A 72,089-nucleotide genomic window follows, 5' to 3' on the forward strand; every position below is an offset into this window, starting at 1 on the left:
CAATATACTCTGGTGTGCATAAGTTGCTCTTTGGCCTCCTTATCGCCTCGAGGAAGGTGCGCCACTATTTCAGGCACATGAGATCACCGTCATCACTCGCTTCCCGTTACAATGGATCTTACACAACCCAGATGCGACTGGAAGGATTGTGGAATGGGCGTTGGAACTGTCAAGCTTTGGTCTCAGGTTTGAAAGCACTTCAACAATTCAGAGCAGAGCCTTGGCGGAGTTCATTGCTGAATGGAGCTCAACGCCTGACGAGGAGATTCAACAGACTACTCTCCACGGCAAGGAAATGAGCCGTGACTGGATTATGTACTTTGATGGGGCTTTCTCGCTGGAAGGCGCCGGTGCTGGCGTGCTACTTGTTGTGCCCACCGGAGAGCACCTCAAGTACGTAGTCCAGATGCACTTTCCTCGTGAGAGATCAACAAACAACACTGCGGAGTATGAGGGACTGCTTGCCGGTCTCAGGATCGTGGCAGACCTTGGAATTATGAAGCTCGTCGTCAAAGGTGATTCGCAGCTTGTCATCAAGCAAGTTAACAAAGATTATCAGAGCCCATTGATCGAAGCGTACGTAGATGAAGTGAGGAAATTGGAGGAGCGTTTTGATGGTCTGCAAGCAGAGCATGTTCCTGGAGCAGAGAACAACATTGTTGACGACCTATCAAAGTGTGCTGCCCTCAAGTTACCTGTGGAACCAGGGACTTTTGTGATCCAACTGACTCAGCCATCCGTTGAACCATCAGCAAGGCAAGATAAGCGAAGGAAGTTGAGCTCCGGAAGTACTTTCCCGCTGAGGTCCCAGGAGCCGCCGGCAAGGAGGTTGCCGGGGACGACGCCAAGCTTGCCGGGGGGCGACAGGCTGCGGCAGGGCATCGAGCCCTTGCTGTAGAGACAGCTGCTCCCATGGCAGAAGACAAGCCTTTAGTCCTTGCTGTCGAGCCTCAGGCTCCAGCATGGGCACAACACATAGTTCAGTTCCTCCAAACAGGGGAACTCCCCGAGGAACAGGAACAAGCAGCAAAAGTAGCCCGTCAGTCTAATATGTACCAGTTTGTGGATGATGCCCTGTACAGAAAAAGACCGAACGGCGTGAAATTAAAGTGCATTCCTCGGGAGGACTAATTGGAGTTGTTGGCAGAGAAACATGGAGGCATATGTGGCTCTCACATAGGATCAAGGGCTCTTGCCGGCAAGGCATTCCGGCAAGGTTTCTTTTGGCCCACTGCACTCTAGGATGCAATTGCACTAGCAACCAAGTGTGAAGCGTGTCAGTTCCATTCAAAGAAACTCCATCAGCCAGCTCAAGCTCTTCAGATGATCCCTCTTTCCTGGCCATTTTCGGTCTGGGGGCTCGACATATTGGGCCCTTTTCCCTGTGTTGTCGGGGGCTTTGAGTACTTGTATGTCGCAATCGACAGGTTCACGATGTGGCCGGAAGTGGAAGCAGTGAGAAAGGTGACAGCACAGTCAGCCGTCAGGTTCATCAAAGGACTAGTTTGCCATTTTGGTGTGCCAAACAGAGCCATCACCGACAACGACACGCAGTTCACGAGCCACACCTTCATGCAATATGTCCAGGACCTTCGTAGCAGAATCTGTTTTGCTTCTGTTGCTCATCCAAGAAGCAACGGCGAGGCGCAAAGGGCAAATGTTGAGGTGGTCCGGGGTCTCAAGACAAGGACTTTCGACAGGCTGCACAAGTGCGGCAGGCGCTGGATTGATGAGTTGCCGACAGTTCTTCGGTAAATTAGGACGACACCAAATTGAGCCACCGCCCAGACGCCCTTCTCCCTGGTGTTCGGGGCAGAAGAAGTTCTCCCCACAGAACTCATATACGGGTCACCTCGAGTGCTCGCTTATGATGAGCTTCAGCAAGAGTAGTCGCAACAAGATGATGCTATGCTCCTTGAGGAAGATCATCTTCAGGTTGCTGTGCGAGTTGCGCGCTACCAGCAAGCCTTGTGACGCTACCATAGCCGCAAGGTTCATGCCCGAAGCCTTGAGGAAGGCGACCTTGTTCTTCGGCGCGTTCAGTCGGCCAAGAATTCCAACAAGTTGACACCAAAGTGGGAAGGACCTTATTGAGTAATATGAGTCACCAGGCCCGGCGTGGTCCGCCTGGAGACCGAAGATGGCATTCCAGTGAGCAACTCCTGGAATATCGAACATCTTCGCAAGTTCTACTCATGAGCCGCGGTTGCCGGGTCTCCCCGACAACCCCCTTTTGTAGTAGCCTTGCCGGCAAGGCATATAACCGTATGTACAGAGCCAGGTGCAGGCCCTGTGCGTAGTTGAATAAGTTTAAGCATGTACAGTTCTTGTCGATTTCCATGTTTGTTTATATACATGCCTATCCAGGATACTATACCACGCTTGTTTCCGGCAAGCACTGATGAACCGCCAAGGTTCCATGTTCCTGTTTTCTCTTCTTTCTTTTTCTCAAAGGATAGAAGGTTCCCTCTCATACAAGTTTGCCGGGGGGATGATGTATGGAGTATGGACACCAACAGGCGATGTTTGAAGTGGCATCTTGCGGGAAAGAGTACAACAGCGAAAAGCTAAGTTGTGAAACCTTGAGTGAATTTCTTTTTATGAGGTTATTTTCCTCGAACGATTTCGGTTCTTGTATGGAAAACCTGCACGCGAAGGAACCTTGTCATGATTAGTTGCGCCCTCGCTCTGTTTTGAGTGCGCTCAGCAGTTCGAGTGGCTGCACTAAGAACAGCAAGGTATCTTGCCGGTAGCGACGCCCCCAGTAGGCTACTAAGGATCCGTTCCTCAAAGTGCTCGCGGCAAGGTTGCGCGCACCGGCGAGTTTTTTTCCAATAAAGCGTAGAGTACATGCCATACAGATAGAAATCAGATGAGAAGGATAGCATGCATTCATCGAAAACACAGCAAGCTATATTACATTAATAGTTGCTGCAATTCTAACTTAAGATAAATTTTCTTGGGCACGAGTTCGTGGCGGCTAGGAGATGCGAAGCGGCTAGTCCCTGCGCTGGCCTTCCACCGTCTTGACTTGGTCCACCATGTCGACGATAGGTGCGACGAGCTCCTCAAGTGCCTTGCGGCCGGCGTCCCTCGGCAAGCTGTCAAGCACGTTGGTGAGGTCGAGGCCAGGGTTCCTATACGCCACTTTCGTGAGCACCTTGAGAAGGACGGCCCGACAAAGTTTGCGGGATTCATTGTCCAATTGGGTTACTCGGCTCGAGTGGACCACCCCCTGGGCATCGAGGAGGGCCTCAAAGAACATGGTCAGCCTGGCGCTCGTAGTCACCCTCTCCTCGTGGGAATACCTGAAATCCGACAGGCCCATGGTGGACAGTTGTGCGGTGAGTGATGTCTACTACACAACATTCTTCTTGTAGACGTTGCTGGGCCTCCAAGTGCAGAGGTCTGTAGGACAGTAGCAAATTTCCCTCAAGTGGATGACCTAAGGTTTATCAATCCGTGGGAGGCGTAGGATGAAGATGGTCTCTCTTAAGCAACCCTGCAACCAAATAACAAAGAGTCTCTAGTGCCCCCAACACACCCAATACAATGGTAAATTGTATAGGTGCACTAGTTCGGCGAAGAGATGGTGATACAAGTGCAATATGGATGGCAATTTTTGTACTCCGAAAATATAAAAACAGCAAGGTAACTAATGATAAAAGTGAGCGTAAATGGTATTGCAATGCTAGGAAACAAGGCCTAGGGTTCATACTTTCACTAGTGCAAGTTCTCTCAACAATACTAACGTAACTGGATCATATAACTATCCCTCAACATGCAACAAAGAGTCACTCCAAAGTCACTAATAGCGGAGAACAAATGAAGAGATTATGGTAGGGTACGAAACCACCTCAAAGTTATTCTTTCCGATCGATCTATTCAAGAGTCCGTAGTAAAATAACACGAATCTATTCTTTCCGTTCGATCTATCCTAGAGTTCGTACTCGAATAACACCTTAAGACACATATCAACCAAAACCCTAATGTCACCTAGATACTCCAATGTCACCTCAAGTATCCGTGGGTATGATTATACGATATGCATCACACAATCTCAGATTCATCTATTCAAACCAACACAAAGTACTTCAAAGAGTGCCCCAAAGTTTCAACCGGAGAGTCAAGACGAAAACGTGTGCCAACCCCTATGCATAACTTCACGAGCTCACGGAACCCGCAAGTTGATCACCAAAACATACATCAAGTAGATCACGTGATATCCCATTGTCACCACAGATAAGCACATGCAAGACATACATCAAGTGTTCTCAAATCCTTAAAGACTCGATCTGATAAGATAACTTCAAAGGGAAAACTCAATCCATTACAAGAGAGTAGAGGGGGAGAAACATCATAAGATCCAACTATAATAGCAAAGCTCGCGATACATCAAGATCGTACCATCTCAAGAACACGAGAGAGAGAGAGAGATCAAACACATAGCTACTGGTACATACCCTCAGCCCCGAGGGTGAACTACTCCCTCCTTGTCATGGAGAGCGCCGGGATGATGAAGATGGCCACCGGTGAGGGTTCCCCCCTCCGGCAGGGTGCCGGAACGGGTCTAGATTGGTTTTCGTTGGCTACAGAGGCTTGCGGTGGCGGAACTCCCGATCTATTGTGTTCCCCGATGTTTTTAGGGTATATGGATATATATAGGCGAAAGAAGTCAGTCAGGGGAGCCACGAGGGGCCCACGAGGGTGGGGGCACGTCCAAGGGGGTAGGGCGCGCCTCCCTGCCTCGTGGCTTCCTCGAAGCTTCCCTGACGTCTACTCCAAGTCTCCTGGGCTGCTTTCGTTCCAAAAATAACTCTCCCGAAGGTTTCATTCCGTTTGGACTCCGTTTGATAATCCTTTTCTGCGAAACACTGAAATAGGCAAAAAAACAGCAATTTGCACTGGCCTTGGGTTAATAGGTTAGTCCCAAAAATAATATAAAAGTGTATAAATAAGCCCATGAAACATCCAAAACAGAATATATAATAGCATGGAGCAATCAAAAATTACAGATACATTGGAGACGTATCAGTGAGCCTCTCCGCACCGTCGATGAGGCGCCCAATCCAGATCTTCACGCCTTTTTCATAGTCATTGTAAGTGACGGCGGTGCTCTCAAGTAGCTCCTTCTCGTCCTGGAGGTCCTTGGTCAGGATCTTCTCACGAGCCCTGCTGATCTTAAGGGACTCCTCTAGTGTGGTCAGCTTCAGTCGCAGATCTGCGATGGATTCGTTGGAGGAGGAGAGCTGTTGGGTCTTGTCGGAGATGGTAGTTTGCATCTCCGCCAGAGTATGGAGAGTTTTCGCTCCGTCGCTTTTGAGCGTCGAGATCTCATTGTCGAGCCTCTCCATATCCGCCTCCAGCTCCTCCACCTTCCCGGCCAGCTCGTTCTTGGCGGCCTCTGCAGCTTCGGCGACATTGATGGCTTCCTTCTGCTTGCCGGCATGGTCCAACACCAGAGCGTCAAGTGTCTTCTTGTGCTCCTGTCCCAGCTCTTGGGTCTACTGCGCGACAAGTTTCTCAATTTCTTCATCCTTGCCGCGGAACTTGGCGGCAAGTGCCTCCTTGCGAGCGGCAAGGTCTTCTTCGTAAGCATCAAGCAAGACACGACGTTCCCTTAATTGAGCATCTTCCTTGGCAGCCTGTTGAGCGGCCTCCTCCTGTGCCTTCTCAACGTCAGACTACTTCAGAAGGAGCTAATCCCAGTGTTGGCTCAGTTGCTCCTGACCAGCCTCAGCTCTTGACAGGCCTCGTTGAACCAGACCTGCATTTGCTCGACGTGCTTCTGGAGGTCCGCCTCTGCTGCGTCGACGACTGATGCCATGGAGTCCACCTTCTCCTTTCGGGCGCTGTGAAGTGCCTGGAGCTTCTGGAAGTTAGCACTCATGGGCTGGAGGAGCTGGTCTTCTTTGGACCCGCTGCTGCTGGCGCACGGCTCGTCGACAACCTTGAGCCCGGTAGCGGCAACGACTTCTTCATCAAAAGCCTCCCCTTTGGTTGGCACTCTGGTGCTTGTCGTCCCTAGGATGCTGACGAACAAGTTGTCGCCAACCTTCAGGTACCTGCTTGACGGTTGGTCCTCGACCACTGTCTCCCCGGAACCTGGGGGCTCCGGGACCGACGTAGCGCCAGGCACTCCTGAGGCAGGAACGTTGTCAGTTCGGTCACCGGTCTCCTTGCCGGCTCCCCCGGCAGACCCCTTGGCGGCCTCTTCACACACGTCCTTGGCGGCCTCGTCAGCAGCAACTATGGTGGCCTCGGTGGCAGCATCCTTGGCGGTCTCCATGATGATGACATCGATGTCCATCTGCTCCGCCGAGGGGAGATCTGAAAGCCAAAGAGGAGAAACAGGATGAAACCGAGGCTGAAGTTCAAAGCAGAAAGAAAAGAGAAAACGATCGTACTGGAAAAATGACAAGTGCGAGGAAGCAGGTGGCTTACCTGTGACGGGCTGTTGGGAGGTGGCTCCCTCCCTGACAACACTTGTTGCCGGCGTAGGACTGCCAGCGCCCGTCCTTGCTGGCTCTTTCTCCCTGCAAGAAGGCGCGTTAGTGGAAGCCCTTGCCGGGGATCCCTCCCTGGGCGGTGTGGTTGACAGAGGCAACATGTCGGGGGTGGCCCTCAGCGGTTCCTCCTGTTGTTGTTCTTGTCCTGTAAACCTGGCAAGGTTAGCAGCGAATATACACACCCCGACGCCCGCCAGTGGGAAATGAGTAACGGGCTCATGCTCGGGGCTAGGTTAGGGGCTGCATCATGGGCTGGACTCCGGGCTAATTGTGATCGTCTCCGGCACACCTGAGGTGCTTGCCGGGGGCCCGCCGCCCATTGAGGTCTTGGCCTTCTTTGCCATCCTTTGCGCCAACCGTTTCCATATCTCTATGGGGACGGGCCAAAGCGAGGGTAAGATAAGATAAGCGAATCAGAGACTGAGGAGGTAAAGGAAGCGGCAAGACACTTACTCGTCGTCTTCTTCTTCTGGCCTCTTCTCCCTCCTCGGGCTAAAATAGGAGAGGTCAAAGTCGGCCTCCGCTATGGCATCCGCGCGAAGAGATGGAGAAGGGGACCGAGGCCGCTTGGCTGCGGCAAGAGCGACGGCCTGATATGAGCCTGCTCTAGTTGCCAGCGCCGTTGCGTGAGCCGCCCCTGCTGCTTTCTTTGCTGCCGCCCTCGTTTGTCGCCCGGTAAGGGAGTCCTGGACTCAGGGGTCCTCGGGCGTCCGGCCTGTTAGCCGGACTGATGGGCTGTGAAGGTACGGAGAACGAAGACTGCACCTGTGTCCGGATGGAACTCTCCTTGGCGTGGAAGGCAAGCTTGGCGACCAAATTTGTAGATTCCCTTCCTTGTAACCGACCCTGTGTAACCCTAGATCCTCCCGGTGCCTATATAAACCGGAGGACTTAGTCCGGAGGGAGAGATATTCATTACCATAGTCATACAGGCTAGACTTCTAGGGTTTAGCCATTACGATCTCGTGGTAGATCAACTCTTGTAATACTCATATTCATCAAGATCAATCAAGTAGGAAGTAGGGTATTACCTCCATAGAGAGGGCCTGAACCTGGGTAAACATTTTCTCCCCTGTCTCCTGTCACCATCGACCTTAGACGCACAGTTCGGGACCCCCTACCTGAGATCCGCCGGATTTGACACTGACATTGGTGCTTTCATTGAGAGTTCTACTGTGCCGTCCCCAAAAGGTTTGATGGCCCCTTCAATCGTCAACGACAATGCTGTCCAAGGAGAAACCTTCCTCCCTAGCCAGATCTTAATATTCGGCGGCTTCACACTGCGGGCCAACTCGCTTGGCCATCTGGAGCAGATCGATAGCTACTCCCATTGCCATCAGGTCAGATTCGGAAGCTTGAACTACGCTGCGGACGTCCGCGGAGACTTGATCTTCGCCGGATTCGAGACCGTGGCCACCACTCCTGGTCACCCCGAGGAACATGACCTAAATCTGTCATCGGATCGCATCCAGGAGATTACTCCTATAACTGCTCTGGCCTTAGATCCAGAGCATATTCCGCCATCCAAGGACGGGAGGCTCATCCCCACCATGGAGGCCACAGATTCCACGGCGTTGGAGCCGAACATAGACCTAAAGCCACACGACGCCTTTGTCACCGGAACTCCGGACTCGTCTCTGGTCATAAATTCCGAGCCACGTGCATCCGCGGACGCCGAACTTGACCGCTTATCGATCTTTGAGTTCAGCACCGCAGACATCTTCCAACATTCGCCCTTTGGCGATGTGCCAAACTCATTAAAGAATCTGTCCTTGGCGGGGGACTCACATCGATATCCGAACTATGTACGGTTCAAACTAGGGGCAGATGACGGGGAATTTTGCTTCCCACCCGCCACCCACTTCATAGCAACTGTCGAGGGCTTAACCGACATGCTTGATTACGGCTCGGAAGACATCATTAGTACGGACGACGATGCCGACGAGGAGCTGGGCCAACACCCGCCATTCACTGGACGACGGACGTCCACTTCTTCCTACGACGTATACATGGTGGATACGCCTAAAAAAGCTAACAACGATGACAAAGAGGATCCATTTGAGGACAAATTAAACCTCCTGAGACACAGCCCAGACGCCGGCATCAACGACGCCGCTCTAAGTCACATCGTACAAAAGACAACAACACTGGCACCGGAGAAAACAATACGCTGGACGATGCCGAAGACAATGAAGACCCTGTTGGGGAAATCTCCGAACAGGATGAACGGGAAGACGGGAAAGTTAGCCCTGACGAACAGGCCATACAGGTCGGAGGACAGTAATTATCTTCCGCTCTCCGAGGAAGAGGAGAGCCTCGGCAACGAGGATTTCATCGTGCCTCAGGAACCTCTCGAGCAGGAGCGCTTTAAACGCCGGCTAATAGCCATTGCAAGGAGCCTGAAAAAGAAGCAGTTGCAGCTTCAAGCGGACCAAGTCCTGGCCGCCGAAGAATACGGCCTTAGTGGCCCAGCCAAAAATTAACCGAAGTGCAGATTGCTACCTCAATTCAATGACGAGGCGCTGGAGCCCGTACCATCATCGCACAACGCGGCCGACCGACCACCACGCGGTCAGGATAAAGCGGCAACTCAAGCCGAACACCAGACTGCCCCACCTCGCCGTAAAGGCAAGGATAAAACAACTCGGGATTGTACATACGACCTTCGGCAGCACTTGGACAGTAGAGCAGGACACACAAGATTGATCTACGGATCGCGAGGACGTGCCTCGCCACGCGATGACGGCTACCTATTCGGACATGACAAACCTAGCCACGCCCTGGCCGAAAACTGCAAATGGACTCGATCGGAGGTACGTCGTAGTGTGGCCCAATATAGAGGCGCCGCACACCCTCTTTGCTTCACAGACGAAGTAATGGAGCATGAATTCCCAGACGGGTTCAAACCCATGAATATCGAGTCATACGACGAAACAACGGATCCCGCGGTATGGATCGAGGACTTCCTCCTCCATATCCACATGGCCCGCGGAGATGACCTTCATGCGATCAAATACCTACCACAAAAACTCAAAGGACCAGCTCGGTACTGGTTAAACAGTCTACCGGAAAATTCTATTGGCAGCTGGGAAGATTTGGAAGACGCCTTTCCTGACAACTTCCAAGGAACATATGTCCAGCCACCGGATGCCGATGACTTAAGTCACATTGTCCAGCAGCCCGGAGAGTCAGCCATGAAGCTCTCTACTAGGTTCTTAGTTAAAAAGAACCAAATCGTCGACTGTCCGGACGCGGAAGCCCTTGCGGCCTTCAAACACAGCGTTCGGGATGAATGGCTTGCCCGCCACCTCGGTCAAGAGAGACCTAAATCCATGACAGCCCTTACCGCTCTAATGACCAGCTTTTGCACGGGAGAAGACAGCTGGCTCGCTCGTAGAAGCAACAACGCCAGTGACCCGGGCACTTCCAAAATCCGAGACGGCAATGGCAAGCCACGACGCAGCAAACACAAAAGTCTCAATGATAATGACAGATCATACGACACAGCGGTCAATGCCGGATTCAGCAGTCCCAAACCCGGTCAACGGAAAAAGTCATTCAAGGCGAACAGAGACGGACCATCCAATCTAGGCAGGATATTGGATCAACCCTGCCAGATTCACGGCCACCCCGATAAACCAGATAATCATACCAACAGAAGCTGTTGGGTCTTCAAGCAGGCCGGCAAGCTCCACGCCTAACACAAGGGGAGGAGGCTGCCCGGCGATAGGGATGACGAAGAGATTCACCAACCAAATACCGGGGGTTAGAAGCAATTTCCCCCTGAAGCAAAAACAGTAAACATGGTATACGTGACACACACCCCTAGAGGTGAGCGCATGAAACACTCCCTCCATACAGGAGATCATACTACGACTACCTCAGCCGAACTACACAGCGGCCTTATCACGCCACATACCACGTCGGCCATCACGCCGCTGGTCTCCATTCAGCATGCGATCAATGTCCATATTGGACTAGCAATTCGGATCCCTCCGTTCGCCTAATATGCCTTCGAAGTGGGTACCGCGCATACATAATTACGCACTTGAAATACCCTGGGCATCGACGAAAGCACAATACAACTATGCTTGCAACCCCACTACTTTTCTAACTGCCTTTTTCCTTTTTATTATCCCCTCCACAGGTAGCTCAAGGGCCGGTACCCCCGAGGACTGTACCAGAGTTTGGGATCGTACAATCATCCAAGGGTTATTCCTGTCAAGGAATCCCATAACCAAGGATAGGCGGCGCAGACCTGCGATAGGAGGTCCAAAATAACTTTTTGTAGACCGCGCTCTCTATTCCGATCCTGTAAATTGCCTTTTTCCTCAGCCTTCGACCCATGGCATGTCAAATAGCCAGGGTTGCGGCTTTGTTATCTATATAATAATTGGCATATCATTCAGCTCCCAGTAAAAATAACCAGTGCCCAATATTGACTTTTTCCTAATCGATCCAAATTTTCGCTCCTGTGGTTCTTTTACACACACACCTCGGCATAACTCGCCAGGGGCTAGGTATGGGAGCAAATGAGTTGCTGGCAAGTCCGAACAGCTTTATAGTGTACTTCGGCGTTGCGAGTTTGCCCTTATATGCATTAGCTCCGAATCATGTCTTGGGTCAATAGTTGGGTTGCCCGGCTCCGGTGCTTGCTACCCTACGTTCCGCTCTATCGGCTAGGGTAGTAAAGGGAGAACTACTGCGATTGTGCTTCCGGTTCATCTGGTGAAGCACCTCAGTAGAGAAAGCCGAAAACTGACGGTCATGATGCGGCAAGAGCTGGTCAACCACTTGACGACTTATCGGAATCTTTAGCAATTCTCTCCGTGTCATATGAAGGATCTTTTTCAGATCATCTGTACAACACATCATATTAAAAATAAGCCGCGTACATACCAGGGGCTATATCGTAGACCCACCATAAAACTCCTATGGCTAAGTGAAAGTGTTAACGCCCTATAGTCTGATTGCCTGGTTTGCAGCATTGTCACCTCCTTCATGGACCAAGACATTGGGTCAAGAGTGATCAAATGCTTTTCCGAACACCCTCGTACTTCCTACGAGGGGGCTGAAGCCGACGACTGGAAAACTTTCAGATTATATGAAAACGGCCGCACAGGAGCAACAAAATCTTTCGAGAAAAACATAAGAATAGATTAAATATAATATTGTCTTTTACAATTCCCATACACCTCACTCGAATATTATGTCTTTCGAGCATTGAGCCTCTATCAAGCGGGCAGCCTCTAAGACGTCTTCAAAATAATGCTCCGATGCGTGATGGTCCTTGCCCTTGGGTGGACACTTCGCCGCAACATCGATGGCCTTCATCTTCCCCAAGTATATCTTGACACGAGCAAAGGCCATCCGTGCACCCTCAATGCACGCCGACCGCTTAACAGCGTCGATACGTGGCGCCACATCAACAAGCCGATGCACCAAGCCGAAGTAGCTATTCGGAATAGGTTCAGTCGGCCATAGCCGGATTACGACGTTCTTCATGGCAGCGCCGGATATCCTATGAAGCTCGGCCCATTGGGACATTTGTTCATTTAGCAACAGAGGGCGCTTTGATGCGCCAAATTGTGACCAGAAAAGCTTCTCCGTTGCATACCCCTCTCGCGCTTGGTAAAACTGAGCCGCATTAGAAGAACTCTTCGGCAAGTCTAAAAACTCGCCTGGAGAACTCCACACTTGGTTAAGCTGAGCATAGTTCAGATCGCCGAACTTAGTCTGTAGCAAAAAGGGCTTATCGGCCGCAATCTCCCCAGCTTGCCGGATCTCCTCACGGGCTGCTCTGGATTCAGACTGCGCTTCTCTCGCCTCTCCCAAGGCCTTGTCAAGTTCAGCCGTTTTGGCTTCATTCTCCTTCTCAAGTAATTCACAGCGGCTAGTAGCATTTTTTAGTTCGAGCGCCATCGTGGATATTTTCTCCTCGTTTTGGCGCCGAGCAGCTTGTTCGGCCTTTAACTCAGCCGATGCCTTTTTGGCAGCCGCATTACTAAACCAGTCCTGCTGAGGCTTGCGGCGATTGAAACCTGGGCGTTGGAACTCGAGGTAGTAAGGGTTGAGGAAGAAGCAAGACGAGTCTGTACCCCTTTATAAAGGCCGTGAATATCGAACGCCTCCTCCTGGGCCTTAAAACTTGCCTATTCCCAAGGAGTTGTACCCTAAAGACGGTTGGGTTACCCACATCCGTGTTGATAAAGAATCCCTTAATAAGGGGACACGATCTCTGCTTGGATAAGACGTGCCAATAACAACCGCGTCTCGGAACATGGGGCAGCAGGCAAAAAACGGTCTCAAATAATGACCGAACTGACGTGATGTCATGTTGTAAAAAGTTGCCAGAGGATTGTTATTATGCCCTCTGTGGAAGTATATGCTACTCATGTTGCAGAGCCGAACTCGATCGTCCGAAGACCATTGTGAAGTATCCGGAAAGGGGGAACACGCCTTGCAATGCCGAAGACAAATCTGCGCGCCGGACTCCTCGTCATTGAAGCCAGGTTCAGGGGCTACTCACGGAGTCATGGACTAAGGGGTCCTCGGGGGTCCGGCCTGTTAGCCATGGGCCGGACTGATGGGCTGTGAAGATACGGAGACCGAAGACTGCACCCGTGTCCGTATGGAACTCTACTTGGTGTGGGAGGCAAGCTTGGCGACCAAATTTGTAGATTCCCTTCCTTGTAACCGACCTTGTGTAACCCTAGATCCTCCTGATGCCTACATAAACCGGAGGACTTAGTCCGGAGGGAGAGATATTCATTACCATAGTCATACAGGCTAGACATCTAGGGTTCAGCCATTACGATCTCGTGGTAGATCAACTCTTGTAATACTCATATTCATCAAGATCTATCAAGCAGGAAGTAGGGTATTACCTGCATAGAGAGGGCCCGAACCTGGGTAAACATTGTGTCCCCTGTCTCCTGTTACCATCGACCTTAGACGCACAGTTCGTGACCCCCTACCCGAGATCCGCCGGTTTTGACACCGACACCCGGGTTGCTGTTGAGCCTCATGCCGCTCCACAGCCTCGCCGGCCGCCTCCTTGCCGAGGCCTCCTCGCACAAGGGAGCTTGCCGGACTGGCTCGCCGGAGATGACTCGCCAAAGGATGCACTTTTTCTTTCCTGGAGCTGGGGGCTCCTCATGCTGGTCCTCTTCAGCTGTCTCTTCGGCAGATGAGCCCTCAGCAGCTGCCCCACTATGCTCCCCGTCAGCCTCACTTGCTCTAGGAGGTTTTCTTCTTCACTTGCTTTGTCTTCCACAAAGCCAAGGCTGCCAGCCTCCGCGGCAAGAGCCGCCTCTTCCGCCCTGCTGGCAATATATGCCACCTCTTCATCGGTGTTGGGGCGGATGAAGTTCGTCTCCTCCCGGATGTCCCTCTCCGAAAAAATGTCGAGGAAGTCCTGTGCCTGCTCCGCGGATGGCTCAGCCCAGGTCAGGTCAAGGCTATGGGCATTGCACACCGGCATCATCGCGATGATCAAGTTCAGGGCCGAGTTGTTGCACAGGGTGATTATCCCTGTTGGATCTGAAAAGCCTGTGACAGAGAGCTGAGTGCTAGAAAACCGTCAGGTTGTTGTTCAGGCTGGGGTGCAACTTCATGATATCCGCTGCGTTTGGATATTCCCATGCTGGTCTCCCCTTGTTATGCAGAGGGGCGATGCGGCGGCGGAGGAAGTCAGCGGCAACCATCTCGATTGTGAGCCCGATCGCCTTAAGGTGGTGAATACTTTTGATGGTGAGTGTCAGCTTCTCGTCTTGAGGGTTGAGAGCGCTCCAAACGCTGCCGCTAGTCGGCTTTGCTTGCCGGGGCATACAGAACGACTGCGGATCTTATTCCGTAATCCAGCACCATGTGCCCCACCATTCATCCCACTTCTCGTGGTAGACCCCTACAGGATATGTCTCCTTGTTCCATGCCCATGGGATCTAGGCGACACTGTCAGAGAGGGCCTCTCCTTCCTAGATGCGGGGGATGAAGTAATGGTGGAAGAGGGATGTGTTGGGGACCACTCCGGCGAAATTCTCGCAGAGGTGGGCGAAGGTGGACATACATGTCACACCATTCGGCGTAAAATCCAAGATGCGAAAGCCAAATGTGTACATGATGTCATTGAGGAAATCGGAGAATGGAGGGCAGAGCTCGCAGTAGAAGTAATAACTGAAGAAAGGGAATCTATTCGGGGCGGCCATGGCGGAGGAACCTGGGATCACGCGGGCTGTAGGGTGCCCCTTTGTCGCTCTTCCCCACATACACAGGTACCACTCCTTCAGGGCGCGTGCGTCAAGCGTCGGGGCAAAGACGAAATGCTTCTTCCGCAACTTCAACAGCTCGCTCTCTGGCACCTCTTTGCCCTTTCTTGATTTGGGCGCCATAGGCGACTAGGGGAGCGGGAGGCCATGGATGGTGGGAGCATGGGGCTGGCGGACGGATGAGGAGACTCTGTTTCGGGCTCGAGGAAGAAGACGGTGATGGTTCCTAGATTGGGACGGGCGAGAGGTAAATGAGTGGCGCCTTTGCGGATTCCTCTTTTTATGGGGAAGGTGCGAGGCTTCTTCTTTACTATTCGATGTGAAAGCACTTGCACAGATGTGCTGCTGCTGCGGCCGTTCCGCGCACGTATCCCATGTCGCGCACTCAATGCGGATCATGGGAAAGCGCAATAGATGAGATAATTATAGCGGTTAATCCTTGCCACGCGTGCCCGTGCACTGTTTGGTCCTAGCCCAACAACACCTGGCACCCGTGTGTGGCCCAGGCCCGGGGGCTCCTGTCGGTGTACTAAAGTTTGGGCCCTTTAGTACCCCTTACTTGTGCACGGGCAGTTGTAGCCGTACTCGCGGCAAAGCCTGACAGGGACGACCGGAAACAAAGAACAGACGACAAGCTGAGCCCCCGGCAAGATCCTTGCCGGGATGCTTCGCGAAGCCCCCGCAAGACCACCACCCTTGAGGTTGAGAGATCTGACACCATCGACAATGTCAAGACCAAGGTCTAGGTGCGTCTGCGTGGTGGCATGCAGATCTTTGTGAAGACCAGGAGGCAAAGTTCCCAGCAGGATTCTTGACGGAGACGTTTGCAAGGCCCCGACAAGATTCTTGCCGGGGGCGTTCGCGAGGCTGCGTCAAGGCTCACACACGGCAAGGTTCTGCCACCCCGCCACTGCTCCAGTGCAGCGACCAGCCTACTAGCTTGGCAAACACCTGCGTGGTGGCATGCAGTTCTTCGTGAAGATCCTACCACCGCTCCAGTGGAGCGGCTAGCCAGTCAGCATGCCATTGCATGCCTCGTCATCCTGGGTGTGTGTCAAGACGGGGTGAGGCGGCGATGGATGGGACGGGCTCTGTTTCCATTCCCAATAAAATTAGGGACACGTAAATGGCGCATTAAATGCGTTTGTCCTAAGACGACAGGGATAAGTATACGCACTGTAGCAACTTTACACCTCCTGTATGTTTGTACGCCACTTTGGTAGCCCCTTTGGTATAAAAGGAGGCACAAGGCGATACAAGAGGGAACTTTTTGGACTTTCCGGCCTAGTTTGCATGCGTAGCATCTAACCGAAGCTCAAGAACACTCAATACACTAGAAGTAGGACTAGGGTTTTACGCTTCTCAGCGGCCTGAACCTGGGTAAAAATCCCTCGTGTTGATTGTTAGATCTTCTCTTTGTGCACTCCTCTTCCCCGCCAAACCGTAGAAGGGATCCACGTGATCACATAGGTGTCGTTTCCCTGACATTTGGGTACTTTAAATTGAACTGCAAAAAACGTCTTATATTAAGGAACAGGGGGTGTAGAGTTCACTCAAATTATCCTGGTAAAGCTAGTCACACCTTTGTTAAAATAATGTTCATTATGTTATCGGAGGAGGTCTGTATGTTTGTCTCTAATGCATGTCGATTACATACCTGACATCATGTTGTAATGTTTAGTCATTTCTTTTTGTACAGTGTCACTGAATTGTCAAGGCGGTTATGGCCTTTTATTTTAGTTGAACTGCACAAAATATGCTTAAAAGAAGAGGAAAGGTGAGGAGTGGTTTAGTTTTTAAGAAAATACTATGTATGCCTTCCTGACATTAGCTGTTGTTGCCTTATTTATTCCTTCAAACAGGTGGTTAGAAACAGTCTTGCTACCTTTTCCCATTAAGAAATTGGAATGCTTATATTTGTGAGTCTATGCTTCAACTAGTGCCACTTTTATAATAATCACACTTTCAATATCTATGCAAACAGGGATGCTCGATTTTAGTGGAACTACACAAAAAGTCCAAATGGTTCAACATTAGGAGCATGTTTTCTTCCAAACCGTTATATCCAATTGGTGGCACCATGAGCTGTTCATTACGAATGTACATGGTTTGCTACTATCTTGCTACTCATTTTGTACTATCATTAGATAGTAATATTAGTGGTTTGCATGTCAATTTATTGGCAGGGTGGACCTACATTGGAGGTGCGGGACATGATTCAATGATTGGATGCTCAATTTCGGTTGTATCGATTTCACCTCTTCCATCACTGCGAACATGGATATCCTTGGTCTGATGAAAATACAAGGGCAAAACATGACAGTATCAATTTCTGCTCTGTACCAGCAAATCAATTCAGTACGAAATTGTCCAGGGCAAAACATGACAGTATCTAATTGTCCAGTGCAAAACATGACAGATGCTAAGCGGAAGAGACGTGTTTAAACCGAAAATACAAGGTGGGGTATATGATTACTAGCCGCTTGATATTTGTGCAGACAGATGTCCGCCTGTTGCTATTTGGCAAACAAACAAAGTGACCGCAATTTTGGTGGAACTGCACAAGAGAATAGTGTAGTCACTGCATGCAGTGCCATTTGAAAATGGACCCAAAAAGATTGGATAGTCACTTCATGGACTACACAAAAGTAGTACTGTACTATTTATTCGCCAACACTAGGTGCTTCATTGCTTTGGTATGATTATACAATGGGCATCATTTTGCCTGAGTTAAAGTTTGTATTCCAAAAATAGTCTCGCTGTGTGATCGAGAGAAGACCAAATCATATTGCAGTGGATGTTCCTCCATCATGTGTGGTTCATTCTCATGGTTCCAGCTGTTGGTGAAACCACTTAAGTTTGCAACAGGAATTGTAGACTTCACAAACAAATTTGTTTTTCACTCTGTACTGAATGTTGGCCCGGAGAAGCATCCATGTTAGTAGGAAGAACATATGTTTTTTAGATCTTTGCTTTTGGAGCTACATATTTGTATATGATCTATGAATCATTGAGATGCATTAACATGTTGTGTCTGGGAATCGTACTAGTTGGTTGTGAATTTGTGCCACTAATGTGAACATATTACAATGCCATGCCTGTGAGTCTCGTGCGGACATTTCTACTACTGTGCACATAATGATCCTTATTTCTGTGTGCTCAGTGTTTACAAGTTACTAGCAGTTCCTTATTTCTGTTCGCTTAGTGTTTACAAGTTACTGATCGATCACTAGCTAGCCTACTAATACGCTCCTGGCAGTTTTAGTTGCGACGCAAGATCCGAAGGTGGCAGTTTTTTGAATAAAAATGCCTACCTCCGAAGAAACTGACATGCTGTTCTGAGAAAAATGCCATGCGAATCTGAAGAAACTGCCAGCAAAAACGTTCGCAAATGCCTTATCTCCCAGCGAACGTTCGTCAGTTATTGCGATCGTACACCTACACTATCTGACCGACTCGATCGTCCGCGAAAAACCAGCGGATCACGCACGTAACTCATCGGATGATCGAGCGCACTTGTTTGACCGTCATGTCGATATGCGACCCAGCACGGATGGGACGCACCATGGACGGGATGGGACGGGACGACACAGTCATAATTTCAGTTTTCTAGTTTTCCATGCCAAGCTGGAGCGCTAAGCTATGCCTGCTTATGCACTTAATTGCAATGACCGCCACGTTTCCCGCGACACGCTGGTTCACCTACCTTCCACCTATAATTACTGGTTCTCGGCGTTCTCTGGTGGCACCATAACCCAACTCGTCGTGTCCTCATAAGCCCCCACAGGCCCGACGTCGCTCGCCACTTGCCCACGTCCGTCATGCCCCCGCCCGTTCGCAATAGGCGACGCCGGAGGCGGTCACCGCGCGGAAGTAGTGTTCCGGTTTTCACCGAAAGGCAGACAGAGGAAGGAGGCATTCTATCGGTCTTTAGATGGCAATGTGGGGTATGAGGACTTGTTGGAGCGCGACCGCCTGGCGGAGGAGTAGCGTATCGCCGATTTGCGCCGCCAGCGGGGCATGAAGCAACAGTCCATCGACGTTCTGAGTCGTGAGTAGAGCGCCCGCAACTTGGCCGACTACGTGGAGGCCGGCGCCCAGAAAATTGCCCTAGAGGCTGTCAGGAACGCACGCGTTCACGACGCCGAATTTTACTACCAGCTCGTCAAGTGGGTTTCCCTCTTAGAAGCCGAAGCTTCGGTGGACCATGCCGGCATGGAAAGGGCCAACGTGCGCGAGCAACGCGCCCTATCGCACCTCTGGCAAGTCCGAGGCGAGGACGACATTGGTGCCGGCGTTTAGTGTGTACCGCAGATGGCGGCCGGCATCATCTAGTTAGTTAAGAGTAAGTTAGTACTTGTACACTACTACAGTATTACTGGGAGTAGGTAGTTAACTTGGCTATGATGGTTGTCAACGTGGAAGTTCACAACTCTATATCTGGATCAGACCTGTTACTGTGCTCTGAATGTTGAACTTTCCGTTTGAACGTATGGAATGGGCTGTTTTTGTTCGCCACGGATTTAGAGGCTGAGTTGTGGGCCTACTAGCTTGACCCGTACACAATTAGGAGGTGATTGTACATGGAGAGGATGACAATAGGGACACACCAGGGTCATGGCAGTACGCAAGCAAGTGCCTCCTTATTTTAAGCCAAAAAATGGTTCCTCCTAATGGATTTCTGACATCTGCGTCCCATGCCTTTGTAATTTAGTCAATAAATGAGAGAATTGCATAATGAGCGGCTAACACCAGTGACCCAGCAGCTCGCCCAGTTATTTTTTGTTTTTGAGACGGAAGCAGGGTGTCAACTGGGTTGTGCGGGGCACTCTGGCCTGTCTAGCCAGCCTTTTCTTTTATGTTTACCACAAGACCAGCCCAGTAGTTTTTTTATTTCTGAAAATGGCTAGCCCAGTTTTTTTGTTCTTTTGCAGAATACCCAACCGAGGCCTACTTGCTTTGTCAGCCCTGCTGGGCTGCAAATCTTTCAAGAATAAGAGAGCTTCATTCAGCTTGCCTAGAAAATGGGTTATCAGTAATGAGAAATGGGATGTACATTTTTAAAACACATCAAACCGGCAATTAGTTTCAATTTTTTTCATTTTGAGATTTTAAATTCCATTGATTTTTATGCATGGACTATTATTTGGATTTTATATTGATATAAATTGATTTTTAAAATTAGTTTGAATGTGACTCAAAATTTCGGGATTAAAAACAGTTCGGACCGCACCGAAATATGCAGAATTTCATATTTTTTTAACGGTGGCCACAATATGGGCTGTAATGCTAACAAGAAAAATATGGGCTCCAAAAAAACCTTAAGAATTAGCGAATGGGCTGTAAATTATTAGAAATAATGGCAGATGGGTTGTATGCTGTTTTCCACAGATTTGAGGCTGACTTGTGCGCCTACTATAGGTTGACGTATACGCTTTCCTAAAAAAAGGGTTGACGCGTCGTGTCAACTTAGTCAACGCCTGAGACTAGTGACTGTTGGATGTCCATCCAACGGGCGTCGTGCTTCTTCAATCTCTGCTCTTCTTGCTCCAGCCGCTCAAACAAGCGCCGGTAGGACTGCCTCCTCCCACCTCCCGTGGCCGGTTGTGCTGCCGCACATGCCTCACCACCCAACCCTACTCCCATCATTGGCCTAGCCATCCCTCTACTCACCCACACCTACTATTATTCTCGAGCGACGGCAGACGAACCAGTAAACCCTCGTACTCCCCTTTGTGTCGTTCCCTTCCTAGGCCTCGCCGTCGTCCACCGCCCTGGTGGTCTCGGCGAGACATGGTCAAAGAACGGCATCCATCAGAAGTGGACTGTACGTGGAGAGGCTGACAGCTGGGTCCATGGCCGCACACAAGGAAATGCCTCCTTATTATGCGCAAAATAATGATTCCTCCACCTGACAGCTGGGAGCCACTGGAAGGGCCTCTGTATTTCACGAAGAAAATGTTCCCTCCGCTGACAGCTCGGACCCACCAGCTATTTCTTCGCACACAAGGAACTGCCTCCTTATTACGCACAAAAAAATGAATCCTCGCCCTGCTAGCTGGGACCCACCATAGTGGGAGGCTGACTTGTGGGCCTATTAAGTTGACGCGGACGGAGGGCTTTGTCAACTTAGTCAATTTGAATGATTCTAGCTCCAGTGACCGTACGATGTCCATCCAACGGCCATAGTGCTTCTTCAACCGATGGTCTTCTTGCTCCAGCTGCCCAAACCAGCACTGGTCGTGCCGTCCGCTCCTCCCTCTCGTGGCCGACTCTGTTGCCACACAGGCCTGACCGCCCACCCTACCCCAACCTCTGGCGAGGCCATCCCTCTACTCACCCACAACCCCTGTTATTCTGCGGTGATGGTAGCCTCACACCGCAGCCAAACCAGTCAACCCTCGTACTCCTCTCCGCATGGGCATCCACTGTCGCATCTTCCCCAGCTCCGTGTTGTCCCCTTCCTAGGCCTCGTTGTCGTCCACTGGCTTGGTGCTCTCGGTGTGGCGTGGTCAATGTGGTCAAGGAATGACTTCCATAGGAAGAGTACTGTAAGTGGAGAGGCTGACAGCTGGGTCCACGGCCGCAGAAAGGAAGTGCCTCCTTATTACACACAAAATAATGATTCCTCCACCTGACAGCGGGACCTACCGGAAGGGCCTAAAAAAAAACGTTCCCTCCTGACAGCTGGGACCTAGCAGCTACATCTTCGCACGGAAGGAAGTGCGTCCATATTACGGGCAAAAAATATCATTCTCCCCCTAACACCTGGGACCCACCAGCTATATCTTCGCACGCAAGGAAGTGCCTCTTTACCTCCCTGACAGCTGGGACTCACCCTGTCAAACCATACATAGGGTTGTCTGTCCGGTCGCGAACATGTACGTACATACTGGTCGATCGGTCTGTCTGCAGGCTTCAGCGATGAACCGTGGCCGAGTAAGGAAGGGCACGTGTCGTACTAGAGGCGCGGACGTAGCATGTCACGCAATCCCGTCTATATAGTGTACACGTACATACATCTAGGGTGCAAGAAAGTAAATACAGCCATGTACGTACATAATGGCGGGGTCTCGAACGCCTACTCGCGCATACGTATGGCCAGGGCTCGTGTACATGGAGAGGCAGCGGTGAGCAGCGACGGCGTCCTGTTCATCGGCAGCCAACCGGCTGGGTCAGAATGGAGAAACTGGATCGTGTTCATCCGGAGGCAACGAAATGTGTCCTGTTCATCGGGAGCCAAGCGGCTTGGACGAAACAGCCGAAGTGAGGTCTGGCGTACCGCAGAACGGAGGAAACGGCCTTCTGTTCGATCACCTACGATCGAAATGGGATCCTGTTCACCGGGAGGGGTCTGTCGTACCGCAAAACGGAGGAAACGGACTTATCTTCGACCTCCTACGGTCGAAATGGGGTCCTGTTGATCGAAAGGCGTGTGGCGTCCCCCAAAACGGAGGAAACAGACTTCTCTTTGACCTCCTATGGTCAAAACGGGGGTCATGTTCATCGAGGGGGGTGTTGCGTACCGCAAAATGGGACTCCATGGGCTACTGTTCATCCACCGTCTACTGCCTCCACTACAAAAAAAAGACACATCCATGACATTTTGGGCCGAACGAATTTTATTTGTCATGCTTTTTACACTTCTATGATGATAATTTTGAAAAAACCTGGTATCATCATAGATGTGATGGGCTCCTACTTCTATGACAAAAAATCATGACAGAAAATGGGCTCTTTGTCCTGGGCGGGCCGAAGACGCAGCTGCATGACATTCTTTGGGCCGTCGATGATGGAAAAAACCGTGGTAGAAACGAGGGCGAGAAAAATATTGGGGAGTTCCCGGTTACGATGGGTGGTCGGGGCCGAGCGATGCACGCAGGGATTGCGCGTTACTCTCGTACAAGTACGCGCGTGGGTGCGAGGCGTTGGGCTCTAACTGAACCCGAGCAAGGCGTTCGCCTACTGAACCCGAGCGATTGCACTGGCTACGCGTTACTAAACCCGAGCGATCGATTGCGCGATCCCTGGCTGTAATTGAACCCGATCGAGCGATTACTTTGCTACCGCTGCTAACTGAAGCCGATCAAACCTGCTATCTCTTAATGAACAGTGAGCGTTGTTGGGCGTTGGATGAACAGTTCCCGGTGGGGGTTGGATGAACAGGACCCCGTGCTAGTAGAGGCTGTTGCCGCTAGATGAAACGGACCCGGTGGAGGGCTGGTTGAACAACAGCCGGTGGAGGGCTGGATGAACAGTACCCCGTGGAGTGGTGGTTGAACAGTAGCCGGTGGAGGTTGCATGAACAGGAGCCCGTGGATGAACAATAGCTAGTGGAGGCAGGAGGGAGACGTCGTGGATGAACAGTCGCAGGTGGAGGCTGGCGGAGGTCGACGGTGGATGAATAGTGGCCCGTGGAGGCTGGAGCGAGGCAGTAGATGGTGGATGAACAGTAGCCCGTGGTGGCTGGAGCGAGGCAGTAGACGGTGGATGAACAGTAGCCCGTGGAGTCCCGTTTTGCGGTACGCCACACCCCTCCTGATGAACAGGAACCCCGTTTTAAGCGTAGGAGGTCGAAGAGAAGTCTGTTTCCTCGGTTTTGCGGTACGCCACACCCCTCCCAATCAACAGGACCCCGTTTCGACCATAGGAGGTCGAAGAGAAGTATGTTTCCTCCTTTTTGCGGTATGCCACACCCCTCCCGGTGAACATGATGTCATTTCGACCGTGGGCGGTCGAACACAAGGCCGTTTCCTCCGTTCCGCGGTACGCCAGGCCTCCTTTCGGCTGTTCCGTCCAGGCCGGTTGGCTCCCAATGAACAGGGCGCATTCCGTTGCCTCCTGATGAACACGACGACGCAGTTTCTTCGTTCCGACCCAGCCGGTTGTCTGCCGATGAACAGGACGCCATCGCTGCTCTCTGCTGCCTCTCCATGTACATGAGCCCTGGCCGTACGTATGCACGAGTAGGAATTCGAGACCCCGCCCGTATGTACATACATGGCTGTACGTACGTGTACACGATATTGACGGCACTGCGTGACATGCTACGTCCGCGCATCTACTACGACACGTGATCTTCCTTACTCAGCCACGGTTCATCGTTGCAGCCTGCAGACAGACCGATCGACGAGTATGTACGTGCACATTCGCGACCAGAATGACAACGCTACGTACAATTCGACCAGGTGGGTCCCGACTATCAGGGAGGATAAAGAGGCACTTCCTTGCGTGCGATGTTATTGATGGTGGGTCCGAGCGGTCAGGGCACTACTAGGAAAAGGGCTATAGATAATATGGACACTAATGGCGCACCACACATGTGGTGCCCCTCTACTATATACTAATGGCGCACCATGCGTTGGTACGCCATTAGTGTCCAAATACTAATGGCGCACCACATCCACGGTGCGCCACTACTAACAATTTTTTTTTATTTTTTTTCAGAACTAGTAATGGCGCACCAGGGGATAGTGCGCCATTACTAGTTTAACTAGTAATGGCGCACCACACCCTCGGTGCGCCACTAGTAACAAATGTTTTTTTTTCAAAACTAGTAATGGCGCACCGAGTGGACAATGCGCCATCACTAGTTTTAACTAGTAATGGCGCACCACACCCTCGGTGCGCCAGTACTAACAATGTTTTTTTTCAAAGTTAGTAATGGCGCACCATGGGTGTGGTGCGCCATTACTAGTTAAACCCCCTTCAACATCTTCAAAATCACCAAAAACCTAACAGAACGAAAGATACAAGGCTTTTAAGATCTAGAGGGGGGCAAATGAAAAAAATTGGTGCGCCACTAGTAACAGAAAAAAAATTGGTTTCGAAAAAACTTTTTTTTGGATTTTTTTCAAAATATGATACGTAATATGACCGGGAAGTTTGAAATATTTTTTCAAAATTTCATCACACTCATGAACATGAACAAAGTCCTAGACATCAACAAGGTTTAATAGGATTGATATGATAGATATATCAACAAGTGCCTGTGAAGGGAGCTGGTGCTGGGGTTGGATAGAACTGCGAAGTGAAGTGTGCTTGGGCTAGAGTAGAGTGAGGATGGGTGACCTTTCGGGAAGTTTGACCACGGAGTGCGATTTGACTTGAGATTAAGCATATTGACCCGAGATTAAGCCATAGTGGCCCGAGATTAAGAAAAAAACGAAAAAAAAATTGGAAAAAATTTGAAAAAAATATTTCTAAAAAAAATTTGAAAAAAATGTTAGTAATGGCGCACTTCTATGTGGTGCGCCATTACTAAGTCAGATAGTAATGGCGCACCGTGTGATGTACTAATGGCGCACTGCCTGGTGCTGCGCCATTAGTATACCAAATACTAATGGCCCACCTGTGGTGCGCCATTAGTAAAAAATTCTAATGGCGTGATGCTAGTGGCGCACCTGTAGTGCGCCATTAGTAGGCAAAATAGGTGCGCCACTAGCAGGCCTTTTCCTAGTAGTGGGGGAGAATCATTTTATTGCTCGTAATATGGACGCACTTCCTTGCGTGCGAAGATGTAGCTGGTAGGTCCCAGCTGTCAGGGGGAAATGTTTTTTTGCAAAATACAGAATCCCTTCCGGTGGGTCCCCGCTGTCATGTGGAGGAATAATTATTTTAGCGTAATAAGGTTGCTCTTCCTTCCTGCGACCGTGGACGCAGCTATCAGCCTCTCCACATACAATACTCTTCCGATGGAAGTCGTTCCTTGAGCACGTTGACCATGCCGCGCCGAGAGCACCAAGGCGGTGGACGACGGCGAGGCCTGGAAGGGGACGACGCGGAGCCGGGGAAGACGCGATAGTGGATGCTCACATGGAGAGGAGTACGAGGGTTGACTGGTTAGGCTGCGGTGTGAGGCTGCTGTTGCCACAGAATAACACAGGTTGTGGGTGAGTAGATAGTAGAGGGATGGTCTAGCCAGCGGTGGGAGTAGGGTGGGGCGGTGAGGCCTGCGTGATAGCACAGCCGGCCACTGGAGGTAGGAGCAAGTGGTCTCGCTGGTGCTGGTTTGGCTGGCTGGTGCAAGAAGAGCAACGATTGAAGAAGCGGCATGACCGTTCAACTAAAATCCAACGGTCACTGCTGCTAGAATCATTTGTTGACTAAGTTGACAAATCCCTGCATACGCGTCAACTTAGTAGGCCCACAGGTCAGCCTCCGAACCGGTGCACCCCAGATGTCAGTGGGAGGAATCATATTTTTTTTTGCTTAATAAGGGGGCAGTTGCTTGCGTGCGGCCATGGACCATGGGGGTCCCTACTGTCAGCCTCTCCACGTACATCCCTATTTTGATGTCTGTCGTTTGTTGAATGTTGAGCACGCCGCGCCTAGAGCACCAACGCGGTGGACGATGGTGAAGGCTAGGAATTGAACGACCCAGAGCCGGCGAAGACACAACAGTGGATGCCCACACTGAGGAGAGTATGACGGTTGACTGGTTCGGCTATGGCGTGAGGCTGCCATCACCGGAGAATAACAGGAGGTGCGAGTGGGTAGAGGGATGGCCAGGCCAGTGGAGGGAGTAGGGTGGCCCGGTGAAGCTTGTGCGGCATCACAGCCTGCCACAAGAGGAAGGAGCAGGCAGTCCCACCGGCGCTGGTTTAGGCGGCTGGAGCAGGAAGATCAGAGATTGAAGAAGCACGTCGGCCGTTGGATGGACATCCAACAATCACTGCTGCTAGAATCGTGTGTTGACTGACAAAGCCTTGCGTAAACAAGTCAGCCTCGAAATCTGTGGCGTGTACAACCTATTTGCTATTATTTTTATAATTTACTGCCCATTTGCTAATTCATATGGAATTTATTGCAGCCCATTTTCCATTTTTAGAATTGCTGCAAATTTTCTGATCAGTGCCAGGGTTAAAAAATTGACCTAAAAATGTGCGAAGTTTTGAAAATTCGCATATTTTCGCTGGGGAACAAAATATTCTTAATCCAAAAATTAGTAGCCATACTAAAATCAATTTAAAAATAAAGTAGTACTATCTCATGTTAAAATCCAATGAAATATAAAATATGAGCGAAGAAGAAAAAAATGAAACTCATTGCCCATTTGCCATATTTTGTTTTGGAATTTGCAACCCCTTTCATATTACTTTTAAGATATACTTCCCATACTCTTTGGCCAGACCGGAATGCATCCCTCCCCGTCTTGAAAGATTTGCAGCCTAGTAAGTCAGAGAAAACAAATAGTCCTAGCTTGGGTATCTTCAAAAAGAAATAGTGGGCTACTTATTTTCCCAAAGAAAAAACTGCTGGGTTAGTCAAGTTGTTAGACGGGCCACAAAGACCGCACAACCCAGTTTATAGCCTGCTCCTCCAAACAAATCCTCCAAAAAAAGTTGTGCAATTATGTCATTAATTGACTATACGTTGACAATGATGTGGGTCCCAGATATCAACAGGGTGGATTAGAGTAAAAAAAGAGGGGTGCATCTGAGTAGTAAAAGAGGCGCTTGCTTATGTTCGAGAGTGGACCTGGTGGGTCCGTACTGTCATACTCACAACTACAGTCCTCTCCCGATTCACTATGTTGACAGGGCCGGACGGCGGCGCAGCGGCGAGCGCACCAAGGCGTAGGATAAAGTGGTGCCGCCAATGTGTTGGGATGGGTTGGGCATTCTTATCAAAAAATAAAAATGGACCGGAACTATTTACGACGTTGACTACGATTTGCATGGGTCCGCTGGTTGCAGGTGGTGGGAGAAAAAAGATTGGTCGCTATCTTGGCCTAAGAATAATATCGACTGAATGTAACGACACTCTCGTAGGAAATAATATCCTCCTGTTAAAATTTGACTTTTGAAATCGTGAATTTAAAGAACTGGTGCATGAGCATTTAGCTTTATTTCTTTATTTACTCATTTATGTTTAGGGGACCATGAGTATGTACCTGGGTCAGATTCATATGAGAGCCTCCCTTCCAGTTAATTATGGGCTCCTCTATTGGGCCTTCATCAGTGGGCTCATGTTATCGACAAGTGGAAAATGTGTTCCATACCAAAAATAGTATGCGCTACGTACGGGTAAACCTGGGAATAGTTTGAGATCCAAACTAAAACCAGTCCAGTCTATAGGAATACACGCCGCACATCCAAACCAAACCAAACTATATATGCTCTTCATCCAACCCAGTCCAACCATTTCCAACTTTTGGATTGAACCCACAGGTTCAAGCCGTGGGCAAAGCCATATGAGAAGGCACGCCATGAATTAGATCAGACATGGAGAGGATGGGCTCCGGTCGGCTGCAGCGGCTGTTTGCTTTAAAGCACTAAAGCCTGGATCCTCCCGAGAGGAAACACGAACAAGTGCAAAGCTAGCCCAAGGAAGCTAGCACACAAGCAGGTTGATCGATTCTGTAGCCACACTGCACGTCTTTCCGTGTATAGAATACGTATGTATGTGAATCGTCTTGCAGCATGTGTGGGCAGCAGCAGCAAAGTTTGATGGCGTCTCGGAAGTTTGGCAGAGCGGGAAGCGGCGGCTTAGACTAGTCGATTGATTTGGTCTCAAACCATAGTTTGCACTTATTTTGAACTGAGAAATCTGAACCCAACCCAAACCTATCCAGTCCATTCTTAGGCACAACCCAAACCAAACAGAATTGATTTCCATCTCAAACCAGTACAGACCAAACCTATAGATACCAAATTAAAAATCAATCCAGAAACTAAGTTTCAGTCCAAACTATTGCCAGGCTTATGTACGGGGCACTAAAGGATCGAACCGTGCAACGACTTCCAAAACATTGTATTTGTCGTTCTAACAACACATTTATTCAACCAACAAATGAAACATGCTACTGATTGTACATTGAAAAAAGCTGCAGCAGCAACCAGGGCTGGGGGTGCAACAGAAGCAGTAAGCAGGCCAGAAGAGTAAAGATGCAGTTCTCTCTTCCAAACCAAACATCAGCCATCATTACAAAAGGGCTACCAAAAAAACAATTGTATGCATCAAACTAAATAAAGATCCTCCTACACCAAGTGTACACATCTAACTAACTGGCTCAGTTAGACGTTACTATTTATTAAGCTATGGTGATTGGAAGAATGTAAGTGCATCTAGTGCCCCTTAGTGATTTTGGTGTATTGAAGACTTATAGGTTAAGGGACTAATGTGTTTGTGAGTGTACATAGGCCTATAAGACTATGAGGAGTTTGATATTTACAGAGAAAGTCGACCCCTAAAAATGAATGTCTTCAATTGAAGACTTTGGATTTCTGAAGACTTTCTGAAGACTTTGAAAGTGAAGAAATTGGTGTGACCGTCAAGACTTGGATTTCATACAAGGAACATGAAGCGTGAAGACTTTTGTTTTCGTAGTTTCATTTTCTCTTTCTTGAGTCATAGGAAACACTGTACTGTTAAAAGGGGTCGAGGAAATACTAAGGAAAAGTTTCCAAGTGATGCTCAACTCAAAATCCTACACCTACCCAATCCTTTCGAGTGAAGCCATTGGAAATCTCATACATTTCAGTCAATTTCTTCAGTGACAGAGACGAAGATCTTCTGGTCTCTGAGAATTTCTTCTGACTGAGGAGTTAGGAATTCGCCAGTGCGGATTGCCTAAAAGTGAGGAACATGATAGCCCTGAGGAATTTGATAGTCAAATTTCCGACCGTTGCTGTGCTATGCGCCAGCTGTCCCAAAATATCTTATCCACCTAACGGTCATATCATTGAAGGGCATTTATGTCTTATCATGTCGGGCTGCTCCCTAGGCTATAAATAGCCGCCCCCTACAACCACTAGCTGGTTGGCTGCTCCACGAGAAACTGGCACTTGTCATTGAGAGCATCCCATCCTCCGAGAACTTTGAGTGAAAATCATCAAGTGAGGAAAACCCAAACCCAAACACCTACAAACCCAAAGTGATTGAGCATCACTGAAGAGATTGATCCTGCGTGGATCCGACGCTTGTTACCTTTGAAGACTGTGCATCTTCCAAACGGTTAGGCGTCATGGTCTAGAGCATCCAAGAGGAAATTGTGGATCGCCGAGTGACCGAGTTTGTGAAGGTTTGCAAGTCACCTGAAGACTTACCACGAGTGATTGGACGAGATCTGTGTGACCTTAGTTCAAGGAGAATATGGTGAGGACTATGTGTCCGGGACTGTGTGCCCTCAGGTTTAAATACCTAGCTGCTCCAACCAGATGTACAACTGTCACAGCAGTTGGAACTGGTCTACCAAATCATTGTCTTCACCAAGCTAACTGGTTCTATTTCCTGAACTCCTCCATTTCATCATTACTGTGTTGTGTACTTGTTCATATCTGTTTGAAGACTTTGACTGAAGACTTCCTCAATTTCCTCAGTTCAATTTCTTTAGTGTGTTTGTCTTCTTCCTGTTTATCCTGTGTTTACGCTTTCTGTACTCCGTGCTTGTTTTCATTTCATCATGATGACCATGCTAATGTTCTGCTATGTTTGCATCTGAGTACTTATTCCGCTGCAAGTAGTTCTTCGCTAAGGAATTTCCTCATCCTGAAATTCCTCAGTGAGGAATTTCTAAAAATCGCCTATTCACCCCCCCTCTAGTCGACTTAACACACTTTAAATTGGTATCAGAGCAAGGTACTCCCTTGTTTTGTGTGATTTTGGTTTAACCACCTAGAGTTTTAGTTATGTCGACTGCAGGTATGATCAAGGTCTCTGCTGGGTGTCCTACCTTCGATGGGACGGACTACCCCTACTGGAAGAATAAGATGCGTATGCATCTTGAGGCAATTGACAACGATATCTAGTATGTTGTGGAGAATGGCATTCCCACTGTCTCACCTTCCCTGAACGCTACTGATGTGAAGAGATTCAAGCAACTCGATTCTCAAGCGAAGAACATCATATGTGGCCATCTGAGCAAAGGGCAGTATGGCAGAGTGCGTGCTTTGGAGACAGCTAAGCTCATCTGGGATAGGCTGTCCAAGGTCAATGAAGGAGTCTCAACACAACGTGACTCTCGTGTTGACGTTCTTCGCAATCTCTTCAACCGCTTCAAAAGACTCGACAATAAAAATGTTCAGCAAACCTTCGATCGCCTCACTGACATCTCAAATGAGCTTCAAGCACTTGGTGCCACTGACATCACCACCATGAGGTGGTGAAGAAATTGCTGATACCGCTTGATTCCTCATTTGATACCCTTGCACTGATGATACAAGAACGTGGAGACTACAAGTCACTTGATCCCGCTGATATCCTCAAGAGGCTAAACACTAATGAGTTCGAGCTTGCTGAGAAGAGAGATCTCTATGGACCAAGCTATGGTAGATCACGAGCTGTGAAGGCCAAGGCAGTATCTGAATCTGAAGGTGAGGATTCTGGTAGCGGCCTTGGTGATCCTGAAGAACTGAGCCAGGAGCTAGCAATGCTCGTAAGGAAATTCCAGAAGTTCTCAAGACGTGGTCGCTTTGGAAAATCCTCAAGAAGTGATGATTCCTCATCCCGTGACTACAAGAAGAGGCTGTGCCACAAATGCAAGAAACCTGGTCACTACATTCAAGATTGTCCTCAGTGGGAAAATGAATCAAAGAAGAAGAAATACAAGGACTATAGTTTTGATGACTCAAAGAAGAAGAAGAAATCTTCAAAGTCTTCATCATCAAAGTCCTCGAAGTCTTCATCTCACAAGAAGAGCAGCTCTAAGAAGGCTCGGGCATTCATTGGCAAGGAAATGGACTCTGAAGCTGAATCTGAGGAACATGATGAAGAGGAGGCATCTGAGGAGTCAGAATCTGGTGTGGCGAACTTAGCCCTCACTACTGCGTTCGTTAGCAAGTCCATCTTCAACTCTGAGGAGAATGACTTCCTCAACAAGGCTGATGGCGGAGATGATGGCTACGTTCCCACCTATTGCTTCATGGCAAAGGGTGCCAAGGTACTCAAATATCCCTCCTCTGAATCATCTGAGGATGAATCTGATGAAAACCTCAAGCCCAGCTACTCTAAACTTGCTAAGATTGCTGTGAAACAACAAAAGGCTTTTTAATAGTTTCAAAATATGCTAGACAAAAGTGATGATATGTTGAGTGAAGAAATGGATCGCACTAAAACTTTGACTGAAAATCTTTAGAGACTTCAGTCTAAGTTTGATAACCTTCAAAGTCATCATAACACTCTCTTATCTGATCATGAGAAGCTTTCTTATGAATTTCTTCAATGAAAGCAAGATCTTGAGAAGCTAAGGGTGAGTTATGAAGATCTTCAGAAGGAGCGTGATTCATTACTTGCTCAACAAATCAGCGCTGCTCAGGAAGAATTTATTCCACCATGTTTGAAGTGCATTGAACGTGAATCTGCTAATTCTTCACCTGAATGTTCAAATGCTTCTACTGTTACAATTTTTCAACTGTCTATGCTATCACTAATTCCTCATCTGAGGATATTGCTAGTATGACTGACAATGCAGGGCTGAAGGAATTTTATAAGACAGGCATGTACAAAAGCCTCAAAGGGCATCGGGCTCTTTGTGATGTGCTTAAAAAGCATATCCTCAACAGGAACCCTAGGAAAGAGGGTATTGCCTTTGAGAGGAAACTCAATGCTGATGGGACATACTAGAAGCCTGAGCAGTATCCCAAAACTTCATTGGTTGCTGCGAAGGGACCTCCAGTAGATCTATCTACTTTATCTGGCTTCACATGTGAATCTCCTCATTCTTCTGATGAGTCATTTGACTCCAACTATAAACTGTTCAAAAATCATAATGGTGACGTACTTGCTAGATATGTTGGCACTAACTGCAGGAACGGCTCTCCTATGAAGAAAATCTGGGTTCCCAAAAGATGCCTTGAAAGTCTTCAGGTGAATGTCATCATGATGTCACCTGTGAAGAATAGGAACCCCAGATCAAATTCTTCATATGGATCCAAGTCGTCATATGGACCAAATTCCTCACGTGGATTAAATTCCTCAAAAGGATCAAAGTCCTCATATGAACATCATCGTGCTAACACTTCTGTTTCGTAGGGAAGAACTAAGGGCTATGAATATGAGCACTATTCTTCTAATAATTATGTTCATAAGTCCTCCAAGAATTTCTCTGCTTATTCATATGCTTACCCTAACTCCTCTTATGTGAAGCGAAGTGGGCTGGCTTCTATGCCACCTTTCTCTTATGGAGCTCGCAAAATGATGAACTCTTTGCCACCCATTCAGATGTGGGTGGTGAAGAAAAAGAACTAATCTCTTATGCAGGGTCAGGTCTCCAAGCGCACTTAACGTTTGAAGAATTTGCTGGAGACCTGAAAATGCCTGAAAGGACGCAGGCTAATCATGAAGAAATGAATCCTCATTTCTCACGTCCTCATACTGCTTTATCTGTTCTATTTCTTGATGAAATTGATCTGATGAAATTGATGTCAAATTCTTCACTGATGAAGTATATGAGTTCGTAAGTTGCACTAATTCATCTGCAGGATGATCTACCCAAAGCCACTGAGTGGGTCCTCGATAGTGGATGTACGAATCACATGACTGGTGACAAGAATCTTTTGATGGATGCTCCCTTATCTCCATCGCATCTGAAGCATATCACCTACGCTGACAAAGGAAAAAAGCAAGGTACTGGGTCTAGGTAAGGTTGCGATCTCAAAGGATCGACACATGGACAAAGTCATGCTTGTCGAGTCCTTAGGATTCAACCTCATGTCAGTCTCAATGCTTTGTGATCTTTATATGGTTGTTATCTTTGGCAAGTATCGTTGTGTTGTGATCATGGAAGCTGACAATTCCAAAGTCTTTGAAGGCTTTAGGAGAGGAGATCTGTATATTGTTGATTTCTCTACAGCACCATATGTCTACTTGCAAAAGCTTCAGAACGCTGGCTATGGCATCGACGACTTGGTCATGCCGGCATGAGGAACCTGCACATGCTTGCGAAGAAGCAGCATGTCATTGGCATTGAGGATGTCAAAATGCTCAAGGATCACTTGTGCGGAGCCTGTGAAGCTGGAAAGATGACCAAGGCCAAGCATCCAGCGAAGACTATCATGACTACCACTCGACCATTTGAATTGCTTCACATGGATCTCTTTGGTCCTAACCACTATTCTGCATTCACAAATGAAGCATCTCTATATGGTTTTGTTATTGTTGATGACTACTCTCGTTACACATGGGTGCATATTGTCACTTATAAACGTGAAATGCAGGAAGTTTTCAAACGATTTGCCTCGAGGGCTTCAGAAGTGACAACGGAACTGAGTTCAAGAATACTGGTCTTGATGACTATCTTGATGAACTTGGTATTACTCATGAGTTATCTGCTCCTTATGCTCCTCAGCAGAATGGCGTCATGGAGCGCAAGAATAGGACTCTTGTTGAGATGGCTCGCACTATGCATGATGAATACAAGACACCTCGTCACTTCTGGACTGAGGCAATTGATACTGCGTGCCACATCATCAACAGGGTATATCTTCACAAATTCTTCAAGAAGACTGCATATGAACTCCTCATAGACAAGAAACCCAATGTGAGTTATTTCAAAGTCTTCAGTGCTAAATGTTGGTTTAGAGATCCTCATCACAATTCTAAATTTGCATCGAAAGCACATGAAGGTTTTATGCTTGGTTACGGAAAGGACTCTCACACCTACAGAGTCTTCAACAACGTTCACCACAAGGTTGTTGAAACGTTAGATGTGCAGTTCGATGAAACTAATGGCTCACAAAGAGAGCACCTACCTCCTGTGCTAGATGAACAATCTCCTAAGGAAACCATCAAGTTCAAGGCCACTGAGGATGTCATTCCTACCGAAGAATCTGCCGAAGAAGTCATTCCAGAACGTGAAGAACATCATGCTAATGCACCTGAGGAAAATGGTGCTGAAGAAAATGCTGACCCAATTCCTCGACAACAGCCCGCTCATCCTCGTGTTGCAAATGTAGTGCAGATTGAGAAAATCATCAGCGACTTCAACATACCAGGTCATCTCACACGCTCAAAAGCTTCACATTTCTCTAACTTCTGTGGGCACTTTGCCTTCGTCTCTATCACAGAGCCCACTAAGGTAGATGAAGCATTTCTGGAGCCTGAGTGGATTCAAGCTATGCAAGAAGAATTACATCAGTTCGAGCTCAACAACGTCTGGGAACTTGTCAAACGTCCAGACCCTCACAAGCACAATATCATTGGCACAAAGTGGATCTACCACAACAAGCAAGATGAAAATGGCCTTGTGGTGAGGAATAAGGCACGACTTGTAGCTCAATGCTACACACAGGTTGAAGGAATTGATTTCGACGAAACTTTTGCACCTGTTGCTAGACTTGAGGCTATTCACATATTACTTGCTTATGTTAACCATCATGACATCATCTTATATCAAATGGATGTGAAAAGAGCATTCCTCAATGGTAAGCTTGAGGAAGAAGTATATGTTGCTCAACCCCCAGGTTTTGAAGATCCAAAGCATCCTGACAAAGTCTTCAGACTCAACAAGGCCCTATATGGCCTCAAGTAGGCCCCTCGGGCGTGGTATGATACTTTGAAGGAATTCCTCATGAAGAAAGGCTTCAAACCCGGTTCACTTGACCCAACTCTTTTCACTAAATCTTATGATAGTGAATTGTTTGTGTGCCAAATATATGTTGATGATATCATTTTTTGCTGTACTGACCAACTTTATAGTGGAATTTGCCTATATGATGAGTGAAGATTATCAAATGTCTATGATGGGAGAATTGAAATTCTTATTCGGTCTTCAAATTCGTCAACAGCGCAATGGTATATTCATATCTCAGGAGAAATACCTCAAGGATGTATTGAGGAAATTCGGCATGCAAGATTGCAAAGGCGTCAAAATCCATATGCCCACAAATGGCCATCTATGCACTGATGAAAATGGTATTGACTTTGATTAAAAGGTATACCGCTCCATGTTTGGTTCTTTATTGTATTTATGTGCATCTAGGCCAGATATTATGCTTAGTGTTTGCATGTGTGCCTGCTTTCAAGCTACAGCAAAGGAATCACACCATAAGGCTGTCAAGCATATTCTTCGATACCTAGCGCACACACCAACACTTGGATTATGGTATCCCAAGGGCTCGGCTTTTGATATCATTGGATATTCAGACTTTGACTATGCTGGTGACCGTGTGGACCGCAAGTCAACATCAGCAACATGCCATTTCCTTGGACGATCCTTAGTATGTTGGTCCTCGAACAAACAGAACAACGTATCACTGTCTACTTCTGAAGCTGAGTACATTGCTACTGGTTCATGCTGTGCACAATTGCTATGGATGAAGCAAACCCTCAAGGACTATGGCATCAACCTTAAGAATGTGCCTCTCTACTATGACAATGAGAGTGCCATCAAGATTGCTCATAACCCACTTCAGCACTCGAAGACAAAGCACATTCAGATTCGTCATCATTTTCTTCGTGATCATGTGTTGAAGGGAGACATCTCCATCGAGCACGTGAAGACTGAAGAACAGCTAGCCGATATCTTCACAAAGCCCCTGGATGAGAAGAGATTTAGCAAGTTGCGCTGTGAGCAAAATATCTTAGAATCTTCAAATGTCCTTTGAAAAGGACACACATCCTAACACTTATGCAAAATTGATGACTTAGATGTGCAACACACGAAGTAACGTTTTTCTTCAATAAATGAAGACTAACCTTCTAAGTGTGAAGAAATTAACAAAGAATTTGATTCTCGGAGCCCTACGACAATTGTACGCGGTGTCTGAAATCATCATTCTTATACGATGGGTCTCGCCACCACCAAAAGTTGAAAATCTTCTTGAGTTTTTCTTCATTATGAATTTCCTCAGTTGTTCGATTTCCTCAATTTTGCAATGTCTTCACCTTTTCCGTCGTTGTTCTTCATTGGCTATAAATATATATATGACTTTATGTCCTCTACAACATTCACTTATTGCTATTTCTTCAAGTTGCTTTTTCTGCTAAGTGAATGTGATCGGACCCTTACCCCTCTATGCTAAACTCAACCCAGTCTATTCACAAATTCTCCATGTGTGTTCTATTTGAAACTCGTTCAAAATCTTAACTATCTCCTTGTCAGCTGAAGAATTTGCGAATGAAACTTTAAAATTATCTTATCTGAATTTTCGGCGTTTGCTGCTCAAACCGTTCCACATTCCACAATAAGATTATCTTATTCACCCACGATCTCGCACGATCGCCACCTCTCAGTACGTGGGTGACACATGTCACGCGAATGAGAAGGTTCAGGGGCACGTTCGTCCTATTTCCTTGGGTGAACAGTTTTTCACCACGGCTATAAATACCCCTCCCTTCCTCACTTCGCTTTTATTCCGCTCGACCTCGCTCCCTCGCTCGAGCTCTCAAAACCCTAGCGCCACCGCTACTTCCATCGTCGCTGGTGAGGAAGAGCTTCACTGCCTCGACCTCGTCACCGTCGTACTCGCACCGGCCGCAGATTTCCTCACTCCGCCGCCGCCATAGCTGTCTTCCTCTGCCAAGTTAGGGTGTGGAAGATCTGTACTGACGAACTTCCAAATCTACACTTCCCAGTTCGTCGTGTTCTTCGTCAAGTGTAATTAAAAGTTACTTTTACTGCCCTTTTTGATTCTGATGTTTTCTACAAATTCTTCAAAAGGTGTTTATTCTTCAATTTCTTCACACAGTAAACACCTCACATAACATTTGTGCTTGATCTGTTTCCTCAATTGTGTGAATTTTCAATCTGTAAAACTCTGGAACCTATGTCAAAGAACGCTTAGTGAATTTTTTCAAGACTCATCTTGTCAAATTCCTCAAACTTGTTCTTTTTGCAAAAACTTCTGAGAACGCATATGACCTCTCCAAATTCTTCGCAACTATATTCTGTTCACAGGTACACATGTCTGCTGCTGGATCTCTAGGTTCTCATCAACTTAACTCATTTGTAGCGTTCCTCGAAGAGAAGTTGCACACCTCTTCAGAGATTTCTATTGTTCAGATTCCTCAGCTGAAGAAAATGGCTAACGACAAGAAACCTCAGAAGGGAGGAAAGAAATTGGAAGTCAATACAGCATTTGAAATTCCTGAGGATATCTATGATGAATATTGCACTCCTGATGTGGCCAAACATGTCAAGGAGACCAAGAATGAGCGCAAAGTGCACATTCAGAGGATAGAGAGGAGATGGGCCAGAGAATGGATGGAATATCGCTATGTCACTCCCAAGTACATGAAGAAATTCGTTGTACGCCCTCCATGCCCAAGACCTCCATTGGCACCTGGCCAAGAAGCTGATCCTCTAGCATCAGAAGAGGTGAAGAATTTCCAAAGGAATGGGCTAAGCGTCAAGCCAAGCTGGCCAAAGTGGCGAAAGAAGCAGTGAAGAAACTCAATGAAGACTCTTCTGCTGCTGCGGTTGAGGCCTCTGCAAGCAAGCCTAAGAAGGCCATGGCAAAGAAGCCCGCATTCAAGCCCAGGACTTCTGCACCAATGTCCTCACAGCCAAGCTCATCTGCAATGCGCTCACGGCCCAGCTCCGCAAAGCCCTCACGGAAAATTCCTCAAGCTGCACCAGCTCCTCCAAAGTCCTCAGCTCCTCCTCCAAAATCCTCAGCACCTGTGCATCCCGCCTCGTGCCAAAGGACAACAAGCATCTCTATTGCCTCAGGAGCCTGTGCAAGTTCTTCGGCTCCTCTGCATTCCTCAACTGGCCCCACTCTGCTGAAGACTAAGGCCACTGCTGGACAAGGTTCTCGACCAAGTCCTCACAAAAAGCAGGTTGCCTTCCAAGTACCGTCTGATGACGATGAAGCTGATGATGAGGAACTCGCTGAAATCATCAGAGACAGGCAGCACAGGGCCGCTAGAGCCAAAGGCAGTAATGTGCCATTGATGCTGGATCCAAAGTTGATCCTCGACTTCATCGACTTGTGGCACAAGGACCCCAACACACCTCTGCCTGAGATGAACCTCACTCCTGGTCAAAGTCATGTGTTGACTACCTTCATTGATGAGGATAAATGGAAATATGAACAGGGGAGGAAGGTGAAGAAAGCACAGTACAAGAAAGAGCGCTTTCTGAAGAAAAACGTGTTGAAGCTTTCACCTGAAGAACTTGTATCTCTGCAATCGGAGATCAAGAGTCTAAGTGATGAATTTGATCGCTGCTATGCTGACTGGCTTGGAGCCAAGGTCAGATTTGTGAAGTTATCTGAGAAATTCACTACCAATGTTGCTGCCCCAACGCAACAAGAAATTCCTCAGGCTGAAGCATCTACTCAGCCTACTGAAGAACATGCCAGCACCGCTGATGAAAATCATGCTGCTGATGAAACTGCTAGTACCAGGGCTGATGACTGCATTCCAGCCGCTGATGAAATTGCGAGGGCAACCGCATCAGTTGTGCCTGAAGAAAATGAACCAATTTCCTCTGCTCCTCCTGCACCTACACCAAGTCCAATTCTTCCTTCTGCATCAGATGCGAAGAAGACCAAGGCTGCGGAGCGTGCTGCAGTGAAGAAAAGGAAAGCATCAACTTCATCAGAATCTTCAGCTGCAAAGAAGATGAAGAAATTGACAAGCTCTTTTGAGAATCGCATTGATGTTGTTCCCGTCTCAAGCATGCCATCAAAGGAACTCATTCCCTTTGGTGAAGACTATGCGATCCCAAGAGGATCCGATGAAGATATTCCTTCTGCTACTTCTTTAGAGTAGTTGGATGAAGCAATTGAAGTGAATAATATCCCTTCAACCCCAGTCGTGTCCTCGCCAGTGCCTCAGTTCACAGCTGAAGAGGCAGGCGTTGAAGAAGTGAGTGAAGAAGATGAGGACGTGGACATTGGGAGTACAATACCTATGATGAATGAAGACTTTCAGGAAAGTCAGCACCCCAACTCTCCTTTGTTCACGCCACTGCAACAAATTCCTCAGTCCCCAGTACATACTGAAGTTCACATGGGCTCTGAAGAACCTTGCACCACTCCGTCCATTCATGACGAGATTCCAGCCACTAGTGCTGATGAAATTGCTGCTGAAGAATTGAAGAACCAGGCTGCAACTGAAGAAGAAACTGAAACTCCTCAGCCTGTGGTTCTTGAGATTGAAATTCCTAAGGTTGTGATGCAATTGACTGACACTCCTCAGCCCAAGCCAAAGGATCATTTCTCTAAGAAGAAAAAATTCAAGGCTGATGACTTCTTTCACGAGCATGTGTTCTTCACAGATTACAATCCATATGACTCTGCTCGTCTTAGAAGGAAGCATTTCTAGACTGCCAGCCAAGCCAACTTCTATTCTTCACTGCTATTCAACAAAGACAAAGTCTTCGACCATGAGCATGTTCCTCACGTGGACATGGAATCACTGCCTTGCTTCACGCTAGTCCTCAGTGTTCTTCATGACGCTGGACTGCTCAACTTCTGCACTGATATTGTTGATTGGAATGAAGAGCTAATTCTTCAGTTCTATGCAACGCTGCACATCACAGGAAATGCTGAAGATGTGAACTCTTGGGTATTGGACTAGATGACAGAAAATACTCACTTCAAAGCACCGGCCTCTGAATTGCTTCATGCCCTACCAGTCAGTCCTCCCCTTGAAGGTGCTCGTTGTATATATCATGAATCTGAGCTTACAGACCACTACATGCAAGTGTTGATGAAGCCGCTGAAGCCCGGTCAAGCCCCCGGGACCAAATTCCTCGTGAAGGAATTGGAGTATGTGCCTCGGACTGTCTATCACATTCTGACTAAGACATTGAGTCCAATCAAAGGCCACGACTCTAATGAATAAGAGGTCGTTGGTATCATGAAGAATCTGCTATTCAACATCATTCATGGCGTTCCTGTCAACTACCATGGTTTCTTCATGAGGACTCTGGCCAATGTTGCATTATCTCCATTTGAATTGAAGCCTTACGCTCCCTGGATTATGAGATTCCTCACAACAAGATCCTCAATCAATTACAAGGCTGACACACTCAACCATGGCAGCTACTTGCCACCCATTGAAGTCCTCAAGCGGACATATTCCTCAGCTGATGAAAAGGGCAAGGCCACTGCTGTTATTGATGAAGGCATTCGTCCATTGGATGGTCAGTTCCACAAAGCTGCATCTTACTCCACCAATGATGACTCTGCCACTCATGACTCTGCCGCCAATGCCTCAAAGCAAAATCCTCAAGCCACGGCTCCAAGGGTGATGACTGATCGTGAGCTTCTCCTCAGTCTTCACCAGAAGGTCGATCGCAACCACAAATGGGTTAAGCATTAGTTTGGTTCTATTCTTCACAACATGACTGCTACACACAATGCAGTGAAGAAAAACCATTACTACCTCCATGAAATCTTCGGTCGCACCTGGGATGTTTTGTCTCACCTTTATGGTGAAGAAGATCTGAAGCAAATGGGCCTCCAACAGGACTTTGACTGGTCTCAACCACCAGCAAAGAAATTCAAGAAAGTCAAAGTTCCTTCAACGGTAGCCAGCTCATATTCTTCAACACGCGAGACAGATGAGTATGAAGATTTGGACGACACTACGCAGGCCCTACTACAACAACCGACCCCAACACGCTGGCGCTGCTCGATCAAGATGATATTCTTCAGGGGCATTAGTCCTCATTTTTCGATCCTTGTGGTCATTCGATGACAAAGGGGGAGAAATTTGAGTTAGTCTTCAAGCGGGTCTCTCTATATGGGCGTTTTTTTTGCTAAGTTACAACTCTCATTCTTTTGAAGACTTTGTTGGATCGAGTTGTAAACTTAAACCCGATGGTGGTCTGATACTTTTGATGTGTTCTTCTGCATGCTTATTCCTCATATATCTTAATGCACGCATGCTGAATTACATCAGTCACCATATTTCATCATGCATTTCAAATTCTTCATATCATATGATAAATGCGTGTATGAATTACAAGATATAGGGGGAGATCTCCATGATTCTACTCTTCAAATGTGCATTGCTCCAAAAGAAAATTCCTCACTATGCACATCTTCAGGGGGAGTTCTTCTATATCTTGCAATCAAATTCCTCAATATCAGTATTTACACTTCACATGTTTATCCCCGTTGAAAACTTAACCTATATTGTCATCAATCACAAAAAAGGGGGAGATTGTAAGTGCATCTAGTGGCTCTTAGTGATTTTGGTGTATTGAAGACTTATAGGTTAAGGGACTAATGTGTTTGTGAGTGTACACAAATCTATAAGTCTATGAGGAGTTTGATATTTACAGAGAAAGTCGACCCCTAAAAATGAATGTCTTCAACTGAAGACTTTGGATTTCTAAAGACTTTGAAAGTGAAGAAATTGGTGTGGCCGTGAAGACTTGGATTTCATGCAAGGAGCATGAAGCATGAAGACTTTTGTTTTCGTAGTTTCATTTTCTCTGTCTTGAGTCATAGGAAACACCGTACTGTAAAAGGGGGTCGAGGAAATACTATCGAAATGTTTCCAAGTGATGCTCAACTCAAAAGCCTACACCTACCCAATCCTTTCGAGTGAAGCCATTCGAAATACGGTGAGGACTGTGTGTCCGGGATGGTGTGCCCTCAGGTTTAAATACCTAGCCGCTCCAACCAGACGTACAACTGTCACAGCAGTTGGAACTGGTCTACCAAATCATTGTCTTCACCAAGTCAACTGGTTCTATTTCCTCAACTCTTCCATTTCCTCATTACTGTGTTGTGTACTTGTTCATATCTGTTTGAAGACTTTGACTGAAGACTTTCTCAATTTCCTCAGTTCAATTTCTTCAGTTTGTTTGTCTTCTTCCTCTTTATCACGTGTTTACGCTTTCTGTACTCCGTGCTTGTTTTCATTTCATCATGATGACTGTGCTAATGTTCTGCTATGTTTGCGTCTGAGTACTTATTCCGCTGCAAGTAGTTCTTCGCTAAGGAATTTCCTCATCCTGAAATTCCTCAGTGAAGAATTTCTAAAAATCGCCTATTCACCCCCCCTCTAGTCGACTTAATGCACTTTCAATGACGGCTTGAACCAGATGGGTGCCTGACGGGGGAAACTCCAGCCAGCAGGTTGAAGTCTGATACTTGCGACCCTCTCTCCTACTTTGGTCTGCAGAGCATGCCGGCACATATCAGGGTATGGTGCATGGAGAGACGCATGGTATGCTGTGTACACACAGTTTTGCCTGATGAACGAAACTGCACTGCCATCATGATCCTTTCCGTCGGTTATCTCCTGGCTAATCGGATAATTCAGTCCGAGAAACAGAGAGCGTGTAGTAAGGTTACTTACCAGCCTCCAGTCAAAAATTGCTGAAGGCCCAGAGAAGCTGGGATCCTGCTCAAAGACCTTGCAGTGACTATGATTGTATTCCGTGAAACAACACGTCCAGTACGTGCAAACCATCATCCATCGTTCGGCCTCGTTTGATCGAGCCAGGAACTACCTGCAACTGCCATGCCGATTTTCTTTGAAAGGTTCTAGGATTAGGAAGGGTAGGGACACCAGGCAGCCTACAACATCATATCAAGTTGGAGTCAAATAAAAAAGGGCTCGTACTGTAGTCAATCTTAAGAACAACATGTTATGAGCATGAATATTTTTTCAGTAAATGTTGACAGTAATATAAGCAAGCCATCATGAAATCATAGGAAAGTAACATGCTGCTGTAATAGGTGTCAGCGTTCTGGGAACGGGGGTCCCCGGACTTGCCTGTCTGCGGCCCACGGCGTGGCTCTGCGAGCGGGCCCGTACGGCCCATCTTCACGACCAAGCACTCAAGACTCTCGCGAGGGGCCAAGCCTCGCGAGGCGGGCGACGCAAGACCTCCTCGGGAGAGGCCTCACCAAGTTGGCTGATGAGGGGCGGAGAGATCAAGGCAAGGCAAACCTCACGAGGTTCTCATGACATGAGCCATGACGACCGAGACCAGGCGAGCGCCCGGCGGGCGCCAGTGCATGCAGTGTCCTTGTTTCCTATTTGGTGCTAAGGAAGCAAGCGCGGGCAAAGAGTACCGAGGCATCAAGCAAAGGTTTCTATATCGGTGCAATGAGACCAAGAACAGCAGGACGGCAAGACGGAGGTCACCATGGAGCCCAAGGCGGCGGCACCACCAGAGCCTTTTGTAGGCGAAGACTGCTTTTGTCAGGATAAGCTCTACTAGTTGTCCCCTGTCAAATTGGCCGTTGTTGGCTCCCTTCCCGCACAATATTTGGGGAGAGGACCAGGGCCTCTATAAATAGGACTAGCCACCACACTGAACTGAGCTCGATCTGATCTTTAGCCAACCCTTAGCCACACACCGAGCACAAGAACGCCTCAACCTTAGGAGGATGTTCTTCCCCTTGTAACTGTTCATCCTTAGCCCAAGAGGCAATCCACCAGCACCACACTGGAGTAGGGTATTACACCACAACGGTGGCCTGAACTAGTATAAATCTTGTGTCCTTTGTGTTGCGAGTTTGTCGAGTTAGTCCTTGAGATCATAGCAAAGCTAGGACGTGGATCAGTAGGGGGAGATCTTCGTGCGCACCCCAGAGTTTGAACCTTAAGGGTTTTGCTGGAACCCGTGATCCAACATTTGGCGTGCGAGGTAGGTGTGCACCGAAGTTTCCCTTCCGTAGCTCCGCGCCCCGTTGCTTCATCGTCTCCATGGCGGACACACGCCGCGCTCGCGCTGAGCGCCGGGCTGCCCTCGCCACCCGTGTTGGTCAGACGGCTCCCGTCGGCGGGCCACCCCTTCATTCTCCATCGCCTGCCGCCAACGCCGCCACCGGCCCGTCGGGGAACGAGCAACAATCATCCTCGCTGCACCCCTCGGTGCGGCGGGACGGCCGCACCGCCACACCATCGCTGACCCCGGCCGGTTCGTCATCCCACGCTCATCGCACTCCCATGGACGAGAAGGCCGCTCTGTGCATGGCATGCGAGCTCCTGCGCTACCGCCCCATCGACGACCTCTACGAGGACTGGCTCGACCACATCGCCGAGCTTGTCAGCGCCGCATGGGGCTCCCCTGCGCCGTCCTTCTCGCTGCCTCGCCCTCGGCCAGCTACGGGCGACGTAGCTCACGGAGCCCCTCCACCACCTCCGCACCAAGACGGCGCCCTGGCGCCAAGGGACGCGGCTCCACGGCGCGACCCACCGCGTCCAGCACCCGCGCGTGAAGAAAGAAGTTGTCAAGAAGTCCCTTGACCGCAAGAAAACGCTCCACCACTCCCCGCACCGCCACGTCAGGATCTCTTGCTTCGGCAGGGCCCCACGCCGTTGCCGTGGCGGCGCGCGGGCGCCAAGACCAAGCTCCACCTCCAAGACGGGCACCGGTGACCACGGCCGGCTGCCGCGCCTTCACCCCCGAGCTGCGTAGCGTCGCCTGGCCGGGCATGTTCAAGCCGGATCTACCTCCTTGCTACGACGGCACCCCCGACCCTGCAGAGTTCCTGCAGCTCTACGAGATGAGCATCGAGGCGGCCAACAGCGACGAGAAAGTCATGGCGAACTGGTTCCCCATGGCTCTCAAGGATGGTGCCCGCTCCTGGCTCCTGAACCTGCCTCCAGGCTCGATCTCCTCCTGGAGCGAGATGCGCGACCGTTTCGTTGCCAACTTCCAGGGCACTCATGACCGCCCACCGGCTGCGGGTGACCTACGTCGCGTCAAGCAACAACCAGGAGAGATCCTCCAGAAGTACATCCAACGCTTCAACAACGTTCACCTCAAGATCCCCAAGGTGACGGACGAGGCCATCATCTCCGCGTTCTCTGATGGCGTCCGTGACGTCAAGATGAAGGAGGTGCTCGCCATCCATGAGGAGCTATGCACATCTCTGGAGCTGTTCAACCTGGCGACCAAGTGTGCAAGAGCTGAGGAGGGGCGCCTCTTCCTCCTCGAGCTCCCGACTGTGGACCCGGAGGAGAAGAAAGCCAAGGCCAAGGACGTGAAGCGCAAGGGAGCATCCGTGCTCGCGGCGGAGCCAGACACTAAGCGCGGCAGGGACCAGCCCGAGTCATCCAAGGGCGGACGACCGTTCTGTGCCTTCCACAACCTGCATAGCCACAACACCAGCGACTGTCAAGAGCTCAGAGCCATTCGAGAAGGACGCTTCGGTCGACGCCCCGAGCGCAATGACCGGGGTTACGGCCGAGGAGGAGGACGTGGTGGCGGACGCTGAGATGACCGAGGCCCACGCCAGGAGTGGCGCGACCGGCCTCGCGAGGACCGCTGGCAGGATCAGCCTGGCGAGGGCGCCTGGAGGGACCAGCCTCGTGAGGATCATCCTCAGGGCAATGCCAGTCTTCCTCCACTACCTCCACCACCAAGAAGGAACGACGACCACCATCAGGACGAGGGGGCCGGGGGCTTCCGGGAGCCGTGTGCCATCGCTTGCATCTTTGGCGGAGCTCAGGCCCCAGCCTCGCAGCGTATCTTCAAAAAGTTTGCTCGTGAAGTGAATGCAGTCCTCCCCAAGCTCGAGGCCACGCGCCCGCTCAGACGGTCCAAGTGCTCCATCATGATCAGTTCGGCAGATCAGCTCAAGTGTGCGGCCACTGCTGGCGTTCTCCCGATGTTCTGTTCACCCGTCATCAGCAACATGCAAGTTACCAAGACTCTCATCGACGGCGACGCAGGGCTTAACATCCTGTCCGTCGACACGTTCGACAACCTCCAAGTGCCGTATGATCAGCTTCAGCCCACCAAGCCTTTCTTAGGAGTGACCGACGGTTCCACCACACCGATAGGGCAGGTCCGCCTCCCTGCCACCTTCGGATAACGCAACAACTACCGCACCGAACTCATCGACTTCGACGTCGCGCACATCCGTCTGCCGTACAATGCAATCCTCGGGTATCCAGCCCTGGCCAAGTTCATGGCGGTGACCCATCACAGCTACAACGTCCTTAAGTTGCCAGGAAGCGGCGGAATCATCACAGTCCCATGCGAAGAAAGAGACGCGGTGTGCTCCCTCGAGCGTGCCTTCCAAGCTGCAGCAATCAATGACCCCGACAGCAAGAGCGAGTGCCCTCCTGAGGCCACCCCAAAGAAGAAGAAGAAGCTGCTCTGCGCAGGACCTCAGGAGGGTGGCATCGCAAGTGGAACCTTGTCAGGCTCAGCGCCCGCGCGAGGGGTGCCTCCCTCCATCGCATGGGAAAGCGCCCCCGGCGCCCTTCTCGGGCAGGGCTCGGGGGCTCTCTTCTGGAGGGCCGCGGACCTTGCCAACATCACAAGGGAGGCACTCGGGCACCACTTGGAGGCGTGCTTCACGGCATGTTTCCCTCAGGAGAACACAGGGCGAGGATCACCCACCGTTCAGGAGTTCATCACCAGGGCCACTCAGCAACTGCAAGACGCAAGGGCCATGCGCAGCGACCGCCGCACACCAGGCGCAGCTCCCCATCCAGGCGAGGATGCCGGGCTGCGGATCTGCATCGACGTCCCAGGGCTCAACAGGGCCGCGTCTCAGGAGCTCTTCTAGCCTTCGCGCGTGGGACGCTGCGAGGGTCCACCGCACAGCTACGTTCGCATGCCGTTTTGCCCGCCGAGCGTGGCGTCTGCCTATCAGCACAACCTACAGCGCGCCTTGGCGACTCAGGAGGCCAGACACCACGCCATCCTGACGGAGATGGAGACGGTCCTCAAGGAACCGCCTAGACCCCCAGAGCCTCCCAGGCTCAGTGTCCCGGTGGCTCATGAGGAGCGACCCCTTCGCCGCGTACCTTCAGCCGCCCCAACATCCCTTCATCAACAGAACCAGGTGACATTTTCCAGTTTATTTAGCTGGGAGCACCCCCCGGGCTGCATCATTCCCAGGCTGCGTGGGTCCGTCCTTGTGGCATGTATCCATTTTTTCGTCTTTAGCTTAACTTGCTGGGGGCGCCCCTCGGGCTGCATCATCCCCAAGCCGCTCGGGCCTGACCCAGTGGCATTATCTTCCCTGCATTTACTTCAGCCAGTTTGCTTTCCATGCTTAATCTACCTATGAATACCACCTGCTTGATTGGCACTTACCCCGGGAGTTGCTCACTCTGGCGCGATGCTTGTGATTGGGTCCGTCCCTGCAACGTCGACAAATCTGAGCGGCCGAGCTCTGGCCACACACGCTGATACGTCCATTTTGCATCATGCTTTTATATTGATATTTATTGCATTATGGGCTGTTATTACACGTCATGTTACAATACTTATGGCTATTCTCTCTTATTTTACAAGGTTTATCATCAAGAGGGAGAATGCCGGCAGATGGGATTCTGGGCTGGAAAAGGAGCAAATGTTGGAAACCTATTCTATACAGCTCCAAAAGTCTTGAAACTCCACGAAAGTCATTTTTGGAATTATTAAGAATTATTGGGAGAAGAAAATACAAGAGGGGGCCCACACCCTGGCCAGGAGGGTGGGGGGCGCCCCCCCTACTGGGCGCGCCCCCTGTCTCCTGGGCCCCCTGGTGGCCCTCCGATGCCCATCTTCTGCTATATGAAGGCTTTTACCCTGGAAAAAATCATAAGCAAGCTTACGGGACGAAACTCCGCCGCCACGAGGCGGAACCAATCTAGGGCTCCAGCGGAGCTGTTCTGCCGGGGAAACTTCCCTCCGGGAGGGGGAAATCATCACCATCGTCATCACCAACGATCCTCTCATCGGGAGGGGGTCAATCTCCATCAACATCTTCACCAACACCATCCCCTCTCAAAACCCTAGTTCATCTCTTGTATCCAATCTTGTATCAAAACCACAAATTGGTACCTGTGGGTTGCTAGTAGGTGTTGATTACTCCTTGTAGTCGATGCAAATTGGTTTACTTGGTGGAAGATCATATGTTCAGATCCTTAATGCATATTAATACTCCTCTGATCATTAACATGAATATGCTTTGTGAGTAGTTACGTCTATTCCTGAGGACATGGGTGAAGTCTTGCTATTAGTAGTCATGTGAATTTGGTATTCATTCGATATTTTGACGAGATGTATGTTGTCTCTCCTCTAGTGGTGTTATGTGAACGTCGACTACATGACACTTCACCATTATTTGGGCCTAGAGGAAGGCATTGGGAAGTAATAAGTAGATGATGGGTTGCTAGCGTGACAGAAGCTTAAACCCAAGTTTATGCGTTGCTTCGTAAGGGGCTGATTTGGATCCACTAGTTTCATGCTATGATTAGGTTTACCTTAATACTTCTTTTGTAGTTGCGGATGCTTGCAATAGGGGTTAATCATAAGTGGGATGCTTGTCCAAGTAAGGGCAGTACCCAAGCACCGGTCCACCCACATATCAAATTATCAAAGTACCGAACGTGAATCATATGAGCGTGATGAAAACTAGCTTGACGATAATTCCCATGTGTCCTCGGGAGCGCTTTTCTCATTATAAGAAATTGTCCAGGCTTGTCCTTTGCTACAAAAAGGATTGGGCCACCGTGCTGCACCTTATTTACTTTTATTGCTCGTTACCCGTTACGAATTATCTTATCACAAAACTATCTATCACCTACAATTTCAGTGCTTGCAAAGAATACCTTACTGAAAACCGCTTGTCATTTCCTTCTCCTCCTCGTTGGGTTCGACACTCTTACTTATCGAAAGGACTACAATAGATCCCCTATACTTGTGGGTCATCAAGACTCTTTTCTGGCGCCGTTGCCGGGGAGTGAAGCGCCTTTGGTGAGTGGAACTTGGTAACACTACTAGGAAAAGGGCTATAGATGGAATGGCCACTAATGGCGCACCAGACATGTGGTGCGCCACTACTATATAGCAGTGGCGCACCACGGTCTGGTGCGCCATTAGTGTGAAAGACACTAATGGCGCACCAGACGCAAGGTGTGCCATTAGTAACAATTTTTTTATTTTTCCAAACATACTAATGGCGCACCAGGGAACAGTGCGCCATTACTAGTTTAAACTAGTAATGGCGCACTGTTCCCTGGTGCGCCATTAGTGTTTTTTTTGCAAAACTACTAATGGCGCACCACCAGCAAGTGCGCCATTAGTAACCAGGGTTACTAATGGCGCATTTGTTGGTGGTGCGCCATTAGTAACCTGGGACGAGCTAGATATTCTGGACAACCACACCTACCCACTCACTTTCCCCACTTCATTCTCTCCACCTCCTCCTCCAAGCTTGTCTTGGCTGCCTCCTCCTCCTCACCTCATTTGCACCATAAATTCATCCAAATTAAGTGGTTAAATTACCTTTTTTGATAGGCAAGTAAGGGGGAAACTATCTTTATGTTGTTCTCCCTCCAACAACGTGCACATGCACTTTTTATGGCCTAGCTAGATCTATGTCTGTTTGCGGTGTTGCATATGTTTGTGGTGTTGCATATATGTTTGTGTTTGCAGGTACTGATATTTGAAATGCGATAGTTGCCAATATTTTGCCGGAATGTTGATTCATTTCCGTTTCGGCGAGAATTTTGGCACTATGCATTCTTTTTGGTCCTATTTTTAGGGAAAGTCATGCCAAATTTTTTCTTGGTTCTAAAATATCGTTTTGCTCTACCCCGCAGGTGACCATGGTCCGCACGATGACCGAAGGCATCGTGAATAGGTTTTTGAGCTCCGCAAAGGCCGAGATGCTTGAAAAGAACGAGACGGAGATAAGGTGTCCGTGTCGAAGATGCAAGCTGAAGAGCCTTATTGCGGACCCGGATTCCGGGCAGGTGCGGGACCACCTGCTCTTGCATGGTTTCATGGATGGTTATCGGTGGCAAGGTGATGAAGATGACTATGAAGTCGTCCATGGGGGCCGGGCAAGAAATGAGGAAGGGCAGCAAGACAACCACCGCGTCTCGGGCGGGCGAGAAGACGAAGAATCTCAAGGACATGATCATGACGGTGAGGCTGTACACAGTCATCATGTAGAAGATGCCGGACATGATGATGAAGAAGATGCGGGAGCAGACGAAGGGCATGATCATGAAGATGAAGATGCCGGCGGAGCAGACGACGATGGACCATCGATGGGCTGGGTGCAGGACCCTCATATTCAAGAGCTGCTTCTCATGAAGGATGCAGGCCCGAGGATACCCGCCTGAAAGTAACGCTCATGGCTCTGGAGTTGAAGGTAAAACACAAAATGACCGACGCATGCTTCGACGAGAACATGTCATTCTGGCACGAACGTCTTCCCAAGGGGAACAAGTGGCCGACCAGTTTCGAGGAGGCAAAGAAAATCGTGTGTCCTCTGGATTTACCGCACGTGAAATACCATGTGTGCATGAACAATTGCATCATTTATCGGGACGAGCACGCGGAGTCTACCATATGTCTGGTGTGCGTCGTCACTCGATACAAGAAGAGGAAGAAAGCTCCTCGAAAAGTGGTGTGGTAATTTTCGATCACTCCTCGTCTGCAGCGGTATTTCGCGGACCCTAAGGTAGCAAAGCTCCTGCGTTGGCACGCGGATAGGGAGGAGAAGAAGCGAGAAGATGACGCAAATGATCCAGAGATAAATAAAAAAGACAAGATGCCGAGTCACCCTAAGGATGGGAGCCAGTGGCAAGCGTTGAACTTCGAACACCGAGAATCTGGGAAGGATCCAAGGAACATCGTGCTGGGCGCGAGCACCGATGGAGTCAATCCGTTTGGTAGCCAGAGAAGCACACATAGCACCTAGCCTGTGTTTGTGTGGATGTACAACCTTCCCCCCTGGTTGTGCATGAAGAGGAAGTACATTCACATGAGTATGCTAATTGAAGGGCCGAAACAACCAGGGAACGACATCAATCTATATCTGGGGCTGCTGAAAGAGGAGCTAGACACGCTGTGTAAAATGCCAGCCAATACGTGGGACGCTGCAGAGAAAGAATATTTCCCTATGAGTGCCGCACTGCTCACGACGGTGCACGACTATCTCGGTTACGGATATCTCGCGGGGCAGGTGGTCCACGGATTTTCTAGATGCCTCAGGTGCATGGATAACACAACGTATCGCCAGCTACATAGAGATCCGGGTCTTCGAAAACCGTGTTCATGGGACATCGAAGGTGGCTTCGCGATGATGACCCGTGGAGGAAACGCAAGGATCTGTTTGATGGTGAAACCGAACCCCGAAGACGCCCGCGTACGAGGAGCGGCGAGGAAATAGACGAGCTGTTGAAAAATTGGAAAGATTGCCCACTGCCGGGAAAGAAGCAAAAGGCGCCAGCGCCACCAGAGTCTGCTTGGTACCCTGCTCAACATGCCAGAGAGGACCAAAGATGGGCCGAAAGCAAGGGCAGACTTGAAATCAATGGGCATCACGGAGGAGCTTCACGCTAATGATGATGATGATGAGGCGAAGCAGGACAAGGAAAGTCGTCGCAAAGGCAAAAAGGCCAAGAAGACCAGAAATGACTTCCCTCCCGCGTGCTTCACTCTAAGTCAGGAGGAGATCGATCAATTTTTCACCTGCCTCGTAGGAGTTAAACTTCCTTACGGTTACGCGGGGAAGATAAGCAGATACCTAGACTCAGCGAAGCAGAAGTTCAGCGGGATGAAGTCTCATGACTGTCACGTGCTGATGAAGCAGATACTTCCAGTTGCAATCCGTGGGATCATGGACGCGCACGTCCGTGAAACGCTATTTGGCCTGTGCAACTTTTTCGACGTCATCTCTCGGAAGTCGGTTGGCGTGAGGCAACTCAGAAGGCTACAGGAAGAGATCGTGGTGATACTATGCGAGCTTGAGATGTACTTCCCGCCCGCATTCTTCGACGTTATGGTGCATCTGCTGGTCCATATCGTGGAGGATATCATCCAACTTGGGCCGACGTTCCTGCACAGCATGATGCCGTTCGAAAGGATGAATGGTGTCATCAAAGGATACGTTCGCAACATGTCACGTCCAGAGGGAAGCATAGCCAGGGGCTTTCTGACCGAAGAGTGCATCTCCTACTGCACGAATTATCTAGGCATCGAGAACCCCGTTGGTCTGCCCGTCAACAGGCACCTCGGCAGGCTCGCTGGATGGGGTCACCGTGAGGGTCGCCGCGAAATGCATGTCGACTTCGATGGTCGACTCGCCGACTTTGAAAGAGCAAACCTAGTCGCGCTACAACACATAGACGTGGTCGATCCTTGGGTGGTAGAGCAAAAAACCTTTATTGAGAAGACGTATAATGACCGAGGCCAACAGAGGACGGACGGAGATATATTCAAAGAGCACAACTCATGTTTCACGCGTTGGTTCAAGCAGAAGCTTCTGTCGTACCCTTTACATGAGGATTCTTCTGCGGAAGAACAACTCATATTCGCCTTGTCACAGGGCGCCAAGCACAACCTGATGACGTATGAGGCGTACGATATCAACGGCTACACATTCTACACCGAGGACAAGGACATGAAGAGCGATGGTTATCAGAACTCCGGGGTAACGATGGAATCCTACACCGGTAACGACAAGGACAGATACTACGGAAGGATCGAGGAGATCTGGGAGCTGAGCTACGCTGGAGAGAAGGTCCCGATGTTCCGTGTCAGATGGGCCAAGAGCGTCATAAAAGAAGACCGGTATTTCACCACCATGGTTATACCCGAAGCCAAATACAAGACCGCAGGCGCGAACGTCACCAAAAATGAGCCATGGGTACTGGCTTCCCAAGTGGACCAATGCTTCTTCATTACCGACCCGTCAAAGCCTAGTCATGTTGTCGTGAGGAGAGGCAAAAGGAAGATCATCGGAATGGATGGAGTCGCCAATGAGCAAGACTTCGACAAGTACGGCGACCCGAAGATGGAACATGACGACGACGATGAAGTATCAGCATACACCACAAGAAGAAGCACGACCACCCTACCTAAAGGACGTCCGTTGAAGAGAAGAACTCCATTTACGAAAAATAAGGGCAAGAAGATTGTGAACAGATAGCTAGCTAAGATCGATTGTATTTAAATTGTAACCTTCATTTCTCGATTGTATTTCATGGGCACTTTTTGAACTCGTGAATATTTTTAAATTTCATGGACACTCGATCTCGATCCCCCTCCATCTCGATCGCTATCCCACCTCGCCACATCCGGTCCCCCTCGCCGCCGAGCACCCCCCGCACCCTCTCCCGCACCTCCCCGGCCCGCTCCACCGTCACAAATGAATTCAACTAAAATTGTAATAAAAACAAATTTGATTATATTTTCAAATAATAAATTTGATGATTTTTTTCATGTTCACAAATATTTTCAAATAACAGATTTGATTATATTTTTCAAAAAATTATTACTGTTTTTATTAAAAATTATTACTGTTTCATATTCATATTCATTTTCTTAAAAATTATTAGATGCAACAAAAAATAATAAAACAAAGATTACTAATGGCGCGCCTCTGGCTGGTGCGCCATTGCTATATAAAAAAAAGTTTACTAATGGCGCACCGATCGTGGGTGCGCCATTGCTATATAAAAAAACATTCTAATGGCGCACCGCTTCTGGGTGCGCCATTAGTAAGTTTCCCCCCTATAGCTAATTCCTCCCTCTCCCTCGCCAGTTCCCCTTCGTCCCTCTCGCTCGCGCCAGTTCCTCTCCGTCCGCTCCCAATCCGCGCCCCCGCCGCCTCCCTCTCCCCATCCTCCACTTCCTCCCCTCCGACCCCACCCCACTCTCGTCGGAGCAGCGCCGTAGGGCCGACACCAACATCGCCCTCGCCCGCGCGCGTCGCAACCTCCGCCTCGCCGAGTCCGAAGCTGCTCGTGGAGGAGACGTGGCTGGAGGCGCTCTCCGGGGAGGTGCCCGTCTACCCGCCGCCCTTGAGCACCAGTTCGTCGCCCTCGAGCGCCTGCACGCCAAGGTGCCCGTCTACCCGCCGCCCCACCTCGTCTTCCACGCGCTCCACTATGCTGTTAGGGTTAAGTTTTTTTAGTCCCCGCCCCGACTCTGCTGCTGAAATTACCGTTGAAATCGAGGTAAAATCACTGTTGAACTGGGTGTAAAATCACTACTGTTGAAATTCAAATTTAAACTTGAAAATGAAAATTGAATTGGAGAATTAAATCACTGTTTTTAGTCCCCATTTCTGAACCTATCCTAACCTTGCAAGCAGCATAACAGGCAATGTACTCCAAAATACTATAAGAACTAGAGTAAAAGATGACTGCATCTCACAGAATATAAGAAATGGGGACTCTTGGCTAAGTATGGCAATGCCACAGAGTATAAGAAGTACTCCTGCATCTTACACAATGATAGGTCTAATTTATGCTTCTCAACGAAAGAAGAAGAAAAATGCACTGGACATACACTGAAGAAAAATGCACTGTATCATCGGGTAATTGTCCATGGTTTATACCTGAAAATAAGTTTATCTCGCGGCATGAATGTAAGTATCTGTTCCGCATTCGTGGGCTATCTACCCAAGGTAAACCTAGAAAATGAGTTATATCCAGGACAAGCCACTGTCAATTAACACTCTATACACTGCCAACTGTATTTAGTTAACATTACACTGCCACTGCTATTTAGCACAAATGTTTGATCATCTCACTCTACTTACTGTCAATTGACACTATATAACTGTCAGCTCCATTCACTAGCAGCAGCCAGCACTTCTGAATCTAATCTTTCTTGGGCAAGCTCGGCTACTTGTTGTTAGTCATTCACTAAAAGATCCTCAACAGACTGCATGCATCTAGTATTAAATTTCTTGGACGGATCATCTCTTTTAGCAAAGGACTGTAATAATTAACTAACTGCAAATTTGACATTCTGGACTATGCTTGGCTCTGGTTTTGTGAAATCTCATCTCTTTTCTACTGCCATGACTAGTCATGAATTTTATTTTACTTTCCCCACTTTATAACATTCAGAAATTGTTTACTAGCTCAAGCTTCTCCTTTGCACTTTATCACTTGAATCTGCTGCTACCTCAAGCTTCTCGTTTACACTTGTGCCAAGTAACATTTTTTCCTTTTATAATTATATGGTGGTTGACTAAGCTGCTACTTTTTCCTTGTAGAAAATCGCAAGTCGAGTGGGAGGGATCCAGTTGCGGCGACACCAAATCACCAGCAAGGCAGCTGCCTAGAATAATAGGTTGACTCACCTATATATACTACTATCTTGCATCTCTCTCTTGTTTCTTCTTTTACTACAATACAAAGAGAGTCATTTAAGTTACTTGTCTTAGTGTGTGGTGTGGTTGTTTATTGTTCAACACCAGCAGCTACCTCTATTTAGGTCCAGTAGAAATGACATGGCTCTCCAATTCTTAAGTAATCTTGCATATGTTAGAAACTACATATATGGTCTCCGGTTTTCTTACCTCTGCTCTGAAACACCAATGCATCAACAAAAGAAGATGGTATTTTTGTTACGCTTTCAGTTCGTGTCAGCAGGGAGATATAATGTTTTAAAATCTTTCTGGTTATATTGGAGTTAGGTTTTTTGAATATGAGCAGCAGTGACTTGGATATACCTTATGGAGTTGTAACATTTCCTCTTGGTGCTTAGGTGCATTTTCTTTGTGTAACTTGGTTTAAAAATGTGATTTGGTCTTTTGTGGCATTTGGATGCCTAAATCCCATTTTCTTAATCATATTGCTTGGAAACTTTTGGTTATATCCTCTCCGTGATGAAATAATTTATATGTACTGCACTTTTTTCATAATTAGGTAATAACGTTGGTTACAGTTTTGGTAGTTCAAACGGGATGTATCTCATTTTGTAGACAGATTATTTTCTGGAATATCATATATTCAAATTTGTAATGAATGATGGCTTCTACCTGAATTAGTAGACTCTGTGGTGTTAGTTTGTTCTAAATAGAGTAAGATAATTTTAACAACTGTAGAACATGTCGAGACTAGCAACTTTTTTGTGACATCGACCAATAGTCCTGTCACTGGGTTATCCTATTTTATATTTTTAATTGCTAACTTAAGTTTGAGTAAACAGTGGCAGTGAAGTCCTCATAATAATCAGGCGGATGTTAACTTTCTGATGTCCCCAGAAGTTAACTAAGATTGTGGTGCTAGTAGAGGCACATTGTGGCCTTTTCATCCATATGAAAGTAGAGGCACATTGTGGTGCTAGTTTGCTGGGTTTTGTCTCCGACCATCGTGTCGTGGTGATTTTGCAGGTACCCTGAGAGGCCCTTGAGTTTGCCGGAATGTCGATTAACTTCCGTTCCGGCAAATTCGGGTACTCCATATGTCCTATTTTCAGCAAAGGTCATGCTGAAATTTTCCGTGAATTTTAGCATGACTTTGCTAAAAATAGGACATATGGGGTACTTGCGACAAATGCATGGGCTGGGGTGTCTTAGTACTTACTTAAGTAGGATCAATTGCCCCTTCATTCTTGCTGCATTAAACCATAGGTGGCAATAGAGCCAAGTGATTAGGCCCAAATGATGAAAGCTTAGGCTTTTAGGGTGCCTTGGCGTCGACAAACCCTAAATGATAAAAGCTTAGCTTTTAGGATGCCTCTCGGTGTCGACAAACCCTAAATGATGAGACCATGATCTTATTCCTTGACAATAACCAACTTTTTGACCAAATTTTTTTCCTATTTAGAGTGAAACATGGCCCACAACGATGAGGCCGGCGGTTCGGGCGGCAAGCAGTTCTGGGAGCTGTCCCAGGAGCTGGAGGAAGAACCTCACCGCTATCGGGACGATGCCGCGGAAGACACCGATCCTGACTACACAACCCCTAGTGGGGTCGGGGATGACACCACTGATGGTGCCGCCGAGGATGCCACCACTGATGATGGCAGCGCACGCACAGATGGCAGCCAACCGAAGAGGCAACGGAAGGACCGGCGCCCGAACGTGCTCGGCACCGTCAAGGACGAATTTACTGAAGTGAACTCCGACGGGCATCCAACGGCGCCCAAACAAGTGGTCAAGGGGTACTCGGTTCAGCTCGGGTGCATTCTCTGGAGCACTGTCTCGATCAACACCGAGAACCTAAGGCATAAGGACCGAGGGAATTTGCGAAGCCTCCTCTTCACGAAGCTGCACGAACGATACAAGTTCCCCGCTGAGTTTGCAAACACACGCCTCTCAGGGAATAAAGTGAATAGTGCCACCCTCACGAGGATGAGCACGGCCCTGTCTACATGGAGAAGCACGGTGAAGGCAATGATTGAAAAAGGTGATAGTTATGAGAAGATCAAGGCGAAATATCCTTTGATGAGCGAAGATGACTACAAGGAGTTCAAGATCAAGTGCGAGAGCAGCGCAACCTCCGAATCAAGTCAGTGGGGGAAAGAAATGCGGGAGTTGAACTTAGAGGTGCACCAACTCGGTCCCGGCGGTTACACAGAGGCGGAGCCTATATGGGACAAGGAGGACGCGGAGCGTGCCGAGCAAGGCCTACCGCCCCGCTTCGAGAAATTACGTGACAAGCAAACCAGGAACTTTGTCAGGGCCCGGTACAAGGAGGAGCCGGTAACAAAGGAGCTTACCACGGATCCGAAGACCAGGGCGCTTGAGCTTGTTCTGGTAAGGAATACATCCCCGCGTAATTAGCTCCATATGGTTGCATTCTAATTAATGAAGCCAAATTTCTAAATGGTTCACATTCCTTCCGCAGGAGGCTGAAAGCAGTAGCGCGGGGTCGTCTCAGAGCTCCCCTTTTGACACCCCTTTAAATAGGGCGTTGAACGTAATGAAAAACAAGGATAAGCTCAGTAAGCCGTCGTCAGCTGGTCGTGTGGCCGGCAATGGCTTGTCCACAAAATGGTCGTCATACTATACCGCTGGTGGGCGAAAGGAGAAAAAGACCAGCTCGGAAAGCTAGTCGCGCGAGGTTCAAGAACTCAAGGCACAAGTGGCGCGGATTCCGGAGATTGTCCAAGAGCAAGTGCAACAACAACTGGGAACGACGCTCACCGCCATAGTGCCTACCTTGATTCAGGGGCTACCGACGTGGATTGCGGGTGGCCAACAGGGGCCTCCCCCGGTTCCCAGCTTCACGGCCAGCAACTCGCACAACGCGCAGGCGGCGCCATTGGTGTCTCCGGCGGAGGCGGTATTCGTGTCCCCGGCGCCGGCACGGGCACTGGAGCTTAATGCACCCGGGTGTATGCCGGCCGGCACCTCGCCAGCAAGCGGCACCTTCGTCAGCGGCATAAAAGTTGTTGAGAGTTGACAAACGTAGTTTTGGTCATCATTGCAATTAATAGGAAATAATGAAGAAAGAGAGGCTTCACATATAAATATACTATCTTGGACATCTTTTATGATTGTGAGCACTCATTAAGTATGAAATGCTAAAGAGTTGATGTTAGACAAGGAAGACAACGTAATGGGTTATGTTTTCTCACATCTTAGTTAAAGTATATTGTCATGGATCGTCCAACATGTTGATCTTGCCTTCCCCCCTCATGCTAGCCAAAATTCCTTGCACCAAGTAGAGATACTACTTGTGCTTCCAAATATCCTTAAACCCAGTTTTGCCATGAGAGTCCACCATATCTACCTATGGATTGAGTAAGATCCTTCAAGTAAGTTGTCATCGATGCAAGCAATAAAAATTGCTCTCTAAATATGTATGACTTATTAATGTGGGAGAAACTAAGCTTTATACGATCGTGTGATATGGAAGTAATAAAAGCGACGGACTGCATAATAAAGGTTCCTATCACAAGTGGCAATATAAAGTGACATTCTTTTGCATTAAGATTTTGTGCATCCAACCCTGAAAGCGCATGACAACCTATGCTTCCCTCCGCGAAGGGCCTATCTTTTACTTCATGTCTTTTACATTATGCAAGAGTCAAGGTGATCCTCACCTTTCCCTTTTTCATTTTATCCTTTACCAAGCACCTTGTGTTGGAAAGATCCTGATATATATATCAAATTGGATGTAAGTTAGCATGATCTATTATTGTTGACATCACCCAAAGGTGAATACGTTGGGAGACAAAATTATAAGCCACTATCTTTCTCTGTGTCCGATTAAAACTCCATAACCATAAGTATTGCGTGAGTGTTAGCAATTGTAGAAGACTATATGATAGTTGAGTATGTGGACTTGCTGAAAAGATCTATTCTTGACTCTTTCCGATGTTATGATAAATTGCAATTGCTTCAATGACTGAGATTATAGTTTGCTAGTTCTCAATGAAGTTTCTGAACCATACTTGACATTGTGAATAGAATGTCACTTGAGCATAAGAAATTATGTGACAAAGTCTATATATGTTGCTGCTATGAGAATGATCAAGATGCCCTCATGTCCGTATTTTATTTTTATCGACACCTCTATCTCTAAACATGTGGACATATTTTTTGATATCGGCTTCCGCTTGAGGACAAGCGAGGTCTCAGCTTGGGGGAGTTGATACGTCCATTTTGCATCATGCTTTTATATTGATATTTATTGCATTATGGGCTGTTATTACACGTTATGTAACAATACTTATGGCTATTCTCTCTTATTTTACAAGGTTTATCATGAAGAGGGAGAATGACGGCAGCTGAGATTCTGGGCTGGAAAAGGAGCAAATATTGGAAACCTATTCTGCACAGCTCCAAAAGTCTTGAAACTCCACGAAAGTCATTTTTGGAATTACTAAGAATTATTGAGCGAAGAAAATACTAGGCGGGCCCACACCCTGGCCAGGAGGGTGGGGGCGCCCCCCCCCCCTACTAGGCGCGCCCCCTGTCTCCTGGGCCCCTGGTGGCCCTCCGGTGCCCATCTTCTGCTATATGAACGCTTTTACCCTGGAAAAATCGTAAGCAAGCTTACGGGACGAAACTCCGCCGCCACCAGGCGGAACCAATCTAGGGCTCCGCGGAGCTGTTCTGCCGGGGAAACATCCCTCTGGGAGGGGGAAATCATCACCATCGTCATCACCAACGATCCTCTCATCGGGAGGGTGTCAATATCCATCAACATCTTCACCAGCACCATCCCCTCTCGAAACCCTAGTTCATCTCTTGTATCCAATCTTGTATCAAAACCACAAATTGGTACCTATGGGTTGCTAGTAGTGTTGATTACTCCTTGTAGTTGATGCTAATTGGTTTACTTGGTGGAAGATCATATGTTCAAATCCTTAATGCATATTAATACTCCTCTGATCATGAACATGAATATGCTTTGTGAGTAGTTACGTCTATTCCTGAGGAGATGGGTGAAGTCTTGCTATTAGTAGTCATGTGAATTTGGTATTCGTTCGATATTTTGATGAGATGTATGTTGTCTCTCCTCTAGTGGTGTTATGTGAATGTCGACTACATGACACTTCACCATTATTTGGGCCTAGAGGAAGGCATTGGGAAGTAATAAGTAGATGATGGGTTGCTAGAGTGACAGAAGCTTAAACCCTAGTTTATGCGTTGCTTCCTAAGGGGCTGATTTGGATCCACTAGTTTCATGCTATGGTTAGGTTTACCTTAATACTTCATTTGTAGTTGCGGATTCTTGCAATAGGGGTTAATCATAAGTGCGATGCTTGTCCAAGTAAGGGCAGTACCCAAGTACCGGTCCACCCACATATCAAATTATCAAAGTACTGAACGTGAATCATATGAGTGTGATGAAAACTAGCTTGACGATAATTCCCAAGTGTCCTCGGGAGCGCTTTTCTCATTAGAAGAAATTGTCCAGTCTTGTCCTTTGATACAAAAAGGATTGGGCCACCTTGCTGCACCTTATTTACTTTTATTGCTCGTTACCCGTTACAAATTATCTTATCACAAAACTATCTATCACCTACAATTTTAGTGCTTGCAGAGAATACCTTACTGAAAACCGCTTGTCATTTCCTTCTGCTCCTCGTTGGATTCGACACTCTTACTTATCGAAAGGACTACGATAGATCCCCTATACTTGTGGGTCATCACACGCTACCTCACCAGGCCCTCAGTGCCCTCGATCTCTGGCAAATCGATCAGTGGCCGCCCGCCAACCATAATTGCAAACTGTGTCTCTCCTTGTGCTGGCTTGCAGGAATCTCCTGAGGATGGCAGCAGGTGGCACCGCGAGCTCCCTCCTCTCCCGTGCAATCTGCTTGCGCGTTAAAAGTGGGGCTCCTGAGCATCGTGACTCAGGAGCTCTTATCGGCTCTCCATCCCTCACCCCCTGGCCTTGACCACGGCACGCGACCTGGCATACCAGCGGCGGCTGAGCTCGCTCGAGGGTCGGGACCTAAGGACGTAGAGCACAAAGGAGAGCGCGAAGAAGAGGGAGACGCTCGTATGGGCCTGGCCTAGCTATGCAACGGACACCTATGCCCGAATCTGATGCATCGCGAGGAACCGACTCCGGACCGTCAAGATAACACTACAAAAAAAGACACATCCGTGACATTTTGGGCCGAACGAAATTTTTTCTGTCATACTTATGACACTTCTATGATGATAATTGTGACAAAACCTGGTATCATCATAGATGTGGTGGGTTCCTACTTTAGACAAAAAATCATGACAGAAAATGGGCTTTTCGTCCTGGGCGGGCCGGAGACGCAGCTGCATGACATTCTTTGGGCCGTCCATGATGGAAAAAACCGTGGAAGAAGCGAGGGCTAGGAAAATTTTGGCGAGTTACCGGCTACGGTGGGAGGTCGGGGGCCGAGCGATGCGCGTTTCTCTCGTACACGTACACGCGTGTGTGCGAGGCGTTGGCTATAACTGAAACCGAGCGAGGCGTTGGGCTCTAACTGAACCCGAGCGATTGCACTGCAGGCTACGCGTTACTGAACCTGAGTGATCGATCGATGGCTGTTAACTGAACCCGATTGAGCGATTCCTTCGCTACTGCTGCTAACTGAAGTCGATCGATGCTGCCTCTGGATGAACAGTAAGCGTTGCAGGGGGGGTTGGATGAACAGTGAGCAGTGGGGGTGGATGAACAGGACCCCGTGGTGTTGCCTCTGGATGAACAGGACCACGATCGATCGAGCCGGTTGGGGCTGGATGAACAGGATCCCGTGGAGGGCTGGATGAACAGGACGACCCCATGGAGGGCTGGATGAACAGTAGACGGTGGAGGGGTGGATGAACAGTAGCCCGTGCAGGGGTGGTTGAACAGGAGCCCGTGGTGAGGGGTGGTTGAACAGTAGCCGGTGGAGTAGCGCGCGGTCGAGGCTGGATGAACAGGAGCCCGTGGATGAACAGTCGCAGGTGGAGGCTGGAGGAGGTCGACGGTGGATGAACAGTAGCCCGTGGAGGCTGGAGGAGGTCGACGTTGGAGATGAACAGTATCCCGTGGAGTCCCGTTTTGCGGTACGCCACACCCCTCCCGATGAACAGGACCCCTGTTTCGACCGTAGCGCTCCAACACAAGTCCGTTTCGTCCATTTTGCGGTACGCCACACCCCTCCCGAGCAACAGGACCCCGTTTCGACCGTAGGATGTCCAACACAAGTCTGTTTCCTCCGTTTTGCGGTACGCCAGACCCCTCCCGATGAACAGGATCCCGTTTCGAACGTGGCCGGTCGAACACAAGGCCGTTTCCTCCGTTCTGCGGTACGCCAGGCCTCGTTTCCATCGCCTGTTCCGTCCAAGCCGGTTGGCTCCCACGCGTTTCGTTGCCTCCCGATGAACATGATGCATTCCGTTGCCTCCCCATGAACACGACGCATTCCGTTGCCTCCCCATGAACACGACGATGACGCAGTTTCTCCGTTCCGACCCAGCCATGTACACGAGCCCTGGCCGTACGTATGCACGAGTAGGCGTTCGAGACCCCGCCCGTATGTACGTACATGGCCGTATTTACTTTCTTGCACCCTGGCCGTTGTACATACGTGTACATGCTACGTGTGCGCCTCTACTACGACACGTGCGCACCTCTACATCGACCAGTATGTACGTGCGAAGATGTAGCTGGTGGGTCCCAGCAGTCAGGGGGCGAATCATTTTTTTTTTGCCCAGACGCACTTCATTGCGTGCGAAGATGTAGCTGGCGGGTCCCAGCAGTCAGGGGGCGAATCATTTTTTTGGCCCGTAATATGGATGCACTTCCTTGCGTGTGAATATGTAGCTGGTAGGTCCCAGCAGTCAGGGGGGAAACGTTTTTTTGGCGAAATACGGTGGCCCGTCCGGTGGGTCCCCGCTGTCAGATGGAGGAATAATTATTTTGCGCGTAATAAGGAGGCACTTCCTTCCGGCTGCCGTGGACCCAGCTGTCAGCCTCTCCACGTACAGTACTCTTCCGATGGAAGTCAGTTGTTGACCACGTTGACCACGCCGCGCCGAGAGCACCACGGCGGTGGACGACGGCGAGCCCTAGGAAGGGGACGACGCGGAGCCGGGGAAGACACGGCAGTGGATGCCCACGCGGAGAGGAGTACGAGGGTCCACTGGTTCGGCTGCGGTGTGAGGCTACCGTCGCCGCAGAATAACAGGGGGTGTGGGTGAGTAGAGGGATGGCCTGGCCAGCGGTGGGAGTAGTAGGAGGCGGTGAGGCCACCGTGGCATCATAGCCGGCCACGGGAGGCAGGAGCATGCGGCACGACCGGCGCTGCTTTGGTGGCTGGAGCAAGAAGACCAGAGGTTGAAGAAGCACTACGGTCGTTGGATGGACATCGTACGGTCACTGGAGCTAGAATCGTTCATATTGAGTAAAGTTGACAAAGGCCTCCGTCCCAGTCAACTTAGTAGGCCCACAAGTCAGCCTCCCACCATGATGGGTCCCACCTAGCAGGGGGAGTATTCATTTTTTTTGTGCGTAATAAGGAGGCACTTCCGGTGGGTCCGAGCTGACAGCGGGGGGAACTTTTTTCGCGAAATATGGTGGCCCGTCCGGTGGGTCCCAGCAGTCAGGGGGAAACGTTTTTTTCGTGAAATACGGTGGCCCATCCGGTGGGTCCCAGCAGTCAGGGGGGAAACGTTTTTTTCACGAAATACTGGTGGCCGGTCCGGTGGGTCCCTGCTGTCAGGTGGAGGAATAATTATTTTCCGCGTAATAAGGAGGCACTTCCTTGCGACTGCCGTGGACCCAGTTGTTAGCCTCTCCATGTACAGTACTCTTCCGATGGAATTCGGTCGTTGACCACATTGACCACGCCGCGCCGAGAGCACCACGGCGGTGGACGACGGCGAGGCCTAGGCAGGGGACGACGCGGAGCCGGGGAAGACGCGGCAGTGGATGCCCACGCGGAGAGGAGTACGAGGGTTCACTGGTTCGGCTGCGATGCCGTCGCCGCAGAATAACAGGGGGTGTGGGTGAGTGGAGTGGAGGGATGGCCTGGCCAGTGGTGGGAGTAGTATGGGGGCGGTGAGGCCTCCGCGGCAGCACAGCCGGCCACGGGAGGCAGGAGCAGGCGGCACGACCGGCGCTGCTTTGGGCGGCTGGAGCAAGAAGACCAGAGGTTGAAGAAGCACTACGGCTGTTGGATGGACATCGTACGGTCAGTCCAGCTAGAAAAGTGCATATTGACTAAGTTGACAAAGCCCTCCGTCCCTGTCAACTTAGTAGGCCCACTATACTGGGTCCCAGCTAGCAGGGGGAGTATTCGTTTTTTTGTGCGTAATAAGGAGGCACTTCCTTGCGTGCGAACATATAGCTGGTGGGTCCGAGCTGTCGGCGGCGGTAACATTTTTTCGCGAAATACAGAGGCCCTTTCGGTGGGTCCCAGATGTCAGGTGGAGGAATCATTATTTTGCGCGTAATAAGGAGGCATTTCCTTGCGTGCGGCCGTGGACCCAGCTGTCAGCCTCTCCACGTATAGTCCACTTCAGATGCATGTCGGTCGTTGACCATGTTGACCACGCCACGCCGAGAGCACCAGGGCGGTGGACGACGGCGAGGCCTAGGAAGGGAACGACACGGAGCCAGGGAAGACTCGGCAGTTGTTTCCCACGCGGAGGGGAGTACGACTGTACGAGGGTTTACTGGTTCGTCTGCCTTCGCTGGAGAATAACAGCAGGTGTGGGTGAGTAGAGGGATGGCTAGGCTAGCGATGGGAGTACGGTGGGGCGGTGAGGCCTGCGCGGCAGCACAGCCGGCCGCGGGGAGGAGGGAGCAGGCAGTCCCGCCGGCGCTTGTTTGAGCGGCTGGAGCAGGAAGAGCAGAGATTGAAGAAGCACGACGGCCGTTGGATGGACATCCAACAGTCACTGCTTGTGCATCAACCTTTTTTTAGGAAAGCCTCCAATCTGTGGAAAACAGCATACAGGCCATCTTCCATTATTTCTAATAATTTACAGCCCATGTGCTAATTCTTAGGGTTTTTTTGGAGCCCATATTCTTTTTGTTAGCATTACAGCCCATATTGTGGCCACGGTTCAAAAATTATACGAAATTTTGCATATGTCGGTGCGGTCTGAACTGTTTTTAATCCCAAAATTTCGATTCACATTCAGATTGATTTTAAAATAAATGTATATCAATATAAAATCCAATAAATTGTCCACGCATATAAGTCAATGAAATTTAAAATATCGAAATGAAAAAAAGATATTTGAAACTAATTGCCGGTTTGATGTGTTTTAAAAATGTACAGCTCATTTCTCATTACTGATAGGCCATTTTCTCGGCCAGCCGAATGAAGCTCTCCTCATCTTGAAAGATTTGCAGGCCAACAGGCCTGATAAAGCGACTTACTTGACAAATCACAAAAAACTGGGCTAGCAATTTTCAGAAAGAAAAAACTACTGGCTGGTCTGTGGTAAACATAAAAGAAAAGGCTGTCTAGACAGGCCAGAGTGTCCCGCACAGCCCAGTTGACACCCTGCTTCCGTCTCAAAAACAAATTAGATAAATGCCACTCCAATTATGGCGATTCATAAAAATGCCACTGCAATTTCCAAGCTTTGAAAAATGCCACTGCAATTTTTGCAAACTTTGAAAAACGCCAGTGCAGTTTGCAAACTTTATAAAACGCCACTCCAGACTTGAAAAAATGCCACTAGAAATGGCATGAAATGGCATTTTTCAAAGTTTGGAAATTGCAGTGGCATTTCTTGGAAACACCAGATTTGGAGTGGCATTTATCAAACTAACCCAAAACAAAAATAACTAGGCGAGCTGCTGGGTCTCTGGTGTCAGCCGCTCGTTGTGCAATTCTCTCGTTTATTGACTACGTTGACAATGGCATGGGACCCAGATGTCAGAAATCCACTAGGAGGAGCCATTTTTTTATTGGCTTGAAATAAGGAGGCACTTGCTTGCGTACTGCCATGACCTTGGCGGGTCCCTACTGTCATCCTCTCCACGTACAATCATCTCCTGATTGTGTACGCGTCAACTTGGTAGGCCCACAAGTCAGCCTCTAAACCCGTGGAGGACAAATACAACCCATTTAAAAAAATAACAGCCCATTCCATACGTTCAAACGGAAAGTTCAACATCCAGAGCACAGTAACAGGTCTGATCCAGATATAGAGTTGTGAACTTCCACGTTGACAACCATCATAGCCAAGTTAACTATCAACTCCCACTAATACTCTAGTAGCGTACAAGTACTAACTTACTCTTAGCTAACTAGACAATGTCGGCTGCCATCTGCGGTACACGCTAAACGCCAGCACCGGCGTCCTGCGCCTCACCTCGGACTTGCCAGAGGTGCGATAGGGCGCGTTGCTCGCGCGCGTTGGCCCTTTCCATGCCGGCGTGGTCCACCGAAGCTTCGGCTTCCAAGCGGGAAACCCACTTGATGAACTGGTAGTAAAAATCGGTGTCGCGAACGCGTGCGTGCCCGACAGCCTCCAGGGCCATTTGTTGGGCGCCGGCCTCCACGTTGTCGGCCCAGTTGCGGGCGCTCTGCTCGCGACCTCAGAGCGTCGGTGCGCTGCTGCTCCATGTCCCGCTGGCGGCGCAAATCGGCGATACGCTGCTCCTCCGCCAGGTGGTCGCGCTCCAACAACTCCTGCTCCTCCGCCAGGCGGTCGCGCTCCAACAAGTCCTCGATCTCCGCATTGCCATCTAAAGACAGATAGAATGCCTCCTCCCTCCGTCTGCCTTCCGGTGAAAAACCGAACACTAGTTCCAGCGGTGACCGCCTCTGGCGTCGCCTACCGCGGACGGGCGGGGGCATGGCGGACGTGGCGAGCGACGTCGGGCCGGTGGGGGCTTATGAGGATATGGCGAGTTGGGCCACGGTGCCACGGGAGAAGGCTGGGAAACAGTACTTATAGGCGGAACGTAGCGCGACGGTCATCGGAATTCAATGCATAAGCAGGCATGGCTTAGCGCGCCAGCTTCACGTGGAAAACTAGAGAAACTGAAATTATGACTGGGTCATCCCGTCCCGTCTGGGTCGCACGCCGGCATGGCGGTCAAACGAATGCACTAGAATCATCTCCCTCCTTGTCAATAATGATTCCACGGATTTAAAAAGCCCGCAACAATTAAAGCGCATCTTTTTCGCATCAGTTAGCTGCCTTAATTACGGCCGGCTGCATGCAGGCACTCAGAATCGCTCGCAGCCAGTACGCGGAGTAGCATGCAACGAGTGGCAGCCGAGGGCACGCATGCAGCCACTTAAATTACTGGAATTAATTCGGCTTAAACTTCGGCATGCCGTTAATTATAGCCATGCCTTGGTCTTGCTGCTTTGCTCACGGGACTAATAAACCCGGACGGAGGGAGTACCTTGGTTGGTGAGAGGTTTGAATTAAGCCCTGCAAACCGGAAAGGAGGTACTAGTACGTGCGTGATCCGCTATTTATTCGTGTAGGATCGAGTTCGTCGTTTCTTGAATTGAGCCCTGCAAACCGGAAAGGAGGTAGTAGGAGTACGTGCGTGATCCGCTATTTATCCGTGTAGGATCGAGTAGGTAGGATAGTGTAGCTTGTCAGTTTCTTCAGAGGTAGGAATTTTTATTCAAAAAATTGCCACTTCGGATCTTGCGTCGCAAATAAAACTGCCAGGAGCGCATTAGTAGGCTAGCTAGTGATCGATCAGTAACTTGTAAACACTGAGCGAACAGAAATAAGTAACTGTTAATGCATCTCAATGATTCACAGATCATATACAAATATGTAGCTCCAAAAGCAAAGATCAGCCACTTTGGATCTTGCGTCGCAACTAAAACTAACTAGTACGATTCCCATACATAAGATCAACATGTTAATGCATCTCAATGATTCACAGATCATATACAAATATGTAGCTCCAAAAGCAAAGATCTAGAAAAAACATCTGTTCTTCCTACTAACATGGATACTTCTCTTGGCCAACATTCAGTACAGACTGAAAGACAAATTTGTTTGTGAAGTCAACAATTCCTCTTGCAAACGTAACTGGTTTCACCAACAGCTGGAACCATAATAATGAACCACACATGATGGAGGAACATCCACTGCAATATGATTTGGTCTTCTCTCGATCACACCGCGAGACTATTTTCGGAATACAAACTTTAACTTAGGCAAAATGATGCCCATTGTATAATCAGACCAAAGCAATGAAGCACCTAGTGTTGGCCAATAAATAGTACAGTACTACTTTTCTGTAGTCCATGAAGTGACTATCCAATCTTTCTGTGTCTATTTTCAGATGGCACTGCATGCAGTGACTATACTATTCTCTTGTGCAGTTCAACCAAAACTACGGACACTTTGTTTGTTTGCCAAATAGCAACGGGCAGACATCTCTGTCTGCACAAATATCAAGCAGCTAGTAAACATATACCACACCTTGTATTTTCGGTTTAAACATGTCTCTTCCGCTTAGCATCTATCCTGTTCTGTACTGGACAATCTGATACAGTTATGTTTTGCCCTGGACAATTTCATACTGAATTGATTTGCTGGTTAAGAGCAGAAATATAGCGCCTATTCTTCATCAGACCAAGGATATCCATGTTCGCAGTGATGGAAGAGGTGAAATCGATACAACCGAAATTGAGCATCCAATCATTGAATCCTGTCCTGCACCTCCAATGTAGGTCCCTGCCAATAAATTCACATGCAAACCACTAGTATTACTATCTGATGACAGTACAAAAAGAGTAGCAAGATAGTAGCAAACCATGTACCTTCGCAATGAACAGCTCATAGTGCCACCAATTGGATATAAAGGTTTGGAAGAAAACATGCTCCTAATGTTGAACCAGTTGGACTTTTTGTGCAGTTCCACTAAAATCGAGCATCCCTGTTTGCATAGATATGGAAAGTGTGATTACTGTAAAAATGACACTAGTTGAAGCATAGACTCACAAATATAAGCATTCCAATTTCTTAATGGAAAAGGTAGCAAGACTGTTTCTAACCACCTGTTTGAAGGAATAAATAAGGCACCAGCGGCTGATGTCAGAAAGGCATATATAGTTCTTTTTGAAAGAATGATCGACTCCTGACCTTTCCTCTTCTTTTAAGCATATTTTGTGCAGTTCAACTAAAATAAAATGCCATCACCGCCTTGACAATACAAAATGTAAAGGTAAATAGTTTCAGCATTGGTATACTAGCTGTGCATGAGCATTAAACCAAATACAAAAGTCTGAAGGTAACTAGCATTATTAACTAATGACACTATAAAAAAGTTCCAAACCGTGTACCTCCAAGGTAAATATCATTTCGAACTCATGGGGACCTAAAAAATTGCTATCCCAATCTTGATAATCGATCAAACATAAAAACTTGATCGAACGAATCAAGACAACAGCCGGAGGAGGAGGTGCCCACTCTTGACCTTTCCTCTTGTCTTCATAATTTTTTGTGCAGTTTAACCAAAATAAAATGACATCAGCGCGTTGGCATTTTGGTGACACTGTACAAAAAATTAACTTATCTCATGAAAGTGAGGTATGTAATCTATAAGCATTAACAGTGCAAAAATCTGAAGGTAGTAACAAGTTTCATCGTTGGTATACTGGCTGTGCAACAACATTAGAATGCCTTAGCTGAAAAATCTTTAATACATCCACAATCAACAGCTAACCCTAAAATAATCCAGTGACATTAAATGGCATTGCTTAAATTTATCGGTGGCATTAGACTGAGAGCGGCATTAGTTAAATGTGGTATCACTTTAGCAGTAGCATTGCTTGACTTGACTGCTGGCGTTATACTAACAGCAAAAAAGTGGCAATAAGAGCATGGGAGGCCCATTCGGACAGTAGGCGCACCAGTATGATGTACCTCCACGGACGCAGAGTGGTGAGGGTGGTATGGTTGCCCAGAGCAACAAATATCCAGGCAGCATATGTGGATTACGTCCCATTTTTGTTCTCTTTAGCCACCTTTTTCCTTTTTGAGGACAAAAAACCGATCAACCTAGTCATTCTCTATTGCGTTGTCATGCCTTTCTACCCTTCTTCAACCAAGGGACACGAGACTCGTTCCTTAGCTACTTATTTTCCCCTTTTCAACCTAGATGCGGGTTCGATGCCTACTCTCTTGGACAGTACAGTCTCCCTTCCTTTCCTTATTCAATCCAGACATGGATTAGTCTACATGAAGTAGGGTTTCCTTTAATAGTGCAAATTATGGTTTTCGTCTGCGTGGCCAGCAGAGCAGAGGATAGCAAATTGGGAAGATGGTGGAGTGGAAAAAGATCCACATGCAACGACGTGGCAGATGGGGCAATAGAACAAGGGTATGGTTCGAAAAGAGGTAGCATACCTGAGGGTCGGCGGGAAGTGGCTTCGCTCGTGGTCGTTGTCGTCCGCACACACTACGGCAGCGAGCATGGGAACGGAGGCCATCCCGCGCGGGCGCTAGGTCTGAGAGGACGGCCTTGTCGTCAGTGCGTGACCTCGCTCGCCGACGACGAGTGCGTCAACGCTGCACGTCCTTTTCTTCCCCGGCAGATCTGTAACCACCGGTGAGGAGGGAGAGAGAGGTCATCTTTTTTAGATCTGGAGAGAGGGTGATAGTGTGAGAAGCAAGTTGGCAGCCCTTAGCAAGAAAGCACTGAAGCTCAAGCCTATATATCTTTTTGATACTACTAGTACTGGAGGTGGAGTAGTGGTAGAGTAGTTTATATTTTCTCTACGTACAGTACCAGTTAGTCGTGCTTCAAAACTGAACGGCACGCCATTAAAAAATAAAGGTTGATAACTAATGCGGCACCTCGGGCCAACGCGGCCAGATCGCATTTTGCACGAGAAATTACACACCATGTTTCGTTGACATGTGGTCCCGTTCCAACATATCAGTGAGACGACAACGAGTCCTTTTCTACTAGTATTTTCGAACGGACGTGTAGGCCGGGGCGCCTCTTCGTGAACCGTGGCAAACTAGCAACCGTCCACCGACTCTTCGCCTTTCCCTCTCGATTTGGAACTGCTGTCGCACGCTCTTCCTCTCCCTCCTCCATTTGCCTTCAGCCCTTCACCCTTCCTTCTGCCATTGTTCGATCGTCTTCTCCATGGAGGGAACAGGCTGGAAACGACCCCGTTATTCTTGCCCCGATCTGAAAGATGACGTGGTGGAGGAACTCATTGATCGGTGCGACGTCATCACCTCGAGTTCGTTCAAGACCATTCTTGACTCAACTAATAACATCATTACAAGGAACCCAAGAGTCAAGGAGCGGTTTGATCTCCCCTATCTTCTTCGCTGTGACCCTGATGACTGGCGCGGGGATGACG

The sequence above is a fragment of the Aegilops tauschii genome, chromosome 1 (assembly GCF_002575655.3).
Source record: "Aegilops tauschii subsp. strangulata cultivar AL8/78 chromosome 1, Aet v6.0, whole genome shotgun sequence".
Classification (NCBI taxonomy): Eukaryota; Viridiplantae; Streptophyta; class Magnoliopsida; order Poales; family Poaceae; genus Aegilops; species Aegilops tauschii.